Source organism: Pyxicephalus adspersus, chromosome 1, assembly GCF_032062135.1.
Source record: "Pyxicephalus adspersus chromosome 1, UCB_Pads_2.0, whole genome shotgun sequence".
NCBI lineage: Eukaryota > Metazoa > Chordata > Amphibia > Anura > Pyxicephalidae > Pyxicephalus > Pyxicephalus adspersus.
In genome coordinates this window covers 132,931,181-132,992,128 of record NC_092858.1, presented here as the reverse complement: position 1 = coordinate 132,992,128, position 60,948 = coordinate 132,931,181, and the positions used below count along the sequence as shown (strand labels likewise).

Below are 60,948 nucleotides of genomic sequence, written 5' to 3'. Positions count from 1 at the left end.
AAAGGGGCAAATAATCTGTTCTTACAATCGTGTTTCCTGGCGTTTTACTACTACTACTCTGTTATTGCCATTTCATCATGAAAATACTTTTTTTTAATGAATTCCATGCACATTTACACGTGTGTAAAACAATGCTCAAGTAATAGTTTAAAATTCTGAAACTGAATACCAATAAAAAAAAAAAAAAAACACAAAAATAAATAAATTACAAAACTGTTTTTCCCAATGATTAAACATTTTTAAATAGCATTTAATTTATCAGGACCTTTATTTGACTGTGAAGTGATTCATTAAAAAAACAAAAACAAAAAAAACTAATATCTTTCACCAGCATAGCAGAACATAAAGCAATAGCACGGGATAGGAAAAAAAATGGAAAATACAAAGTCCCAATACAGTTAGATATGTTATCACTACTAGATACTGCTTTCTTTCATGCACCAACAGAGTGGAAAGGTCCCACAACACGGCTGCAGTCTGGGATCCCAAGTGTTTTTTAGCCCATGTAGCTGTTGGGGCACTGGACACAATGTTGAGTTATGATGTTCTACAGCCTGCTGTATTTTGTGTATCACTTCTCTATAGATCACTGAGTCACTGGACAGAGGACTGCTCTCAAAAGGATCATTTGAAAGGTTAAAAAGTAATGGAGGAAAGTGGTATACAACTTTTTCTCCACTGCAGGGACAGAGCTTTGTACCATAACATGCATTTTCTCCTTCTGAAAACTTTGGAGAAAAGTAGTGGACTTTCCAAGTAGCATTACCTATTGAACAATACAAATTAAACATTAGATTGTACAGGTAATCCAACATTACTAACTTCTTTGTAAACACATGCTACACACTGCTCTTATAAAAAACAAATCCTGTGTTAAAAAGACTTTTCAAAATGATTTATATCGACTGTTCTCAACCCTTTTATCTCTAATGAATCCTTGCAATAATTTTTAGGAGTTTGGGGAATCCCTATTTAAACCAATTTTTTGGGAGTCAATGGAAAAAATACCTAAAATGGTGGCCAGTGAAAAGTTTATCCTCTTTTAGTGGTGGTTTAATAACATCTTTATGGACATTTACAAAATCATTAGAGTCATGCAGCTGGCAATACCAAATGGTGTTGGCCTCAGATCTATGCAGGCATCATTAAATGTGTTGTCCATCAGCTATAGTTCATGGAACCCCCGGGAACCTCTTGAACCCTGGGGTTCCACGAAGCCCTGGGTAATAAGGCTGCTTTATGGTATAACTGGTCAGAGTACAGGTTAATATTAGTTTTCTTTAGTGCAACAACTTAGGCTTATCAGTCAGAATCGTAACCTTGAATGTAAACCATGTCTCTTCCAACTGTAGTGGATAGTACAGCCTAGGAAAATTGTTTACTAATTCGAGCCATACAGTATAGACAATTATTAATGCTTTTGTGAACACATATACATTCTTACTCTTTTAGGATAGGGCACACCACTTGCAATTCATTTATATAAAAAAGGCTATTTAAAATTTCTTCTATATACTTGTTTATTTTTTAATGCATAATTAGCAGGTCATGTGCCAGTTTTCATTCCCTTTGGGTTATTTACCTTCTCCACACACCATTTTACACAGTTGATGGTCACGGTATCAAGTATTATGACAGAGAGTCTACCTGGAAGAACCACTGTCAGTAAAAAAGACATAAGATCCACCCTGCATGCATTGATGGATGTGGCATAAACAGTGGAGGGTATTAAACCCAAAGTAAACCATATGTAGGGCACCTAGAAGAACCTCAAAAATAAATGTTCGGAGTTTAAAAGAGACTGAAATTGTGTAAAAAGCAATCATTCTAATGGATCACCAGACACCTTCCATTTCCACTCCAAAACTAAGTTAAGGCTATAGATACAATTAGGGTATGACAGAAACCACTCCACTTCACATGTACTTTTACTGAGCATCTCTGAATCTGTGTAAGATGGCATCAGACTATCAATTTAGAGCTTGGAAGTGCATTTATTTCTATTATTATTATTAATAACTTGTATTTATATAGCACCAACATATTATGCAGCGCTTTACATTTACATTTACGTTCATTGTCATATAATTATCTGTCTCTATGGAGCTCTCAATCTAAAGTAGGCCCGTAGCTAGAATATAGTGCAGGGACGCATGACAGGATGAGAAGGTAAAGCAGGAAAGTAAGGGGTTAAAAGATAGAAAAAAAAAGTGCAGTAAAAGAAAAGTGCAGGAAAAAAAACGTGCGGGAAGGGAAAGTGTGGGAAAGGAATAGTGAGATGATTGGTTAATTTTTGTTTTAGGGGAGGGAAAAATTAGGGTATAAAGGGGCTGGGGGGGGTGAGGGGGCAGCAGTTACCTTATCAGCAAGCATCTCCAGGGTCCAGGAACCTGTAGTGGTCACCCAATATGGCAGATTTGGATGCTCTGTTAGGCCATTTGTGTGCTGCGGCCGAAAGTCATGGAGTTCATTGGCTTGAGGAGCAAGTCTCCTCGTTAGTAGTGGGGGCTGGGGCAGCCCCCCATGTTGCGTGCTCGCGGTCTTGGCCGCCTGAGCGCTGGAGTCCCAGCTTGCCCCCAGGGGTCCAGCGCCGTTCCAGGAGCCCCAGACAGGACCCTCTGTCTCCTACTGCTTCCAGACAGTGCAGAGGGGCCAGCGGGGGGCCGGGGGGGAATCCTCATCCAAGGCGGGACCCATCGCAGACTGAGATGGGCCCCCATCCACCGAAGGCCGGTCTGTGAACCATGGGAGTCGGGAAGCTGCAGCAGGTCGTGAACCATGGGGGGTCGGGAAGCGACGTTCCAGGGGTGGTGCTGCTCGTCAAGGAGGCGGGTCTTCCAGAAGGACAGAAGCGGCAGCAGCATAGTCTGAGACGAGTGACTTGGAGATCAAAAAACTGGAGGCGTGTTCTGGACTCGTGGTCGGCGGGCGGAGACCTGGAGAGGAAGTCAGGCGAGAGGGGTCAAGAAAAAGTTCCGGGTCACGGCCAGCGCCCGGATATGACGTCAGAAACTGCCACCCGGAAACGGGTGAAAATAAAAGACTGGAAACTGCAGAAAAGGTGGAGGTGCGTTGGGAAGGTGAGCTGTCTGGTTCTGGCGGTGGCTCAGGTGGGTTTCTGAAGGGGGTCTGGCGGGTGGGGACATGTTGCAGGGTTTGAGGGCTTTGTTGTGCCAATTTGGGGGGTGCTGGAGATTTGGTTGGGCCCGAGTTGGGTCAGGCTCCTCAAGGTGAGGTGAAGGGGGGGTGTACAGAAAGAGGTGGTTGGTGTGGGAGGTGAGGATAGGTTGTCGGTGGGTGGCAGTGGTATCTCTACCCTACATTCAGGGGTATCTGGTGGGGTGGGTGTTGGCGGGGCTGGTGACAGCGAGACCCGCAAGGAGGATGGTGAATAAGTTAGTCAGGGTGTTACAGACGGGACCAAGAGTGAGGTGTATCAGACCAAGGGTCTGTTTTGAGGCCCGTTTGGGCGCACATTTGCCGCAAGAAGTGCGGGACAAGATTTAGAGGGGGGAATACATTAAGATATTTTCATTGTTGCTGGTTTAGATATGATAAGCAATTTAGGCAGCGCAAGGCGATGCGGCCTGGCATGCGGTGGGATCACTGGGACATAAGCCTGTGGATGCGGCTGATGACATCTGCTAGATTGGGGCCACAGTCATTTTTTCATGGGATGCTGGGGGCTTGGGAGCCACGGGAACCCTTCCAGAGGGCTGTTGGTTGTATAATGAGAACACCTGTAAGTTTGGAGCAACATGTTGTTTCAAACATGAGTGTTCCTCTTGTGGGGGGGCCTATTCCAGTGCTTGATGTTTGTCACAAGGAAAGGGTCCTGCTGGTAAACTTGCAAGAAAGAGGGATGGCGCCAATGAAGGTGGAAACAAGTGGCATATCCTAGGTAAGTACCCAGGACAGGGAAGCAGCGGGGTTGTTGGAAGTGGGGTTTTCAGAGGGTTTCCAGATACCTTGTGAATTAGAGAGTATCCCCAAGGGTCCAAAAACCTGTGGTCTAGACAATTTTTTGTGTGTGGGTCCTTGGGGGTCTCTGGTTTGTGCAACTTTGCTGGGAACGTTGGAGCATGTTACAGGTAAGCTTGGGGTGCCTCTAACAGCAGATAAAACGGTGGGCCTCGGTAATCCTCGGTAATTTGTTTTTTGGGAATTGTATCAGACTCTGACAAAATGGAATGTAGACTTCCAGAGGACAAGCCAGGAGAACCTAAGGAGGCCGTGGAGAGGGGCTGTGGCTTAAAAAAGATTTGTTTGCGGGAATTGCAGTCTCTGTTAGGCAAAATAAATTTTGCATGCTGCGTTATGCCCATGGGTAGGATTTTTTGCCTGAGGTTGGCTGTGGCCACGGCAGGTGTGCAGGCGCTGAGCCATTACATCCGTTTGACTAGGGTGTTAAAAGGGGACATGAGAGTGTGGCAGCATTTCCTTTCCTCATACAATGGTTGTTCCTTGTAGATGGAACTGCTAGTGGACAATGGATCATTGGAGCTGGTTACGGATGCGGCTGGGGCACACGGATACGGGGCTTACTTTGCGAGTAAATGGAGCGCAGCAGAGTGGCCTAGTGAATAGTGGGATCAAGGTTTGTGTAAGAATCTGGGTTTGCTGGGTCTTTTCCCTATAGTGGTGGCTTTGGTGTTGTGGGGTGATCTGTTGGCAAACCAAAAAGTACGCTTTCACTGTGATACTATGGGAGTGGTGGAAGTCATTTTTAATAATATGGCCTATTCCCCACCTGTTATTTGTTTGCTGCAATATTTGTTTTTTTGTGTTTGAAGCGAGCGGTTTGTGTGCGAGCGGTCCATGGATTGAGGTTGGAGTTGGGGGCATTGGATGGTGCGGATTTGTGCCCAGTACGCTTAGTGGGTGAGTATCTTAGGATTCGTCCTCAGTGGGAGCGGCCTTTCTTTGTGCATGAGGATAGGACATTTTTGACTCGGTTTCAGTTTGGGGCCGTGTTCCGCAGATGTGTGGTGTTTGCAGGCTGGAATGCGAGTGAGTACTCGTCACACTCTTTCCTGGTTAGGGAGGCCAGGGGGGGTCGGCAAGGTGGGGGCCTGGGGCCTCAGGTAATCCAGTGGATTGGTCGCTGGGAATCCCAGGGCTTCACGCAGTATATCTGCCCTAGCTTATTGTAGGCTGGTGGAGAGGGGTGTTTCCCTGGCCAGTTTAGGACTGGTTGGTTATGGTTTCTTGCTGCAAAAAGGGGGGGCCGGTTGAGCAGTACTGTGGGGAAGGGGGAGGTTATCTTTATAGATGGGAGGTTGGTATTTTTTCTTTTCTTGTATTTACAGATGGTCCGGCATGCCTGATCTGGATATTGGGACACTCATTTGTCTATTGGGGTGCCAGGAGGGCTGACATGGGGCAGAGTGGACGGCAGCTGGGTTTGAGACAGGAGGTGGCTCAAATTTGATGGATAGGTATTCCGGGCATGCAGTGGTGGAGGGTGGTGCCAGAGGTCAACATGTGTGCTGGTTTGTACAGACCGCATAATGTGCTGCTAATTCATGCTGGGGGCAATGATTTGGGGACGTGGCCTATGCAGGAGGTAATCAAGAATATCAAATTTAATTGCCTGAGACTGCAGGAGGCTTTTCAAGGCACCATCTTGCTGTGGTCTGATATTATGGCAAAGGTGTCTTATAGAAACATTCGGTTAGTGGAGCAATTGAATCGGTCGCGTATAAAAGTTAACAAGGAAGTGGGCAGGTTTATAGTTTGGATTGGTGGTTTGGTTGTAAGGCATTGGGAGTTGGAATCTGAGCCTGATTTGTTTTTGCGGAGTGACAGGGTGCCCCTTAATGCGGTGGGTGCTGATTTATGGCTGTTGAGCTTGCAAGATGGTTTGCAGAAGGCATTGCAGGTGTGGAGGCGCACTCAAACATAAGGTCCATGAAAGTGTTAAAGTTTTGGGGAAATAGGAAAACAAGCGAGTAAGACCCGTCAGGGTATGGGTCTCTTTGTTGAAGGTGGCCCTGCACGAAACTTGGTTGTTGTGGGGGCAAGGTGTCAGAGGTGGTTGTCCACTAATTGTCCCTGAGGTGGTGTACTAAGGGCTAGGGGAGAGGAGTGAGCAGAGGTAGATATTTGGAAAACTGAATATGGGAGATTTCATGGACCTGTAAGAAAGAAAACAATTTTAGAATGCTGTGTTGGAGGGGTTGTTTGAGGTTATAAGATGTGGTTATGATATATATATTTATGGTTTGTTAAATAAAGTGGGCTGATATGGCCAATTTAATCCAACAGAAGTCTGGTGTCTTTAATTGGGTGGATGTTGATAAAGGGGTGTAGGGTTAGATTGGTTGGTGGTGCAGTTCATGGCTTCCTCTGCTATACCCTAGTCATGTCCCCACCATAGTCATATGTCATTAACCCTAATGCCAATTTTAAGGGTAAGCCAAATAACCTAGCTGCATGTTTTTTTTTTTTGAATATGGAAGGAAACAAGAGTTCTCAGAGGAAACCCTTGCAAACACGGCGAGAACAAATATCCTTTGAACAGCATGTTACTAAACTGCCCCCTTGGTTAGGTTGAGGGCATGTTTTAAAAATGCAAGCCAATATTTCCTTCCTCCCCATTTACAAGTTGGGGCCAAGGTGCTTTGACTAAAAACTGAGATGAGTTCTTTAATGCACGTCATTCAAACTTGGCACTTCCTCTTATCATGCCCCATCTGTAAGAAGATTTATAGAGGTTCTTCATGTAACTCATTCCAGCACTTTAATTCCAAAAGCTAATCCTGTTTGAGTTACAGGACTTCTTTTCATATTGAATATATCTTGATAAATTATTTATTTACTTACTGCTTCTGTCTTGCCATCGCACTGCATGCAAGTAATGATCACAATAGTGAAACATGAACTCATGTTCTGACTTAGGTACAGTTCCTCGCAGGAGAGGCATTAAGTCTTTTCCATCAATGATCCTAGAACCAAGGAAACAATAATTCACTACATAAACAAACGTCAAAAAATAGTATGTACTGCCCTAAATATAAATTTGACATGATCTTATATGTTTTTAGCCAGCAATGGCTGATGAATTGCAGAAACATTGAGCTTTCATCAATTACTAACTATACTTCTACCTAATCTCAGAATCTTTGTGGAACCACTAGGAAGTTAGGTGTAGACTATTCATAGAACCTCACTTCCTAAAGTAAGAATAAGTCCATCCCACCCCTTCCAATGCTAAGCCCCATTCCTTGTCATTTACCTGCCATTTGCCAGGATTTCAATGGGCCATTTTGAGTCTGGTTTTTGACTGTTGAATACAAGCTTGAAGGGTTTAGAGTGTTAAAAAGGACCAAAGTGATTAATTGAAAGACAAACAAAGGTACTAGCAGGTTTTTAACATTCTGGATTTCGCCACCTCTGCATTTTGCTATGTTAACTGCACCAAGGGCCTGATTTGTTAAAGCTCTCCAAGGCTGGAGAGATGATCTAGCAAACCTGGAATGGAACTGGTCCAGGATTCAAAACATTTGCTACCAAATAGCAAATGACATTGAATAAATTCATTGTAGGTTTGCTAGATCACTCAGCTTCACTGAAGAAAGTATACCCTCTCCAGCATTGGAGAGCTTTAACCTCTTGGGCGGTAACCCCATGTGTGACTCGGGGTAGAAAAAAGGAGCTGGAAGCGGTAACCCCGAGTCACACTCGGGGTAGCTAAACCTATAGCAAATATTAGTAAATCGATACTTACTTGACCTGCCGGCGTCCTCCGTCGTCTTTTGTGTCTTCTTTCTTCCTCCGGACGGCGTTCTCTGCAGGGGGGGTTACCGCCCAGGAGGTTAAAGCTCTCCAATGCTGGAGAGGATACACTTTCTTCATTGTAGCTGAGTGATCCAGCAAACCTACAATGAATTTGTTCAAAGTCATTTGCTATTTGCTAGCAAATGTTTTGAAGGTGGAGTTCCCGGTGATGTTGGTGCGTGCGGTCGTTCCGTTCAGGATGGGGTGGGAAATTCAAATCTATTTGTATTGCATTCAACACAAAATAACTGTAATAAACGCAATACAGTGGATTTATATGTCCGTGGATTTATATACAGCCTACTATTATAAAATACATTTTCATGAAAAACAATGTACCACTTTTAGACATATAAATCCGGACAGAAATGAACCGCCCAGGAGGTTAATAAATCAACTGTCCAGCAGGTACAATAAACAAAGTACCTGTATTAATGAATATAGACTGCATTGGGGGAACTGTAGAGTTTAACATAGCCAAATCCCCTTATAAAAATGCTGGCTTTTTTTTGGTTTCAGCTTTAAGATTCCCAATTGTTGACCCGAAATTTACCATGATGAACAGGATAGTGAGAATACTTGATTTTTATATTTTTTTTCTAGGGCAAAGACTGTAAAAGTACTGAACATGTTGGATCAAAGTTACAGCTATTTAATAGGTCAGAAAAAGCAGCACTCCTACTTCTTTCTCAGGACAGTGAATTGAGCCATACAATTCATTCCTTTATACCCAAAACAGCCATACCTAAAACACTTTTAGATCCCCTGGTATATATTGTAAATACAGCCTACTATTATAGAGTAATTTATTCCAACTACATAAGCTGTTTTAGGCTTTCTGGCCATCATCAGTGCAGTGCATGGAAACCATCAGTGCAGGACTTGGGAGTGGGGGAAAAAACCCAAAAATAACCATAAAAGGTATAGTGGGAGGGGACTATTCAGAAAATATAAAAAAAACCCTGTAACAGAAATATCATGTAGCATATTTAACCTTTCCTAAAGCAGAAGGGATTCACGTGACTTATTCCTTTTTTTAGTTAAGAAATTTCTATCCCAAGCCTCATTAAGTGATTATCAGTTCATAAATACTGATTGGTTACAGTGGACCATAAGACAACTATTTACATTTTTAGTCTCCTTTGATAAAAAGTACCTCTTGTTATTCCTTTGACTTTGTATCACCCAAGTGCTGTCTTTGATCCCTGTGTGGCCCCCGGAGTGTTCTTGCATTCCCACTTACCTTCTTGCAGCTTCACTGGTTACTGACTGTTGCCTGTTCCTCACTACATTGGCTTAGCGCCCATGAGTGCAGGAATGTTTGTTCTCCTAGTACCTTGCGTTTCATTACCCTACTCAGGTGTGTCTGAGGGCTGCAACCTGGGAGCTGTTTGCAATGAAGTCCATCACTCATTGGGAGGTGCTCTTGTGAACACCATTGGTGACTGTACACCTCAGTTGAACCTTCCTCTGGCTACTGTTCTTTGAACAAGTAGCCTGGTCAAGCTCACCTATGGATTTCGACCCAGATAGGGGACATTTTATCCTACACTTGTCTGCTTAACCTCAGTTTAGCAATGGTAGAAAAGTGTACTGAAAACAAAAGACTGTTCAGCAAAATTTTTATATTTTCCATGGTTATGTGCAATTTTTTTTCATTAAAAAACATAAATCTCAGGTAACTCCATACAGAAATATGTAAATACCAACTATAAATAGTTTACTAAAAACAATACCTCTCTTGGGGCAGTGTTCCTCCTCCAAGTTTTACTACAGTTGTGAATATATCCATTAGACTTGTAGGTTCATCAACAGAAGTATTTGCAGGAAGAATACCTGGCCAACTAATTATTCCTGGTACTCGTATTCCACCCTCCAGTCCACCCATACCTTTACCACCTGGAGTGCACAGATCAAAACAACATGTGTATATTATGCATGGTAAAGAATGGTAGAGCTGTTAACAATGCTGCCTTAAAAAAATAAAGAAAACTACAGACAGGGTTGATATGAGTTTCACTAATTACATTTGCCTTGGAACATCATATTTTATTTTATGTTTTTTTTAAATAAAGCACACCGTGTGAGATCATCTACTGTGTCCATGATTGCTACCGTAGTCTCGTCAGATTTGTAGTTAGATGTGGAAATGTCACTTGGCAAAGCTTTTTTTTTTTACTTGCTAGTTTCAGAAGGGAGAATCCTTTTCAATAAAAAAAGGTTTTAGGATTTGTGATGGCGGATGTGGTTACCTCTATAAATTCCATTGTAGCCTTTCAGATGAGGACTTCCTACCATTCCTTCCAAATATGCCCCATGGTCTGATGTAAAGTAGGTTAACGTGTTATTCCTTAAACTTTCTTTTTTAATGGTTTCTAGGATTTCACCTTGAATAATAAGAAAATCCTTATGACATTTGTATCCACGATGAGCCCCACAACAAAAATATATTGTATTACAGCTTACCAATTTATAAATTTTTCTGCATTTTCTGTTACCTTTATTTATACCTACTTACTCTGCCAGTGACACATATCTTGACCTTGGATGACAATCCTTAGATACTTTACTTGTATTAAAAGACGTGCAGCATTGTCACATTACTAAAGAAGTGCATTAGAACTATAGAATGTACCCACACCCCACCTGATAAAAAAGTTTTCACATAGAAGAAGTTTCTTGTTGGGGTCTGCATATATTTTAACTTTAGAGATCAGCTTGTATCTTTGGAAATAAAAAAATAATTCCCTGGAGTTTTGGATGTAAAGTTTTTTTTATGTACCTCTAGGTCATAAAGTGATTTGATAAATTGCCTGAACCTCTGACATGGAGGAAATATGATCTTGTAGTCTTGAAATAGAAAACTGAAAAACTTGAACTTCTTAAAAAAATTACAGACTGGGGATGCACCAGTTTACATTTTCCCTGATCATATATCCACTTCCTATAACATATTGACCTGCTCTCTTCAGGACTGAAAAGATAGACTATCATGGGTGATTCAGCAAACCTAGAATGATACTTATTATCTCTTAAAAATCATTCCTTACAGTTTGGCAAATGTTTTCAAACATTAACCAAATCTATTCCAGGTTTGCTTGATCACCCAGGTTCACCCATGAAACTCTATCTTCTCAGTCTTTGATGAGCTTTAATAAATCAGGCTAATTTTGTGGTATACTGTGTTACCTAAATCCCAAATATACCTATAATGGTTTAAACCATTGGAAAAATTCCATGTGCAAAAACACAGTCACTGTATTAGTGATTAGTCTTACAATGATTTTTCTTTCTAAACAGCTTGAGTAGAAAAGCCTGTCCCCTGGCAACAACAATAGAGCTGTCCCTGTAGAGGTGCAGTGCATATGAAACACCCCCAATGGAATAAGACCCATAGCTCTGCAATTATCAAAGTCTTTGATTGAAGAGCTCTAGGTCTGACCTATCAGAATGTAATAGGAAAATATACCCGACCCATATACAAATATAATTAAAAGATACACAGAAACAATGTCTGTTTAAAATCAACATATATTGATTAGACTAATTCATTCTGAGTCATTTTTGTGTTTATCTGAAAAACATTCAAAAAGCTGTACATTTCCTTTAGGAAGAATTGGCCACAGATGTGCAAGTGGTTCAAATAGCTTTTAACTTACCAACCATCCAGTCCATTTCCTCTATATTGTCTCCATATAAATCATGTTTGCTCCTTCCTCTAAACCTCTTAGTAGTGTAATAAGGAGTGTGGATATGTAGGAAAGATACAAACAGAAGAAAGGGCCCATTTTTTTTCCTAAAAAGCAATCAATCCAATTAGTCTTTTTTACATTTTGTACTTAAAATATATCTAACATTGTGTATCTAAACCCTGCTATATGTGTCCTTGGGGGGTACATTAAGGAGGATCTCCTCAGTGGAGCATAGATGGATATAAACCAATTCCCAGCTCTATTCAAAATTGACACAAAAAGGTTTTGGTTTTCCACAGAGGTAAGTATGTTGTGTGGCACTGGCTGACAAGACTATAGACGGTGTATAATGGTGATCTAAACTTCCTACCTACACATGATGGTAGGGTCAAAGTTTTACGTCTGCTTTGGAGAAAACAACATTTGTTGTTTTCTTAGACCTTCATGAGTTATGATCCAAGTCTTGGAGCCTGGAGTCTTTTTTTTAGGGCTTTGGGTATAATGAAGCCTCAATTCCTAGGCCCAGACGTAATTATTTTGTCTAAGGCTACATGCACATACATGCTAATGGTCCTCTCAGACGGAAATTTAGTGTGTGTGTATACAGTGGTTCCCCAATATCATGTATTGATCCATCTTAACAAATCAATAAATGATAGAGCTTGGACTAACACTGTAATTTCTTATGGCATAGGACACCGTGGGGTGTCCCTTGCTCATCATCATCTCTTCAAAGAACTGAACTGCCTTATTAGTAAATCACTCTTTCGTTCTACTGTTCCTAGGTTCAATTACTATAGATTGTTTCCAGCAATATAAATCTAGCATGTGTTAATGTGTATGAGATCACTAATGCTTGGGGCTGTTTCTTTCACTCTCTTTGCTAGGAGAGCCTGATGTTGTGTGAAAAGGCTGACCGCAGGCAGAACACACAAGGTACAATAGTCTGCTTGTTTTTGGGTAACCAATTAGGGTGCAAACTGAGGTCAAGGTTAGACATGAGTTTTGTTAGTGAAGCAAACAAGCAGATGTTTTGTTTTATGCTATGGACTTGCTGTGAAACACCTGCCCTGCATTGCTGCTATGTTTTTATTGCCTTGCTAAACAAAAGAACAGGACAATCTTTTTTGGGTATCTCTGCCATCTCACAGTTTGAGAGACACCTGCAACTCTTTACTATTTGTAGAAACCTTGGTGACCTTCTTTGCCATCTATGATCCTGCCAATTGGAGACTCAGATGTCTCATGTGAAAAAAAATGTCTAGCCCTGACAGACTGGTTCGGCATGTTCTGAAATATATATATATATATATCCAGCAACCTTTGAACAAAGAACATGACATTCTCTCAAAGAACATGACATAATTGACATTGGTGACTAAACCCTGGGTGGTACATTGATCCACCCATGGGTGTAGTGGAGTGAGCACGCATGGGAACGCCATGCCCACATTTTTTTCTGGAATGCCCCCAGACCCCTGTATAGGCTTTTCCTGCGCATTCGCCATGGATAGCCTATTTCTGTGCCCCTTTTTCTTTTTTTACGAATACATCTAACTGCATCAACTACAAAAATTCCTGTTTTCACTTGAGATATAGGACTTTAAGTGAAAAGAGAATTCGCACTGGAACATTTTTGTTTGCATCTGGTGCCACGTGTTGCTAATTGCTGGGCCCCACTTCTGTGGATTTACATACCATTGTTTGACCTGTCTAAGCTCACCAGCAGCACATTTTTTTGTGGGTGAAGAAAAATACTTAGAAAAATTACTCTAGACATTGAGAAGCATGTGGTCAGCAATAGGTTTGCCAGGCACTCAGTGCTGTCACATATGGGAAGGGACAAACTTCTTCAACCTGTGTAAGCTTCAACTTTGAGCTTACACAGGGCTAACACTTTCTTATACCTGGGAGGTAAAAGGAGCAGAAGTAGTGGGAAAGAAGCAAAAAGAAATGCAGTATATCTAGCCTGGGAGATCACCGTTACAATTAAATTGTTGCTTTGCCTTTTATGGGCAATGCACAGGTACACTTTAAATATAAACCTCTTTATGGGTACTATAGTATAAAAGTCATATATTTATATTTGTGTTTTTACCTGGTTATAAATGACTTGGTTTCCTCAACTATCTGGTTAGCTTTCAAGTCCATATCCATTGGTTGTTCAACAATGTCAAAATTTCTCATTAATATGCAGTTCCAATGTGATAGAAATGCAAAAGCTACATACCAATACAGGAAGAAAATTGTGCCAACAAATGCAAAAATAAACATTATCCAGGGAATTGAGATTAAATTTAACAGTTTGATAACTAGTAGTGTAAACACAGTGATAGCGAATATCTGGGCATAAAACTTCAATTTTTTCCTGCTACTCAGTTGCATTTCACTTGGTCTTGAGGCTTCACAATCATTTATGAGTGTAAAAGGAGTACCAAAAAAATAATCAAAGCCGTGGTTTAATGGATGGTGACAAAAGTCATTCCTTGATTCACAATTAACACCTAAGTGCCATTTTCCTGTTAAAATAAATAACAAAACAAAAATTTATAAAACTAAAGTCAATAAAAAATGAAAATGATTATTAGAAAAGAACAGGAGAGATCACAAAAACATATGTGACCTATAACTGAGGATGAAAAAAAATATGATCAAACATGTCCTTTGTTGCACAAGACAGGTTATGTATTTTCAGCAATAAAATAAATTTAACTGGCTGATCGTTTCACCTCCCCTAGCTCTGTCATTGGTACCAACATCTTCTCCCAGCTCACTGTGCCTAGACATACTTACTTTACATAGAAGGGTAGACAACCCTGCTAAATAAAGTAAAAATGAGTGCAACACCCTGTTTTTTAAACACCCTTTAAGTCTTGATCTCTGGCATGCGCAGAAGGGGCATTTTTTTCACCAAGGGGAAAGAGATGCTGATCTCACACATGCACACTCCTTCACAGCGGCTACGTCATCCGATCTTGCAGGTGCAAGAAGACAAGACGTAGCAAGAAGACAAGAAGAGGATGGAAGAGAAGAGTGTCTGGCCTAAAAAAGTCATGCAGTTCAACATTGGACCGCTTTCAGCTTTGATAATGGCACACAGTATCACCGCATTTATTTCCATCTAGAATTGCATCTATTTTTATCAAAGATCTTGTATTTTTAACACTGCATCACAAAAAATAAATTTTGCCTGCTACTTGGTGTAATCCATGTGTCCTATACTAAATCAAGTGCACTGAATCCAAACCTGAAGTCTGATTCTGCCTAGGCGTTCAGAATCTTAAGTTAATTACGCATATATACGCAATTTCCTACATTCTCTTGTTCCGCAGTTACTATGTAATCTCTATACATACTGAGTCCTTGTTCAACACACACACACACACACTTCAGAAGTGTTTCAGGCACTTGCTTTTGCGTTTGTGGCTCTACGCTGTCTCCTGTTGCAGAAACCAGCAGTAATCACCCATTATTTTGGCATTGCACTGGCCTTGATATCTTGTTTCCATACCAGAAATATCCTGGTGGAACCTCTCCCCTTGTTCATCACTCACATCACCCAGATTTTGTGGGAAGAAGTCCAGATGGGAATAAAAAAATTATTTTAAGTGACATTCAGCAGCTAAAGTGATAGTGTGCTGTTAGCATGTTGTTCACGAGTTCAGCTCGCTGGTTGCGAGAAAGTTTTGAGCAACTAGCACAAATGAATTCCAAGCAGCAAGTTCAAGTGGGTTGAGTATGTCTCTGAATGTAGCATCATGCAAAAAATTGCGGCGTATTTTGGAAACCACAAAAAATGCCTACTTTAAGTTTAGCATTTATAACTTTTCCAAACTTGTCCTTCAGATACTGAAAACCCATACCATCACGATCCATTGCAACAACAAAGATTTTCATTATTGCAAGTTTAATATGAAGTGGCAGATGGTAAATTTTCTGTGGATCAATGAGTGATTTATGCTTCACGTTGTACTGGCCAACACTGTGTTCAGGTCTGGGTGGCCATTCTTTCACTTTGTAATGGTTCCTGTCATCACGACTGTTCCACAGGCACAGAAATCACATATATTTTGTATATCACAATTGCAGGCCAAGAAGGAGTGCCACCAACTTTCACCACAGACGTTCCCCTTGTGTTCTGAATAGAACATAGACCTCCATAGATTTATATGTTTCTTTCATTCCCCTGGCATGAGCAAGAGGAACAGAAGGTTTTCTTTATGCAGCAATACAGCTTTCAAACTTGCTTTGCTCGAGTCTATGAACAATCTCCATTGCTCTGGTATGTATTGGCAACCTAACTCCATCATGAGACCACTCACGTCAGTACAGAAGCAAATGTCATTTTCCAGCTTGTAAGTGTGCTAGCAGTCTGAGTGATTGTCTTTTGGCTCATGCCAAACCATAGGCACAGCAAAAGACATTTTATTAATGTTCCAATTAAATCACTGTGTTAGGCCAACGTAACACACCTGATAGCAGATATGAGGTGCCAAGCTTTTATCCTGATCTCCAATTTCACATCCAAAGTAATACTTGTAAGCAAATCTCACCCTCTAGGTTAGGTTTTTGTGTTGATCACACCAGGTATATTTGCCATAAATGTAGCAAACATTGTCTGGTTTATTAACACAACTGCTCCTCCTCATCTTTAGCTCAAAACAGACTCACTATGGCCTAGCTGTACTATCCAATAAGATACAAGCCCTTGGTCCATCTCGCCTTATATACCTATTTCTGGCATCAGCTCACTGACTTGCCCCGACATGTCCAGCCACAGCTAGAACATGTATGCCACCAAGGGACGTGATTCAGCTGAGGCGGCAGCAGGCATAGGGGTAGCTGCAACTGTTATAATTGTTTAAAAATACATTACCCAATTACCGACCATTTTAACAGCTATAGCACGCCTATACCTTAAAATCGGTACGTGATATGCAAATTCTGAGTTCACATTTGGAATCGGCACATTCAATATCATGTAAATCACATGTGTTATTCCCAGTAGCAAAATCATTGTTGTTTAGTGTAATGGGAGAGTCAGATTGATGTGTAAAAATCCCCAAAGGTTTTCAATGGAGTTAAGAAAGTAAGGTAAAATGCTCCTAAGATGGTCATGGATTGTAATAAAGAAGGAAGAAGCAGAAGGCTACCTAAGTTGTGACCTAAGAGTTGAGCTTAAGCAAGCTCTCTGCCAATATGATTATCTTCAATCTACTGATTACCATCCAAAGTTTAACAATATTTTTTATATTGTTTTTAAAAAGATTATTTGGAACAAAGTATGTTTCTGTTGGAAATATTTTCTTACAAAGAAGAATATGAAATATTTACATCCAATAATCTATAGGTAGTTTAGTTCACTAGTATTTATTTAGAATTACTTACACAAGTACAGTGGTAGTTTGATACTGAAATATTACATACACAGGTATATAGTAAATGGATACATCTTAGCAATACTCACCAATAATTCCTGTGGAATAACCTTGTTGCTTTAATATCTTTGCAAATGTTGTTTCATTACTGGGAAGACCACCAGACACAGCATTCCACAACAACACTTTATAACCACCTGTCATGCCTAAATACAGAGAAAATAGGAGGACTATGGTGTTAATATCAATACTTCAACAAATATATACATCCCAAACTGAATAAAGGAACAATACAAAGAGGACATAACTGATCGTAAAAATAACTCTCTATTTGTATTCATGAACATTCAAAGAGTTTATCACAAAGCCAATTATAGAATGAACTGAGGGAGAGAACTGCTCAAATATCAGCATCTATAGAAAAAATGGGTCGTCCCTACTTAAAAGCAGCATACTGTTTTTTTTTTTTTTATTATTGTAATAATGCCATCTTGATATATAAAAAATAAATTGCAAATGTAAAAACATTAAGCTATTGTAAAAGTATTTGCATTAGGATCTGTGACCACCTTTGACCTTGTGGATTATTCAAGGTAATGTATAAATTTGCAGCTGAATGCCAAATCAAAAAATCCTTTGCAATGGGGTTACCAGCAACACCAGAACACCCCTCTTCCATCGGACCACTCCAGACTGTGAGCAAGTAATTTGCAAAATCTCTTACAATATGTAATGAGTCTATAGGAGTAAGAGAATAAGTTAGGTAATTGGTTAAGTAAATGGATCCGGTCTGGGACTGAAAACATTTACCAACTGACAGCAAATGATTTTCAGGAAATCCATTCTGAGTTTGCTGAGTCACCCAGGTTCTCCCATGATAGTCTATCTTCTCCAGTCTTGGAGAACATTAACAAATCAGACCCATTGACTGTAACTTATTTCTAGAGGCTGTACAAGAAAAAAGAGGAACTGCTTACTTACAGTTCGTTCTTACCAAGAAGCTCAATGGCAATGATAAGAGGAATTTCTCTGAAAGAGGTCTATTTATAAATGTTGCAATCAAGATACATAAAGTTTCAGGATTTTCAGCTGAATTATTTGCAAAAATTGTCTACATCACAAAAATTTTTGCATCACAAACAGACCTCTTAAGTATGTAAGACATTTACCATACATTTACTGGTGGGAATTCATTCAGGTCCTTATGTCATCTTTCACTATGTTTGTAATAATAAGAAGAGGCTAGGCAAATAAGAAGAGGCCCGTAGCTGTAAGCATTAAGCGCAGGGAGGCCTAGACCAGGTTTAGTAAGGGTTATTAGATTTTGCTAGCTGGGGGAAGGAGGCTAGGCTAGCGTGGATTGGGAGGTAGGAGGAGATTTACTACAGAAGGGGCTTAAAAGGGATGGAACAGAAGTGTGAGGCCCTCTTTTAAAAAAGGAAAAGTTTACCGCCCATCTACCCACCCCTTTTTGGGTATAGTCAGGTAGTGAGTATTGGGAGTCTTGGCGGTTGGGGTTTTGAATGGCAAAGATCCTGTGCATGGTTTGTGATGGTTTTTGGCTAGAAGGATCCCCTTTGGTGAGGTTACCTTCCAGTTGGAGCGGATTTTGCTTTTTGAGACCTACAGCCTGGTTGGTTTGGTTTATTTTCTGGAACTTGGAGTTGGTAATTTGTGGGTAGTTGTTGTGTATGGTAATTTTTTTTAGTAAATTGAGAAAATTGGTTTATTAGTTAGTTACATTATTTATTTGTTATTTATTGGTTACAATAAAATGGTTATTTAATTATTTTTGTTTAATAAACGGCTGCTTGCCAGCCAATTTAAGTGCTTAACGGTGTCTGTGTCATTATTAGGGGGTGAAGGTTGGTAAGCAGGGTGGGGGGTGTGGGCAGTTAGTGTGGTTCAAAGCTGGGATAGATGGTCCCTACCAAAGCTACCCCGGGTCAAGTAGCAGATAGAAGAAAGTTTGCATAACAGAAAATTCTACAAATTGTAGAAACATTAATCAGAAAATGGGGATCCATTAAGAGTGTATGGAATACGATGGGAACCATAGAGCAGTATATCATCATTGGAACAGGGAATGTCCAGCATATCAAAGGAAAGGGTTCAAACATTAGAGGGGGTCACTCCAGGAGAGATTCTTCCTATCCATAATATAGGTCTATCTGTTTTCAATAGTAGTGACTGACTCTCTATCAATGTTTACTGAACGTCAGATTCACTGATTTAGAAATAGACCCCCTTAGTGTTCTTTGTGTTTTTCATCTATTTGATTTGTGTATTTGATTTTTATTTATGCACTGTATTTTATTTACTTTTTCTATTTCTACCCAATGTATGAACGTGTGTAAATTCCAAAGTGGCTTCCTAATGCACTAGTAAAATAGTGGGCAATGCAACACAAGTTCAATGTTGGCTACATTGTATTACATTACTGTAAATTGGCATAAGTTATAAGAATGAATGCAGTGTATACAGTTGTGTATAATGCAGCTATAGTTACTATTCCTTCTCTATTAGGCTGAGCTACTTCACACTACTGAGCAGTCGTTTTTGTCAGCCATCTCCTATTTTGTCAGGGGAAATCAGCTACATGCTGCAATCTCCTAGTAGACAAAGATATAGTAGACCATTATAAGATAGGTGGTTTAAGAAAGTTTCTTTTCCTTGCATTAAAACCTCATTAAGGAGTAAAATTACCAAACCCTCTGCTTCATGCTTTCACAACATTCTTACCCATGATTTGGTGATTTATTTTCAATTTTCTAAAGTTACAGTTTGAGGAGGCTGTGGTTAGGCATAACATTTAAGTAATGGATGGAGGCTAAGGAATTGTGAGCCAACATACAAGGTAGGGAGCAGTGGTTAAAACAAGAAAGTGATACGAATTTATATATATATATATATATATATATATATATATATATATATATGTTCTATATGATAAATATTGTATTACATTATTACATTACCTGTCCTTATAGGATATCGTCCAGTCAGAAAAGCTGATCTACTGGGGGAACATACAGAATCTGCAGCAATATGATGTGTAAGTTTCACACCCTGCTTTGCTAATTTGTCAATGTTAGGAGTCCTAAAAAAAACAATGCTTAAGAGTTAATAAACAGATATCTAAAAATATATACTAAGAAATGTAAAACTAGCCTATGCTATGCTCATGTGGGGCTAAGCAAAGGGTTCACCTAAATGCTTGACCGCCTCTGATTTATTCTCCTAAATCTTTTACTTTCCTGCTGTTCTTTGTTACCTCCAAGTTGCACTGGTTGAAGTTTACTCAGAATTAGGTATAAGGGACAGGGATGATGATCAAATTTGCTTTAGCTTGGGTATATATCGAATGGGTCAAAGACCTTCACCAAGCTTGTAGCAAACCACGCATGTGCAAGTTTACCCATCACTACTAAAGCCTTTCCTCCGTTCTCCACATGTAAGTCTTTCTGCATGGCAATTGTCTGTTCAGGAAACTCGTCTTGTATTGTTGGAGGAAAGGAAAGGAGTCACATGCTCTCCTTACACAAAGTAAGGATCTTCATTACAGATTACTATGTGGAGCAGTTAGTTATGGGGAAACAAGTATATGTGGATATTCAAGTAAATCAGTTGGTTTGTTCTTTATGGGCAAGGCACAGTGTTACTGCAAGGGGCTAACAGATGTGCAGCATATCAGTAGAGGTGTAAGCTGCTTTCACAAAACAGTTCTGGGCAGGGCAGGCCAAAACAGCAAAGGTGTTTTAGAGCAACAGAGTTCTATATCTACATTTTAATTTCTAAGGTTCAATGGTGGGTAATAGGTGTGTAGTAAAGTCTGTGTCTATACAATAGGCAATTTCGTACTTTTTGGGTGAAATATTAGTTTTTTGGTTGTAAAATTTTATTTCCTTTCACACTTCACATTCCTAATAAATACCTAAATAACTGTTACCTTATTGTAGTGTTTCCAAAGCATCCAAGTTCTCCAATCCCAAGATCATCAGCCATAATCAGTAAAATGTTTGGCTTTTGCCCATTTGTTGAGTATAAGGAAATAAGAAGCAGAAGAAATGGCAAAATATCCATGACTTTCCTAAAAACAACAAACATATTTTAATCTTTCACTGGTAGAAGCTATTAGTACATGTCCAATTTTTGGCCACCATTCAACACAGAAGATGGAAGATACGTAGTGGCACATGGGATTTACTGCAGAGGATACCAGCCGATTAAAGGTAAGTACTGTAAGTACTGCATTAAAAACGTCTTGTGATTTATTTTTCAAATATTTTATCTGTTTTTGAGCATTTTTTATTTTCATTAGAAAATCATATTATTTATTCCTTTTTGAAATATGATATTCAACAATTAGATTGATGCAGAGTATTGTGACACCAAGGCAAGATTGGAGGTGGAAGGGAGATATATTTGCCCAAGATTCCTCTCTTATGAGATATATTTGCTCAAGATTCCTCTTTTATGTGAGGTATATTTGCCTAAAATTCCTATGTGAACTAGCAGGTGGAAGACTCTCACCTGGGAGATGATTAATGAAGAAGCACTGAGGGTGGGGATATAACATAGAGCCAGGAGCTCAGTCAGTAGCTTGGCTTGGAGAGACACAGGCAGGGGTCTGTGCAAATTTAGCTTGGCTTGGAGAGACCCAGACAAGGGTCTGTGTGAGTTCAGCTGTTTGGAGACACAGACAGGTGGACTGTGTGAGTGAGCTCTGCTGGAGACACAGACAGTCGGTCTGTGAGGGAGCTCGGCTGAGAGACTCAGAAAGTGGGTCTGGGTGAGTGAGCTCAAAAGTGAGTAGAAGGTTGCTGCAAGCTTGGTTTTGAGCTGACAGGGAGAAGCTCTCCAGCTGATAGACAGGGATGTCTTGATGTATAGTAAGTGCCGGACAGGGAAGGTTTTCTTTTGCTGTTTTGTTGTTTTATCTGCAGCCTTCCATAAACCTGGCTGCAAGCCAGCTTAAGACTGATACCTCGGTGTGTGATCTGAGTTGGATGAACCAGACAAGTGTCCTTTGACCCCAGCAAAGGCGATCATGAGCGTAACCCCTCACAGTATGAATAATATTAATTTTCAAAAAATACATGTGTGACAAAAACTTTTCTTCTTATAGAAACAATTGGTATAATGATCTCTTGGGCGTATTTATATCAGGAGGTCTATGTTGTATTTCTCTCTGAGGTATAACCATTCACCTAAAATTTCTTGTTTTGATGGCATCCATAGCAGGGCATCTCACCTATTCCCTGGACACTGCATAAGTTTTACATCCAACAGTATGCACTTTCAGAAAAATACATGCTTTATTTAAGCTATGAATCTACCTCTGGCTGAAATTTTTTGATTTCAAAATGTAAATGTTATGTAAATTTGGAAAACATGGACACACAGGTAGACTGAATAGAACCAGCTATTTCTATGGAAGTAAATTGTTCTGAATATTTTCAAAAATGGGAGAGGGTAAAGGGGATTTTTGGATTCCAAATCTGATCACTATGGGCAGGCACAGATAAAATACAAAAATTCTATTTAACACAAAAATGTGTAACCTAATCCAGCAGCTATAATTTTTTTTGTTCTTTTGAGCTTGGGTGACGTTAGAATATTACCGGCATGCTTGCTTTTGCTGTATTAGGCAGATATCATTCATATAAAAATTCAAACAAAAGTATATAAAAAAAAAAAACACAGGATAGGCAGACCAAATCTTTCACCTCACTATGTGCGTAGAGGTGACTTCAGACACTGGTAAAAACTGGACAGTGGCAACACAGTTTGAAGGCTTTGCCAAGAGTCCTACATTTGAAGATATAAGCTCAACACAGCTGTTTTAGCCCTGAGGATGTAGCAACAGTCTGGCAACAGTGCCAAATCGTCAAAAATAGTATTTCTAAAAGGTAGGAACATACTGGCCAACTATTTGCCATGCCATTCTATATTTGCAGCTATATTCGTAAATGTTTTTAATCACTGGTGTATGGGTTGTAGGGTGTGCAAATGTAGAAAATGTTTTTAGTGCACAGTTTTAAAACTTCTTTAAAACTTCTTTTTTTTGTGCGTGTCTTTCGTGGGGTGTTGTGCAAAAGGCATTTTATGAAAGAACATTTAGCAGCATGTGTCTGCTGTACTGTTTTCACCCTATGTTGACATCTTTGCACACTACGGAATGTGCCCTACCTGTCCATGAGATACAACAGTAATGCCTTGTTTCCACTTTTATATAGAAAAAAACAGTTATGTTTCCACAAAGAAATGCATTGGTTTGCTGTCATTCATTCATACGGCACTGCGCATTGGGGTGCGTTGGGTTGCACATTTAGATGAATGGGCTTCCTTCATGTAATGCATACAAAGGCAAATGTCAACACACTGCATTTTTAAATGCATAGTGCACTGCCATATTTGGAACAAACTCAAGTTTTCACCATTCTATTGTTGAAACAATGTACCATTTCTGATTCAATACCTCTTTCTAAAAAGATTTACCAGGGCAAATAGAGAGAATGAATCTCCCCAGTGAGGGCTCACCTATACACATCCATAATGTATCCAGAACCAAAAAGAAAGTGTTGGAATTAGATACAGGGCTTTATACCTATAGGCATCGGATTACCATACAGTTCTAATAATAAATCATAGAATTAAAATGTATATTGTACTTACAAGGTATCTGAAGGCTGCCAGTCTTCTCTTCTCAGCTGTGTTTATCCTGGGAGCAGGTCAGATGTGATTAGCTGTAATGTATATGTTTATATTCTCTCCATGGAAGAATATAAGTTGTCGATCTAGCAGAAAATTAATAGATGACCTTATAAAGAGTCAGCTCTCCCTGGCATGTTAAGTTGTTGGAAATTGTTTACCTATAATTGAACAAGGCTGCTGTTCTCTTGCCAAATGACTCACGGGTTAAAATGAAGTTGTTAGCCAAACTCAATTGGCTTGTGTGTCAAAGGGCACTCTGAACACCTTTGAACTGTATGCAACACATAGCTTTACAGTATTAGCAAGTACTGACAAATAACCTGAAATAAAGGTGATTTTTTTTTGTTTTGCTTAACTTATATATAAGTTTATTTTAATGTTTTATTCAATTTAGCTTTTTGCTTGCATGGACCAAGCCTAATTTATTCTAATATATGTTGTATAAAAAAATGGCTAGCACAATTGAATTATGTTAGGTAATATTTTCAAAATACATAATAAGGGAAAACAATGATATAATTTGTATCATATACAACCTGTCTGACAGGCTCTATAACCAGCATCTGGGAGAAATGAGTCAGCGAAATGATAACTGATAAAAATGTTTTACAACTAACTGAATGACAAATCTTGCATATTTTACTGTTGTATGTTTCTGGTATGATAATTTGCAATTCTCATTGAAAAACTTTTTTTTTTAAATCAATTATATCAAAGATGCATTCAGACACTAGATTACTGTGCATGCATATACATTGTTTTAAGGCAGCTCATTCATCTTTAAAGTGGAATTAAACATCAAAAAATGCAAAGAGGCAGCTCCAATCAAGATGACCAAATATTAGATATTCTGGGAGAGAAAAGAAAGAAGATGGAAGTGTCCAATACATAATGGGGACAGGTGAGTGTATTTAAAAAATCTGTTCTTGCTCAATCCCTTTTTGTATCCATGGTTCGGTTGTCGGTTGGTTCTGGTGTCGGTTGTGTATTGGTGCGGGGAATTTTTTCTTGGGATATTTTGGACCCTTGGTACGAACTGAGAATTGTTTAAATGCCACAGATTACCTTAGTATTGTTGTAGACCATGCCAATACGTTAATACGACTGCAGTGTTTCCATCTTTTGATCGCTACTTCCATCAAAATAATGTGTCATGTTTAAAATGGCTTAATCATCTCAAAATGGTTTCTTAACCACCTGAGCGTTACACTGAGGTCTAGATTTCTGTACCAAAAGTGATCCACTGTTTTTCATGAAATTTTTTTTTTAAATTGTAGACCTGTAACTTACAGAAATATGTCCGAACAAGGGTTCTAGTAGATATTATGAATATAAAAAATGTATTTACTTTTATTTTTTTTTTTTTTTTTTGTATTGGATTGGATACAGGAGTTTGTATTCAATCCAATACAAAATGACAGTTTGAATTTACCAATTACACACTTTGTATTTATTTGAATTATTTTGTATTGGATTGGATACGGGAGTTTGTATTCAATCCAATACAAAATGACAGTTTGAATTTACCAATTACAAACTTTGTATTTATTTGAATTATTTTGTATTGGATTGAATACAGGAGTTTGTATTGAATCCAATACAAAATGAATGAATGAGTTTCTATTTGAATTTCCCGCACACGCGCCGACGTCATCACGCACGCAGGGAGAAGCCGTCCGGTTTTTTTTCTCCGCCGGACGGCTTCTCCCTGCAGAGATCATCCGGCGCTGGACGAACACGGACGTGGACCATCAGCGGGACCAGGTAAGATGCCGGCCGGTATCTTGTGTTCAGCCGGCCGGGATCTTGTGTTCGGCCGGGCGGCGGAACGCAAGATGCCGGGCAGTGGAACACAAGATACCGGCCGGCATCTTACCGGTCCCGCTGGCACCCGACGCTGGAGATCGACGGACGACGATGGACGGAGGACGACACTGGAATGGGAAAACGACGCTGGAATCCTTACCTCCATGGTCCCGCTGGATGTGCACAGCGGGACCATGGAGGTAAGGCTGTGACAAAATTACGGGGTTAACCATCCTAGCCATTTTTTTTTGCCCGACCTTCGTACGGGCATACCGGCTAGGTGGTTAAACATGGGACCCAGGATATCACAAAAGTGAACATTGTGCAGTGCCTTTGAATCTGAATATAACAGAGTCTTTGAATATTTAGGGATGTTGTTGCCTAAAAGTTTATCCTATTAGATCAGGGATCGGCAAACTTTTTGGACTACTAGGCCATTTCAGGAGGTCAAGAAGGCACACTAGGCCAGAAGAAACAAGGTGTCCAAGGAAAGGTTTTTTCCAACTGTGACTTCCACTTATCTGCGGTGTAGTCTCTGTATAAGTGCGCGTGCTTGGCATCGAAATGCCCCTTGAGATTCAACTGCTTGAAAGTGCTGTTGGTGTAGTTGCACACTAAACACAGGGCTTTGTTGCCGCATTGGACGAAGAATAATTTGTCAGTCCATTTTTGGGTCAAAGACACGACGTTCGAGGTCAACCTTCCGGAGACTGGTAGCTGCACGTTGCTTTTGCTCTTAGTATAGGCATAGTAATTGGGGTTACTGTGTGGGAACTCGATGACATTGCGAGAACTCGCTATTGCAACAAATTAATTTGGCCGGATCCAACAATAAATAACTAGGGGGGCATTAGGCCAGACTGGAAAACTGGCTAAACCGTATCTGGCTAATACAGAGGAAGTTTGCCTACCTCTGTATTAGATCATGCCCCAGGTCTTTTTTTTTGCTTAAAGTCAAAGTAACATTAGGTTCCAGTATAACAGATCTCTAAATGTTTCCTGGTGAAACGTTTATGCAAAACACATACTCAAATTGTTACTTTTGCATAATTAATGGTGTTTGGAAACCAAGATATTTTGGATGATCAGAATTCTATATATTTGGATGTAATGATCCTATGGCCATTGTATTTTTATGATTTTAATAAAGTTTTGTGTTTTTGTAATTTTAATTTGCTTGTTATAAAACAATAATTTTTATAATACTGTTGTATTTAGAATGTACCTTTAAAGTCTTGTGATTTAGTGGTAAAAAAATGTCAAGGGATACAGTACTGCATTTTATGAGTAAATTAGCAATGTGAACTTATTCAGATAACAAACAAGCTAATTTCTGTGGTCCGGAAAGAAGTTTATTGTTAGTGTTTACACATCTCATAATAATATATTGCATACAGTAACAGTCCTGAAATGTAGAAAGCCTGCATTGTCAAAGATTAGCTGTAGAGGTTTAATTTGTATAGGAAAGCAGCAACTATTTAAACACCCTGGAAAATAGATATGTTTTGTACACACCTATGTATTTTTAGTAGCTTACAAATAAATGAAACTTTTGGAATGACACAGAAGAAGTTCAGTACAATGAGTCCAAAGGTAAAATGCTGTGCAAGGCAAAGAAGTTCAATAATTGTTTAATAATATGACTAAGCATAACACCAGAATAGGGTAATAAATACCTTAATGCTGGAACTCCAGACGAAATTCAAGGTCAATGAGATGTGCATCTGCTTTTTAATTCATCAAAAAATGTGTAATTCTGTCCAGCCAACCTTGTGGTTCACTAGCCATTAAGTTTACTATACAGATTTATTGTTTGTGACCTACCTGCTCTTTGAATAGAGGTGTTGGGGTGGATTCATTGCCCAGTGGAGGGGGTGGAGGATAAGTGGTTCATCAGATGGTCTATCCTTATGTGTTTAGTTGCCTAGCAAAAACATATTTTGGAAATTATTTAAAATAGTTTATTAGCAGTCATGCCACATATAACCAATGTGTGTAGAGAAGAGGTCTCATCCCCTTTCAAAGCCTAAACATATAACATCTGGCCTTTTTTTAATTGTATAGTATATGCTTAAGCCGTGAAGAAGGATGGACTGTCCCCTGAAATATGTTGGCTGTATGGGATGCTTTAGTTAATCACAAATTTTAAATGAATCCCCACATCTACAGTTTTCTGCTATGCACTCTAAACCCCACACTCAATGATACACATTGCAAAAGCATGGTTCACTGTTGCCACTTCATCAGAAGGGCAGTGTGACAGATCCGTGCAGGTCCAGGGGATCCTTGCCTCCGTCAAGGCCACCCACCTTTCACTCCCTTGCTGCAAGCACCAGCTCTGCTAAGGCATTATCTCCTCAGCTCACTTCCTGGTCCAGGTCATGTGACTCCCAGTCAGCTGCTCGACTACCTCAGGGGACTAGAGTGTTTCGCAGACCTGCTCCCCCTGCTGGTGGAGATGTGAACACCACCAACCTCTAGTCTCCTGGACCCTATCTGGTGGTAGGATAGGATGCAGCAGGTAACATGGCTCCACTCATCACAGGCCCTGCCCTTAAAAGGAAGTGAAGGGCAACAGGAAGTTGCCTGAACAAGACAGTTCCTTTGGCTCTGCTTCCAGGTTCCTGTTTGTTTATTCTCTTGCTCCTGATTCTTTGTGTACCAACCTCAGCTTGACCCTGACTACTCCTGATCGCTGCCTGCCCTGACTACTGGCCTGACCTCAACTACTCCTGATCGCTGCCTGCCCTGACCCCTGGCTTGCATGACTACTTTCTGCTCCTTGCTCTGGTACCAGGTCTTATTCCTGCCTGTCAGCAGTCACCTGCCTCCGCGTGCAAGGGGGCCGCACCGCAACCTGGCAGTTCCCCGTAGCGCAACACCCTCACCTCTAGATGCTCTGATGAACACTGGGCAGCTCCTTAGACTCTGTGCCCTGTGCACGTCCCTACCAACTGAGCTGGAGACACAGAGGGTCCACCGTCCTGCCCTGCAGTAACGTGACAGGCGGGTTCACAGCAAAAGTAGTTGCTATATGGGACTGTAGGAGATCAGCAGTACTATGATTAAAATATTTGATGAAGAAAATAGCATTTTATGTAGAAAAAAAAAGAAAAAACATCACACCACCAAAAAGAAAACAACAGCCATTACCCCTCCAAAGTAAAAAAAAAAAGTTTACATTACACAATGCTTTAGCTAGCTAAGTATCATTAATTTGTAGATTAAGGTCTACTTTACTACTGTTACTACTGTTACTGTTACTACTGTGGTTGTGGCAGTATAGGGAAGTGGGTGCTTCAACCTCTAACTTACACAACTAAAATATAATTTTGGGTAGAGCTGGAATTTAAAGCTCTATCACTTTAGATGCTTACAAAAGTGATCACCTTGCAAAAATATTAGAGATACACCTTCTCCTTTTTTTTAATAATTGTAATTTTTATTAAGGTTTCATACAATAAATACCATTAACAACATATAAGAAAACAAAATACAGGTAGAAACCAAGAAGCATACAGGAAAACCGTAGCAATATTACATTAACCAAAGTAGGTAACATACAAGTAACTTCAATAAGATTACAGCATACAAAGCTTCCATGGGAGTCTTATTCTATACGCAACAACTTATGCAGTCTACATTTCCAACAATGTTAAATTAGACCAGAGATATCTTGGTTAAGCAAACAAAACAACAAAAAAAAAAAGAGGAGGGGGAGAGGAGAAGAGCAAGAATGCAATGCCAATAGTAAGTATATGGCAATTAATTAGGAGTTCCCGAAATTATGTCTTCGGGGACTGGAAGGGAAGACACGTTGGAAGGGGCTAACTGAGGTTTACCTGTCACATGCTGAAACATATTAGTATTTGATAACAGATATGAGTCCCAAGGTGCCCAGATTGCCGTGAATTTATCATATCTATCATGAATCCTGGCCGTAAGAAGTTCCATAAGTTGAACTTCCTTGATTCTAGCATATAGATCCATTAGGCCGGGAGGTGAGGTAGATTTCCATTGTCTAGCAATAAGGCACCTGGCTGCAGTGAGGACGTGACAAGTCAACTTCCTATTCAGTTTAGATAAAGTGGAAATAGGAAGACCTAACAGATGAGTAACTACATCCAACGATACTTGTACCTCCAGAATCTCTGAGAGAAGAGAGTTAATTTTTTCACAATAGGGCTGTATTAGCGAACAGGACCAGAAGATATGATATAGAGTACCAATTTCCATACCACATCTCCAACATATATTGCTTGTAATAGGAAAAATCTTATGCAGTTTATTTGGGGTATAATACCACCTCATAAGCACCTTGTAAGCATTTTCTTTAAATATTTTCTTCTGTGCATATTGAGCTCTTACGTGCACTATCCCAAATGATTTTCCAGAGTTCAAGAGGAAGGTCCCTGCCCAGGGTTGCTTCCCATTTAAGCATATATCCATGTTTGACAAAGGGGCTTGCTGGTTCAGTATACAATATCAGATAGATGCCCATGATCAGCCCCCTCTGGGAGGGTCCCCCTGCACATAATTTTCAAATTCAGTCATACGAGAAAATGGCGCATTTTATAATTAGCGGCATAGAAAGTATTATACGAAGCAGTAAGAAATATCACCAAATATTTAATATAGTCCGGTTGGAGAGAGGGCGGTACATTTATGAAGAGAGCTTCTGTTTTACCCTTCTTTTTTGGCTCCTAATCTTTTAGGTTTTTTTAAAAATGTTTTCAAACATAAGTAACATTTGTGACAGTGTCCCAAAAGTGTTAGGAAAAGTGTTAGTGGCTTCAGAGAAAGAGAGTGAAACTTGGTGTATAGGGTTTTTAGGAAGATAAACCAGGTTCTTTAGGGACCTGGAGCCGGCCAAGGGAGTGAATTTAGGTTATATCCAGCTGCACTCAGGTGCAAGGAGGGGAATTGATCAGCAAGAGGCTGAAGGGAATTTTATCAGCAAGAGACTTAGAGAGAGCCAGAGTGTTCCAGGCTGAGAGAGAGCCAGAGGGTTCTAGGCTGAGAGAGAGAGAGCCAGAGGGTTCCAGGCTGAAGAGTGAGCCAGAGTGTTCCAGGCTGAGAGAGACCCAGACTGTTCCAAAAAAGCCAGGGCCCAAACAGTACTACAAAGTTGGGAATTAACATTACTGATTTAGTGTATGTGTTAGTAAGAGAGGGCACCTAAGTGAGGTACCTAGAGGCCCAGCCGGGCTACTGTTTATTGTTTTTGTTGTGAAGCTGTGGAGTGTGCTGTAACACTTTCCTAAAAAAATAAAAACTGATGTTATTTTGGACTCTGCTGCCTCCAATCTGCACTGTAAGCATCCTGTTGCACCATGAGTGACCCCCAGTAATATATCACACATTGTAACATGTGCACCCACCTCCAGCCAAATTGTTTTTGGTGGAGTTTTTTGGACTCGTTCCGTGTTTCCGTGCAGGAATTACATTTGTATTGTGTTTACAAGGTGTGTGCTCATGTATCCCATCAATTAATGCTTTTTTTTAACCAGTTCAGCTCTCATATCTGTATACTTCCTATGGACCAAATCAGTTTTTACTTTTAGGCTATATTTTTTTGGGGGCCGTTTTTTCTTTCAGTTTTTTTTATAATCAATTAGTATAACAAATAAAACACATATCATTTTTCTTACAAGAAAGGCTTTCTTTTATTAATTGATGAAATATGACTAAGCAAACAAGTAGACAGTCAATCTCTGATGTGCACCATCAAACAGGGACATTATCAACAAAACAATGGCAAAAACAGGATATTGCATCATGCCTAGGTAATTACTGGAACAATGCCTTCTAGTGACAAAGAAGTGTAAAGCATTTAAAACATCAATATAATTATTGCTTACTAATTAAAAACCAATATTCCAACTTCCAACTAATTTTCATGTAATCCGTAAACAAAATAAATCAACATTAACAAAAACATTCATATATTAAAACGGACCTAAACTCAAAATTTTTACTTTACATTAAGGGGTACACCCCCCTTTTATAAAAATCTGATTATTTTGATTCTTCAGGGGCATTTTCTTCACTAAGGGGAAAGAGATACCAATCCCACACATGGGCAGTGAGATTGGCTCCCTTTTTTCTTCCTTTTTCAGTGGGCTAAGTTACCTGATCTCACACCTGCGCAGTGCAAAATCGGGTGCTTCCTTTGTGCCGGGTCGAAGAATTCCAGGACGGCAGGAGACCTAACTGAGGAAAGGTTTAGCGCCATCTGTGGAATTCAAGGTAGGTTTGATTTTTTTTTAGCTTTAGTTCTGCTTTAACCTAAACAACTTCAGCTTTAATCATTTTGATCATGTGTAAGTTAAAAATAGAGTAAATCAAGGGTGCCCAACCTACAGCCGTCAGGTCCCTTACTGCTCCTTGTCATGCGGGGGCTGGGGCATGCGCCTGTCTTCTATGTTGCTCTATTTAGATCATGCTGCCAGTAGAGGGAGCTGCTCCCTATCCATCTTGTACTGTGAGATAATCCCAGCAGCATAAGGGCTGTGTCTGTGTCCAAGCAGCTCTCATTATCCTAATGTATAAACCTTCATATCTCCTACACGGATTGTCATAGAAATGTGAAATTTTCATGGTACACAAGTGACCCTGAGAACTGCTATTAAATCAAATGTAAGCTCCCTACATGTAACAAGTTGCCAGATATGGGGTCACATGCATAAAATCTTAACAACAATCTGGCAAACTTTCACATTATGTGGGTCTATTTCAAAACCAGGGTCCCCAAGTTGAGTTTACATGTAGGGGACACCCTGAGGGACGCTCTTATGGCAATGAACATTAGGGTACTGCCAATTGTCTGGGTGCTGTGGTGCCCCTTAAAGTTAACAAAACTTCGAGGCTGCATTCAGGTTGGCAGTAAGGTGCAGTGCGGTCACCCCTTCCTCATGCCAACCATGGCTCAGGGGAGACGGTCAGTACCGCTCACTGCCACCTGCAGTCAAATCTGCAGATACTGCAGTGCGAGGGACTGGTGAGTTGCCTGTTACACATGGCTGGACACTTACATTCTGTGAAGTCCAATTTCTCTGAAACAGAGGGATGTTGGCAACTGGAAATGTGGGAGCCAGTAGGAAATGCTTTTTGTCCCCCATTCCCTATTAAAATGTTATACCCATCATATTATTCTACCTTGTCACACATAGCTATCTCATTACTCTCTATGAACCCCAGTGTGATTGGAAATGCAGAACTCTTGTGGCTAACTCTCCATAATTTTTTTTCTTACTACGGCACCTTACAAGATACAAAAAACAACTGTCATTCCATGCTACCCTGTCACACTTACCTTCTGTGAACTCCAATGTCTGTAACAGTAAAGAAATGTAGGATAAGTGGGGGACTCTAGTGTCTACCCCCTCCCCCTACACACACACTAAAATATTATCACTCCTACCTTACCATGGTGCCCTGTCACATATAAATGTCTACTTATGTTCTTTGAATCCTATTTTCTCCTGAAAGGGTTTTTTTAAATTTTGAATAAGTGGGGGACTCTTGTGGCTAACCGCTTCCCCCACACACACACTAAAATATTATCACTCCTACCTTACCATGATGCCCTGTCACATATAAATGTCCGCTTATGTTCTTTGAATCCCAATTTCTCCTGAAAGGTTTTTTTTTTAAAATGTAGGATAAGTGGGGGACTCTTGTGGCTAACTCCCCCTAAAATGTTATTGCTGGAGCGCCATCACATCACAGAAAAACTATACCTATGATACTGTGCTACCCTAATTTCTAAGGAGCGGGGAGATGTAGGGTTCTGATGATGTAGAATTAAGAACATGTACCCCTTGGCATTCTGTCACGTGAATTTTATTTCTCTGCAAGTATCCATTGCAGAGAATCTTGATTTGTCATTACTCTTATTTGCTGCGTGTATGTTACAGTAATTAGAAACATTTCAATTGCATTTCATTTTAAATTACATTTAAACATAACATTTTTAGTGTTTGTTGCCTGCAAGTTTTACCCCAATAGCAACAGCAGCCCCAAGATGAAAAAAGTTTGGGCACCACTGCTTAAGATAAAAAGCATACATTCTTTCTGAAGAAAGGCTTTCTTTTAATATTGTTGCAAAATTGCATTTTTATACAATCAAAAAAACATTAAAAAAAAAATAGTCATCAGTAAGTGTTTAAAAATAATATTACTGTATATAAAGCATATACATTCTATTGTATAATTTGTCTTGTTCAAAAATAAAGTAATAAAAAAAAACTTTAAAAAAACAAAACAAAGATGGTATGGTAAATGGTAAACAAACAAAATGGTAAGTTTAATAATGATGGTTAAACATTTGGAGAATGATACAGTATGTACTGTACACATACACACACACACACACACACACACACACACACACACACACATATATATTGTAGGCAACCAGCAAAAAAGGTACTAGAGAGAAGAGATATTTGCACAGGATTCCTATCCTGTGGGAAGTAGCAGGTGGAAGACCCTCACCTGGGAGATAATTGATGAGGAAGCACTGAGGGTGGAGATATAACATAGAGCCAGGAGCTCAGTCAGTGGATGTGATGTGCTGGAGACACAGAGAGGTGCTCTGTGTAAGGGATGTGCTGGAGACACAGGCAGGTGGCCTGTGTGAGTGACTGTGCTGGAGACACAGACAGATCTGGAGACACAGGCAGGTGCTCTGTGTGAGTGACTGTGCTGGAGACACAGACAGATCTGGAGACACAGACAGGTGGTCTGTGTGAGTGACTGTGCTGGAGCCACAGACAGATCTGGAGACACAGACAGGTGGTCTGTGTGGACACAGACAGGTGGTCTGTGTGAGTGACTGTGCTGGAGCCACAGACAGATCTGGAGACACAGACAGGTGGTCTGTGTGAGTGACTGTGCTGGAGACAGAGACAGATCTGGAGACACAGACAGGGGGCTCTGTGTGAGGAAGAGGAAAAGACCCTAATGGAGAGGGCTTGAGAGCATTCAGCTCCACAGTGTTCCACAGAAAGAGAGAGAGAGAGACAAGACTCTACAGAAAGAGGGAGAGAGACAAGACTCTACAGACAAGGTGACTCTAGTTTTTCTGCATATTTGAAACTGGACTGTTATAGACATGGGACAGCTGAAGATAAGTGCTTGTGTGTTTGATTGTTAACCAGCTGACGTTAAGCCTTCCTCTTGGGACAATTTTGTTGTTTTTTTTTCAATAAAACCCTTATATGGCATCCAGTCCTGCTAGTTGCCTACCATTTGTCAAGCTAATTCCCACATAATAAATAAATATAAATATATATATATATACAAAATAATTGATAATAAATTGCCACAAAAAACATTACATGTTAGAAATAACAGAACCAAAGATATCTCTTACCAAATCTCATCCACTGCCACCTTGTTAGCTCTGTCAGAAGATGGAAAAAATTCAGAATTAATAATGTAGTGCTATTTATGTGATACCAATAAATGTCAGGCTCTTACACAATATGCTAATTTTTACAATGCTTGGCAGCAGGAAATACAATGCAGGATCGTCAAACTACAAACAAGCTGTTACAAGCCCTGATAGCATCTATTATCCTATACCAAGATGATAAAAAGGGTGGTTGTCATGTATTACTAATTACTTATTACTAAGGTAAAGTAAAATGTATACATATTGTAAGGACTGTGGTGCCACCATCTGCAATAGGTACAATAACATACATAATATACTTTGACCACAAGATGGTGCAATAAGATAATATAATAAATGAAAACTGTATCAACAGCAAATGGATTATTGAGAATATGTAAAACTTCCATTTTTGAGTTGGTTCTAAAAAAATCGGTTTTGCCTGGTTGGTGTTTTGATCCTCTGCCTATATTACCTTTGGCATTACTGACCCAGAATAAGGATGCAGCTCTGGTGTTCACAGTTATCCCCATGCTTGTTTCAGGTGTGTACCTACTAAAATCAAAAATGAATTTTCACATCTAGAGAACTAAAAATCTTTGAAATGAATTCAGCAATGGCAGCTTTTCAGATTTCTAAGTGATAAGTTTGCTTTAATCTAGAGAAATACTGGGGATTCTATTGCATCCTTCTAAATTTCCTAGTCTTCTGGCTGTTGTGCTGACTGCCTGTATTCAGTACTTATATTTAAACAGATTAGAAGAGTTAGAGATTAATTGGAAGTCCTTTTCTATTTCTGGGTCAGTAAAAATATTAATGCAAGAGGGTCAGGATGATGGCTGGGCAACTAACATGTCCAGAGACCGTTTAGTAATGGCGGCAACCCATAACTTTGTGGCAATGGCAGCCCTGCAAGCAAAATCAACGTCCTTATTAGATGGTACCAAAATTTATGTTCTTACAGGTTCCAATGAAAACACACAGTCTTGAACAAAAAACAATATAGTTGTATAAAAAATAGCCATAAACAACATGTGGTTTGTCAAAGTAAAAATGGGCAGCACGGTGACTCAGTGGTTACCACTCTGGCCTTTGCAGCTAGCTTGCTAGGTACAAATCTCGGCCAGGACACTATAAGAATTGGGGTTTGCAGGTTCTTCCTGTTTTTGCGTAGGTTTCCTCCAGGTACTCTGGTTTCCTCACACATTCCAATAACATGCAGTTAAGTTAAGCTACGTACACACTTCCAATTATTATCGTTGGAAGACGAACGACGAACGATCCTGCACGATATATACGAACGATCGTATAGCACCGATCCCAGTCCGGTCGTTCGTTTCCAACGAGTTTCCTCGTTCGTCGGCGTCGTTGGTTACTTTTTTACGAACGATTTTTTGCCCAATCGATCGTTTGTCGTTCGATTGGAACGATAAAAATTGGAAGTGTATACGCACCTTTAGTTGGCTTCCCCCCTAAATTGACCTTAGATTATGTTAAAGACATATGACTATGGTAGGGACATTAGATTGTGAGTTCCTTTGAGGGACCGCTAGTGACATGACAATGGACTTTGTATATAAATACTGTATAATAAAATATTTTTGCCCACATATTGGTATGGGCTAGATAGTGTGTTTTGTCTGGCTGCTATGAAATACCGATCATCATTTTTTTATTATTTGGTAATATTTATAAAATTGAACATTTTCAGAAAAACATAATTCTAATTTGATTTATTTTATCAAGACAAAAAAAATGATTTATCCTGATGTATGTGATCTTGTTTGTGTCAAACAAGATCATGTTTTTTCTAAAAGTAGTGTTGGGTCATGCTTTAAATTTAAACAACAATGATATGTGTACACAGCCTACATATGTATATAACAAAATAAGCCATTAAAAAGGAAAGAAAGAATTCAGTGCAACTATAACTATTGTCAATTAAAGTAAAACAACTTCATATAGCCAGCTTTTAACCTTTTCTAGTTTTAAGTAGTCCATTTTAATTAGTTTCATTCTCCAAAAAAATTTGGGAATTTTGGATTGGATTTTTACTCTTGGACAACTGTCCCTAAAACAGGTGCTAAACTTTGGAGATATGTTTCTTGTTTTGATATGTTTTCTGTCTTGATAAGTTTTTTTTTCTTTAAAAAAGGAAAGTTGAATTTTACAATGATCACCAGGACTGGTTGAATTGAGGCTGTCAAGGACAGTTCAACTGGGTGCTCTCAGAACACTTGAATGTGTGGGGCTTACACATCGTAATGCTTCGTTTGCCTGGCTGTATGAAACTTTCCATAAGAGGCATCATAACCATTAAAACTAAATCACTACTCCTTTTTTTTCACTTGTTTACACTGGACACGTAATTAAATAATTATCGAAACTGGGGACAAGATTTAAAGGGACTACATAGAAGACACTCATAAATACTAGGAAGTACTCATCAGCATTAATTTTGCTGCAATACACAATGAACTTATTGCTTTCCATTTTCACATTTCCTTTACCGACTCTCCTCTTTTTTCTCATTATACACAACTAAGTTTTAGGTCTTCAGATCTCCTTGATGTAATTTAAACTGGGTGGTCCTAGCAACTTGTTATGGTTCCTCTCAAATTGATGCATCCATCCCATGTAGTGACCTCAGTTATATTATTGTAACGAAAAAAAAAGGCATAATCAGATTTTACCATTAGTGAAATGTCAAAGCAGTTCTGAAGAATTAGATGGCTTAATTCTATGGAAATCTAGACATTTACCCACTGCCCGTGACCTCACTATCCTTGCCTCCCCATTGGTCCTTTAATATTTTTATTTGACCAATAAGTAGGCCCTGGCACTGCCTAGGGATAAAGGTAAGTTGGATTTCTACAAGTCAAGATTTGCATACCATTTCCACTGCCATTTTTACTTTTTATTACTGACAATTTCTGTTTGTATGATTTTAGCTTGTTTACTTGGTTTGCATTTTCTAGGTTTGTGGCAAATTCATTAAAAATCTAAAATAAGACTAAGCACCATATTCTGGCAGCACATATTTAGCAACTTCAACAATATTTCCTTCACCAAAAAGTCTGTTCTTTATTCAGGTTAGAGGAAAAAGAGGACTTCCTCCCTTTTTTGGAATTGCTAACAGTAATCTGGAAGCAATCTGCTCACTGTACATGTGCACTAAATAAGTTCTGGGAAGTACAGATGATGAAAAAGCTCAGTGGTCTTGTTAACAATAGGTCTAACATAGCTATGACTTTGGAAAATTTGATCATGGAAACCTGTGCTCTTTTATTGCAAGAAGAAAAGAAGTCTGAGTTTCTCTAGAATACTATATATAGTTAGAAAAAAATATATATAAATGTACATATATAAAAAATGTACATAAAATGTACAGTATAATATATAACACTGGTTTAAGCCCTGGTCAGCAGCAGTCCTCACCAGACACCAGTCCCCCCATCTAACACTGCATTCTTCACCTTTATTAAGTCCCCGCTCAGCCTTGGGGGACTGGTTGCATCTCCCAGCACTCGGTTGTCCCCAGGACTTACTGTGCAAGGGATGATGTCCGGGATGGGAGCCCACAGATAAAGCAGTACCAAGATGCCAACAGAGCTATGTCCAGAATACAGAGAAGAGGTCAAACTCAGAATTTCCGACCACCAAACAAAGTACACAAGGACAAAACACAAGCAAGTCGAGGTCACAGGCAAAGGTTGGTCCAGGCAGCATAAACTCTCAAGAACAGAAACAGGCTAGGTCAGCAACAGTACATCAGACAAAACACACTTCAGCACAGATTAGCCCAGCTAAACACTACAACAGGCACTGATGACTGGGAACAGAGAGGCTATAAAGTCCAAGCAGCCAATAGCAGTGCAGGAGTCAGGAGCTGATCAACCTCTAGAATCCCCTTCAGCTGTGCACAGCCTACCAATGGATGCTGGGGATGCCATAAAATACACCAGGCTGCACAACTAAAGGGAAGCAGGGGCTGCTGCTATCTTAGTTCTCCTAGCGCTGCAAATTACATCGCTGGACAGAATAAACAGTGTTTTATACTGAGATGGCGCACAGCAGAGTCGCCAGACATATGAGCTTCTCCTAACAACTGGTACCTATGTGGCTGTATCAAAATGGCCATAATCTGGCAGCAAATGCTTAGCAACTTCTACAATATTTCCTTCACCAAAAAGTCTGCTGCAAAATGTCTATATTTTATCCATTACCAAAGTATGATGGTTGAAGGCTTGAAGGGCATTCAGGTTTCGTATTACCCTGTGTATAGGAACCTCAGGAAAATGTACTGTAGGCATAGTTTGTTAGAGAAACCCTATATGTGGTCTTCTGATATGTTTGTGGGATGATGCTACACCGTGGCAGCAAATGTAGAATATATATTTTTAAAAACCTGTTTTATAACTACTTGGTAGTCCTGTGTACAAATTAGAACAATGCAATTGCCATGTTAAATCATAATCCTAGTCCTGCATTAGGTGCTCAAGCCCTAAAAACCTTTCTACATCTCCATGCTTGGGTATTAGACAACACACATCCCAAAGCGTCAGAAGTTTTCTTTACAGCTGAAAAATTATCAGAAGACCAATGCTCTAATTTTATAGCTAGGTATATCTCTAATATTTCAAGTTATATACAGTAACTATCTACAGCATTGCTTGAAATAATCAGAACATGTGAACAGTATTGGGGTCATCAGCACGTCTTTGGATAGGGTCAAACGTTTCAGTGTTATGAATGGATTATGACTTTTATCCAAATGGTTTCAGCACGCACTATTATTTTCTGATGGTATGGTGTTTTCTGGGGGGATTTTTTTTAATAAAAAATAGTCTACACTATCATTGGGTATTCCCCTTTTTGTTAGGAACATGTCAGTCTTTTCATTGGGATTTCCTTGGGATTAGCAGCAATTGTTGCTTACTGGAACATAAGCAGCAGATCTGGATTTAGTTGAATGTAGCAATATTGTTCAATGTTCCAGGAGAAGGAGCTATTACTTCCTTATGATTGAAGCGCACCTTGACCTAAGTGCATAAGTATGTTGGATACTGAATTTATTACTGAAGTGTGAGAAGAATATATATATTATAACAAGGACATAACTGTTTTTTCAATTATTCCATCTGAGTTGTGGACTATAAGCAAAATTGGACTAGTTTTTAGATTGTTTTATTTTACCAACACGTATTATATATTGGGTGTAATTACACTCATGGAGGCTGTCTTTTTAGTGTACCAGGAAAATTTATTTCATTTATTGATGTTAAAAAAACATATGTCCTCATTCCAATGAATGTTTTTGCTTTTTTTTATTACAGATATAATATAAATATGCATATAGAGCACACCACAAACGCTACAACACCTTTAAGATTGAATACAAAATGTACAGTCTCTGCTTCATTTTGTGTTCATAGAAGACAAAGAGGCAACTTGACCTTATTTACACTTGTATTCCCTTTATACAAAATATTTGGGTGAACTTTGCTTGGAATTAAGCTGAACTGACACATAAGAAAAAGCCAGATGCATGTACTTACTACAGGAAAATTGGGTTTACCAACAGAAACTGCTCTAATACATAGAAAGTGCTAGTATGAGGCACCTTCATGTGTTACATCTATGCTTTTCATTAGATATAAATCTGATTCCATGGATAATAGGATAAAAGTTAACATTCTTTTTAATTATTATAAAACTATAGGAGTTTTTGTGTTTGATTGCTTGAGGCCACACATTTTCAACTATACATTGGCTGCATGTGAATCAGTGACATAAGTGTAAACAAGACTGTACAGATGTTTTGGGATGTAATCCCATTGGGCCCAAGCTAAGATCTACAGTTATTAAGTATAAACTCCAGGCAATTTGAAAATAGAGAGTTGAAGTATGGAAATAGTAACTGTAATATCTGCCAAGAGAATTAAAATTCTGTTCAGTCAGTCTTGTAAATCACTCCCTACCATGTTACTTGCATATTTATTGTAAAGCGCCTGGGCACACAAACTACTGCCAACTCCAAGAATCCTTTTATCAAGCTTTATTGTGTCGTCATAAACAAGGCAAAGGTCATTCACAGAAGATCGTTCCGATAAACGTAGTACATATGGATAAGGCAAAGGTAGGTCATAAACAATCCAAGGTCAGGGCAGGCGGAGTTCAGGCAGAATCAGATATCAGACCGGGTCGCTATTGGTAATGACACAGCAGGTTAATATGAACCAACACACAGAGAAAGCACCCAAGCACACTGTACATACAGAGGCTTATAGCGGGCAATGGTGTTCAGGACCGCTTCCCCTTAAATGGCCAGAGTGCCCAATGACCTTGTGCCACCTGGCGCCATTTTAATTGGAGTGACTGAATCCCCGGCAGCTGATTGGCCGCAGGGAATTCAAACTATGTCCTGCACTAGTGCCTCCAGAGGGTACAAGAGGCATGAGCGGTAGCGCACGCACCTCTTCCCACAGCACTCCTGGGACATGCCTTACTTTGCACGTCCGCAGGAGTGCTGAGAACAAGTACATCTCTGTTCACATCCATAGGGATGCCAACTGGCCGAACAGTAGTTCCGTCAGAACTGGTCCCTCCGTCGGCAGGGAGGGACACACTGCAAGCAGGGCAGCAGCCTCGGCCACGCTGCCTGCTACAGCGGCGTCTCCCTCGCCAGCTATGATCCCAAGGATGCCGCGGGCTCGCTGGACAGGTAAGTTCCTTACATTTATTAGGTGAGACATTAGCAGTGTGAAGTTGCTGACTGTTGAAACTGGGCAAGGCTATGGAGAGGAAACACAGGTAAATTGTATTAGAAGATCTGCTTGTATGTACAGTATGGGAGAGGTGGGTTCTCACAAGAATAATCATGTGATTGTGAACAGAATTACAACTAAAATCAACTCAATTAAATTGTATCTTTAGCAACTTGCCCTATGTTGCACTTCATGATAATTTTTTTTTAAGACCACATTACTGATGAAGATGCCAAAAAAGAAGCTTCAGAAAAATACAGTGACATCATTGTGCCCACAATGTGCTCATTGTGCCTACCTGTGCCCACATAAAGAACTGTAACTTGTCACAGCATTTACAGTTTAAAGATATGAAAAGCCCAACAATACCATCAACCAATCAATAGACCAATAGGACTTTGTATTGCTTGGTCCTTGGGTGACAAAGATGCTCCTCCATACATACAGTGAAGTAAAGGAATGCCACCTTAGGATGAGGATTTGAGTAATCTGCAATATTATAAATATATCTAGCCCATTTAAGCTTTGATAACTTAAAGTGGACCTATGACCAGAATTTTTACTTTACATAAAAGGGTAGACTTTTTTTTGAGGGGTAAAGCCCCTTTTCTATAGACAAGATAGGATATATTTATCATGCATCCCAGGAAGCTTCTGGCTGCTCCTTCTGTGCTTGCCCGATCTCAGGAATGCGCAAGAAGGGGCAATTTTATCAATAGGGGAAAAAATGCCAATCTCACGCTAGCGCAGTGAGCTCAGCAGTCTTTTTCCCCATCTAAATGCAGGCTACGTTACCTGATCTCTCACCTGCAAAATGTGAGATCGGGTGACATAGGCAGAAGGTGTAGGAAAGGGAAAGAAGATGGAGGCGCCCGACACTTCCTCCATACAGAGATGAAAAAATATTCCAGGCCGGGGTGTATCGGGGCGGGCACAGGAGGGATGTGCCCACAGGAGGGATGTGGTGTGTCTCTGGACAAAACTCGCCCACTTTCTTATGGCAGGCTCAGACCTGCGATGGGAGAGTTGGCAGGTTCTGGTATCATGACATCACTCTGGGGGAGTGACACAGACAGGGGTGTAGTGGGGCAGCTACGTACCGTGCCCCCTCTTTTTTTTTTTTTTTTGTGACTACACATGATTCCACCAGTGTGACGCATAAACCGATCCAAGAAACCTCTGAAGGTATGGATGGACCTGCTAAACTAAAGGTGAGTTTTTTTTTTAGTTTACTTTCTCTTAAAGCTGATATATAAGTATATTGCTATATATTTTCTTGGTTTTAGATCTCCCTTATCCTTTTATGTTGCTGCTTGCAATAGTTTGATTCCCAGAACAGAAATGGAAAACAAAACATAGGCTTTTCTAATTCAAATAATTTGTAGAATTTGTTAATATATTGCAATTTGTGGTCCTGTTATGATCAATTATATTTTAAAGTGGATGCTTACTGTATATTTTGTACATTTTATGAAGCAAACACACAATTTAAGTGATATCCCATTACTACATTAACACAGCTTAGCTGTAAAGAAAGCAGCCAAATGGCTTCATATACTTCCTAAAGTTTGGAGTTGGAAGACAATATACCACGCCATTCCAAGCGATGAATCTTTCATTCCAAATGTATCCAAGTCATCAGATAATATCATTTATTTACTAATAGAAAACAGATGGGAAATATTTGAATCTTTCTTTCTTTTAAAATGTAATGTAAATAATTTTTATTAGGAATAAGGAGGCAAAATTTGCGCAATCAGTTCCTCAAATAAAACTGTGTTTTTTAACAAAGCAACAGTTTTTGGGATATTGTACTTTGTTCTCCTTGGTTACTTTTCCTTGGTTTCTTCACCATAATATCATTTTATTTAGCAATGGCCCGCTTTCTGTTAAGAAGAACCATTTCAGGTGACATTTTGGGGTAAGTAAACAGTAGAGGTTAGCAAAATGGGAAATTTGCCAATCACTTAGGAACCCAATTAGATTCAGAAAATCTGAGGTGGTATATATATATATATATATATATATATATATATATATATATATATATTAATTTTAATGATCCATAATATACTAGTGAATGACAAGTATAGTAAGGTTCAGCCAATCCAGCCACTGAACAATGACAGCTGTCATCATCTGGTGGCCAGATTAGCTGAGCCTTACTTTACCTTTAAGGCATGATAAGGCTGAGCTAATCTGAGCCTTACAATCCCTATATAAACTATATAAACCATTGCAAGATTTTTTTTTTTTTGCTTTGTATTTGTAGGGTTCAGATCTGAAAGAATTTGGCAGACATAAAATATTGTGAGGGTCAATTTTTAGAGCAGTGAATCTGACATTACCTGAAACATTCCCTGGTGGAAAAATAAAGCTATTGAAACAGGGAGCTTAATGATTCGCCACCAATAAATGTTTCAATTAATGTCAAATTCACTATTTTATAACTAGACCCTTTGGACTTGTATATAGACAAAAGCAGAGGTAGTTGGGATTTTACAGAAACAATTAGGCATTCTATCTTCTACTTCTCTGTGCTGCCTTTCTTTTCCAAAAGCACTTGCATTGCCATGTCTAGTGTTTGGCTAAACCATTTATTTGAATGGGCAGTCTAATGCACCATATCAAAGAAAAATTTAGTGCATTTTACACTTATAAGAGTGCAGTGTAAAAAAGAATTTATAAATAACGCACAAGTGTGAATGAGTCAGGGCTGTGTTGTATTGTTGCATCTTATTATTGCGGCTCATTTATATCACACTTGGATGTAATCAGCTGTTTAATCTCCTATTTCTGTTAAATATTTGTATAATATATGTTTTATTTTTTGCCTTTCCGGGAGATGTTTTCTTTTGGTTAATTTTAGAATGAATTTATAAGCTAGCTTTTCTCTATTAGGCCCAGGGTGTTTTTTTTTAATAAACTTTTTTTTTTTAGTTAGCCACCCCTTGGCTTTACACTTTTTGGACACAATAATAAATTTGGTATAGCTGCAGTTAACTTCCCTAAATGTACTCCAAAACTCCATTTTTTCCTGGTAATTTAGGCAAAGTGGAATTGAGCAAATTTGCACATCACAATTTATTTTATAGAATTTATGTTTACACACATAAGGAAACCAAACTACTTTCTTTCGTTTTTTGGCCTTATTCACTTGCGCATATAATTTTAAAATGTACCTGTTTTGAAAACAAACTTTAGTAAAATGATAATGCCTAGGACTTACCCTATCCATACAAGTTCAACAGTATAGATGCAACCTAATTTACTAATGGACCCAATTTTATAATACTCTCCAAGGCTGGAGGTTATACACTTTCATCAGTGAAGCTGAGTGATCCAGCAAACCTGGAATGGATCTGCTAACAAATAGCAAATGACTTTCCATTCCAGGTTTGCTGGTTCACCCAGCTTCACTGATGAAAGTGTATCCTCTCTAGCCTTGGGGAGCTTTAATAAATCAGGCCTTATATGTGCATACAGTATACAGGTATGTTTTAGGCCAGTTCAATGATGGCACAAGTTTGTGTGCACAAGCTTCTTTCAAAATAACCTAAATGTAGTGGTGGCTGGATAGTTCCAATTGGAGTCAATTCCCAGATCAGGAAGTCCCAATTGCAGATCAGATCTTTTCCAATCTTGGGCCAGAACTTGAAAAGTAAGTAATCTGAGTTCTAATCTGGGATTACTATACCTGTCACTGATAGGTATAATAGAACATTGAATAATGACAGTTATCTGTCCGGTGGCCAGGTTGGCTGAGCCATTTGAAAAAATATGAATTCTTACTCTCTGAATCCAGATGAATTTCTCACCAAATCTGACCAGATATGATCTACTAACCAATTGTAAACATTCAGGTAAAAATGATTAGTCATTACAAGATGAAATATCAATACCAACTATTGCTGCAATATTTACATTTAATTCTCAGTTTTTCCCCACAGTACTTTTTTTCCAAATACTTGATGTTTTTTTGTGACTTGACAGTGTTCAACGGCCTCTGAGCCCACATCGACTTGAACCCACCCAGGTCTGTTACTGGACCATGAAATAAAATGCAGTGATTGAATTTTTGTACTGCTTCGTGCCAGCACTGGTAGTGACTGTTGAGGCTGATACCAAGTCAAAGGAAGGTGCTTATCTTCAAATGGAAGCAGTGTATAGACCATTATTTAAATTGACATTTGCTGTGATAATTAGTTTTTTATCTGTTTGGAGTTCAGCTTTAAGTTGAAAACTTACATTTCCACAACTTGGACTGTATATTACTTTTTTCTGTGCTTGCAACCTCTTCACCTGTGCAAAGACTTCTAGCAATCACTGGGGGCATGAGAGTCTGTATTGGACAAATCATTGGCTATTCTCCTGTCTCCCCTCAGCCTCTTGGATGGTGGATTGTCAAATAGGATGCAGGATGGCTGAAAGTTTCCAGATCCTAGAGCATCCTAATTGAATTTTTTTAGAAGCTACAGGTGAAAATATCAGTTGAATAGTAAAGGTAAACTTAACTTTAAACATAACTATACCTATATTATTAACAGTAGGTTGATTAACAATTAACACACGTGTGTGGGAAAACATGCATTTCCTTAGATATCACTAATATAAGCATTTTAAATTGTATATATTCCCAAGAGAAAGTGTAATCCATTATAGGTGATTTCTTTTTTTTTCATGCCAGTACAAAAGCATAAATGTCACTTATATAAAATGAACATGAGAAAAAGATTTGCGTTTGTCTGAAGTGGATCGCAGCCTGCAATAACAATGCTGCCCCTCCCAAGGTACAGTAAAATGAATGAGTATAGTCACTTTTGTCACTATACTTGGGATCCCCAAGTATAAAGTATAAAAACAAAGAAGAAAGTGAATCCAACCAACACACTTAAGGACTCGTAAACTGTATGCAATACATTACAATTTTTGCTTTAATCTTTAGATACACTTTATGGTAATATGTTTATCAAGATTTTACTCAGGTAGTGCACTTGTAATGTTCAACTGCACAAAGAGGCTCAGATTTCTGTGTGTCCTAAACGCAAAGGTTCACGGAACACATTTACACAAAACTTGCTTTTTCTGACATGCCAATTCTTGTGGGAATGGAGTCAATGCATATGAGCTAAGTAAGAAAGTATGTACCAAGAGAAGACACCTAATTACCTAAATACACACTAACCAAATATATTTATTTTTACTTTTGGAATGCAAGCAATCTACTGAATTTAGATCTGGACTATATATATATATATATATATATATATATATATATATATATATACAATTTTTTCATTCATATACCTCATATGCACCATCTTTTCATTATATTTATAAAGAAGCAATTTTGATCTACTTTCAGAACAATTTGAGAACACATAATTATTTATTGCTAGGTAAATATTAATAAATTGGCTTGTTTGTTTGCGACAAAGATTTAAAAAATTTTGCTGGTCAATTGGTATTTTACATTTTTAAGAATATGTTGTGTGTTTTCCTTTAACACCTGAGTTGGATGTGTTTTCCATGTTTTGTCTAATTTCATTGTGGTCTAGTTTCATTTTGTCTAATTTCATTTGCTCTCCCCACCATCAATCAGAGATACCTTGTAGTAACTTATAAACTTGGCCTCTGCTATTTCTTTATTAGGGTTAGGCCTTTCTTTCTTGTTAATTTTGCATTTCTCATAATTTTTAGTCTCATTTATCTGTCTGCCTTGACTTTCAATTATGTCCTTTATATATATTTTTGACTATGTCCATGTGGTCTTTTTTATTGTTCTGTATGAAATCACCAAATAATGATTTGTCTTCATTACGCATTTTCAGTACTCCGCCTGGACCTTTCCTTATGATCCAGAGAGAGAAATTTTTGGGTTTGGAATTATATTCTTCATGTCCATTATACTACTGGCTATGTAGATTATATACTAAGCTAATTTAGGTACTTTTGGATGCTAATTCGAAATCTCATCTGATCTTGTGCTTTGCATAGGTTTGTGTAGACCTCTATGCTCTGCTCAATTAAAATGAGACAGGCCAGTTGCAGCACGTTGTCCCTGACAATCCCCCGCTGCATTTAATATGGTCATATACAACTGGAAGCAGTCCAAAGCTCGGACCAAGAGGCTACAAAGTACTATATTCTACTATATAGAACATATTGGAGAACATATCTCAACAGCTTTAATCTGTTGGAAAGCAAAGTGAAACTTGGGTTGGTCTGCTTTGCCTGCTGCTTTCTTTACCCCACTTGAATAATTGGATTTCAACTATAGTGACAAAAATAATATTTTATTAAAATAGGTAGAAAAAAAATTGCTGTCTGCTTCTTTGAATGAGAACAGTACACTATCTGTTAATATCTAATCAGCCAGTTCACATATCAAGTCTTAGTAGTGATAATGTATCTGGAATGCATGTAGAGGATTAGAAAATAATATTCTTTGGAAGGGCGGCTGGAGCCAGTAATTTATCAAGGTAAACAATAGAGTTATGAAATTGTTACAGTCATAGTTCCTGAGGAAATGAACTGCCAAGTGGATTAAGTTTTGGTAGCATGTTATGATTTTTTTTAGCCTTTCTTCTACAGCTTAAGGAGACACTTTAATTTCCACATTCTTCTGTCATATGAACAAAAAAGAGATATTAATAATGATTGACCAGATAGACAGTGAACTAAGAGAAGTATGTTTTCTCATTGGAATTCACTTTCTTCTTGAGGATCTCTTTATTTTAAAAATACCAAATTGTTTTATAAAGGTCTAATATGTAACAGACTTTTTGACTTATGTCCCTGCCTTTATTCTAATACATTTCTATTGTAAAATTGGTTTTAGATAGATAGATAGATAGATAGATAGATAGATAGATAGTCGAGGTCACAGGCAAAGGTTGGTCCAGGCAGCATAAACTCTCAAGAACAGAAACAGGCTAGGTCAGCAACAGTACATCAGACAAAACACACTTCAGCACAGATTAGCCCAGCTAAACACTACAACAGGCACTGATGACTGGGAACAGAGAGGCTATAAAGTCCAAGCAGCCAATAGCAGTGCAGGAGTCAGGAGCTGATCAACCTCTAGAATCCCCTTCAGCTGTGCACAGCCTACCAATGGATGCTGGGGATGCCATAAAATACACCAGGCTGCACAACTAAAGGGAAGCAGGGGCTGCTGCTATCTTAGTTCTCCTAGCGCTGCAAATTACATCGCTGGACAGAATAAACAGTGTTTTATACTGAGATGGCGCACAGCAGAGTCGCCAGACATATGAGCTTCTCCTAACAACTGGTACCTATGTGGCTGTATCAAAATGGCCATAATCTGGCAGCAAATGCTTAGCAACTTCTACAATATTTCCTTCACCAAAAAGTCTGCTGCAAAATGTCTATATTTTATCCATTACCAAAGTATGATGGTTGAAGGCTTGAAGGGCATTCAGGTTTCGTATTACCCTGTGTATAGGAACCTCAGGAAAATGTACTGTAGGCATAGTTTGTTAGAGAAACCCTATATGTGGTCTTCTGATATGTTTGTGGGATGATGCTACACCGTGGCAGCAAATGTAGAATATATATTTTTAAAAACCTGTTTTATAACTACTTGGTAGTCCTGTGTACAAATTAGAACAATGCAATTGCCATGTTAAATCATAATCCTAGTCCTGCATTAGGTGCTCAAGCCCTAAAAACCTTTCTACATCTCCATGCTTGGGTATTAGACAACACACATCCCAAAGCGTCAGAAGTTTTCTTTACAGCTGAAAAATTATCAGAAGACCAATGCTCTAATTTTATAGCTAGGTATATCTCTAATATTTCAAGTTATATACAGTAACTATCTACAGCATTGCTTGAAATAATCAGAACATGTGAACAGTATTGGGGTCATCAGCACGTCTTTGGATAGGGTCAAACGTTTCAGTGTTATGAATGGATTATGACTTTTATCCAAATGGTTTCAGCACGCACTATTATTTTCTGATGGTATGGTGTTTTCTGGGGGGATTTTTTTTAATAAAAAATAGTCTACACTATCATTGGGTATTCCCCTTTTTGTTAGGAACATGTCAGTCTTTTCATTGGGATTTCCTTGGGATTAGCAGCAATTGTTGCTTACTGGAACATAAGCAGCAGATCTGGATTTAGTTGAATGTAGCAATATTGTTCAATGTTCCAGGAGAAGGAGCTATTACTTCCTTATGATTGAAGCGCACCTTGACCTAAGTGCATAAGTATGTTGGATACTGAATTTATTACTGAAGTGTGAGAAGAATATATATATTATAACAAGGACATAACTGTTTTTTCAATTATTCCATCTGAGTTGTGGACTATAAGCAAAATTGGACTAGTTTTTAGATTGTTTTATTTTACCAACACGTATTATATATTGGGTGTAATTACACTCATGGAGGCTGTCTTTTTAGTGTACCAGGAAAATTTATTTCATTTATTGATGTTAAAAAAACATATGTCCTCATTCCAATGAATGTTTTTGCTTTTTTTTATTACAGATATAATATAAATATGCATATAGAGCACACCACAAACGCTACAACACCTTTAAGATTGAATACAAAATGTACAGTCTCTGCTTCATTTTGTGTTCATAGAAGACAAAGAGGCAACTTGACCTTATTTACACTTGTATTCCCTTTATACAAAATATTTGGGTGAACTTTGCTTGGAATTAAGCTGAACTGACACATAAGAAAAAGCCAGATGCATGTACTTACTACAGGAAAATTGGGTTTACCAACAGAAACTGCTCTAATACATAGAAAGTGCTAGTATGAGGCACCTTCATGTGTTACATCTATGCTTTTCATTAGATATAAATCTGATTCCATGGATAATAGGATAAAAGTTAACATTCTTTTTAATTATTATAAAACTATAGGAGTTTTTGTGTTTGATTGCTTGAGGCCACACATTTTCAACTATACATTGGCTGCATGTGAATCAGTGACATAAGTGTAAACAAGACTGTACAGATGTTTTGGGATGTAATCCCATTGGGCCCAAGCTAAGATCTACAGTTATTAAGTATAAACTCCAGGCAATTTGAAAATAGAGAGTTGAAGTATGGAAATAGTAACTGTAATATCTGCCAAGAGAATTAAAATTCTGTTCAGTCAGTCTTGTAAATCACTCCCTACCATGTTACTTGCATATTTATTGTAAAGCGCCTGGGCACACAAACTACTGCCAACTCCAAGAATCCTTTTATCAAGCTTTATTGTGTCGTCATAAACAAGGCAAAGGTCATTCACAGAAGATCGTTCCGATAAACGTAGTACATATGGATAAGGCAAAGGTAGGTCATAAACAATCCAAGGTCAGGGCAGGCGGAGTTCAGGCAGAATCAGATATCAGACCGGGTCGCTATTGGTAATGACACAGCAGGTTAATATGAACCAACACACAGAGAAAGCACCCAAGCACACTGTACATACAGAGGCTTATAGCGGGCAATGGTGTTCAGGACCGCTTCCCCTTAAATGGCCAGAGTGCCCAATGACCTTGTGCCACCTGGCGCCATTTTAATTGGAGTGACTGAATCCCCGGCAGCTGATTGGCCGCAGGGAATTCAAACTATGTCCTGCACTAGTGCCTCCAGAGGGTACAAGAGGCATGAGCGGTAGCGCACGCACCTCTTCCCACAGCACTCCTGGGACATGCCTTACTTTGCACGTCCGCAGGAGTGCTGAGAACAAGTACATCTCTGTTCACATCCATAGGGATGCCAACTGGCCGAACAGTAGTTCCGTCAGAACTGGTCCCTCCGTCGGCAGGGAGGGACACACTGCAAGCAGGGCAGCAGCCTCGGCCACGCTGCCTGCTACAGCGGCGTCTCCCTCGCCAGCTATGATCCCAAGGATGCCGCGGGCTCGCTGGACAGGTAAGTTCCTTACATTTATTAGGTGAGACATTAGCAGTGTGAAGTTGCTGACTGTTGAAACTGGGCAAGGCTATGGAGAGGAAACACAGGTAAATTGTATTAGAAGATCTGCTTGTATGTACAGTATGGGAGAGGTGGGTTCTCACAAGAATAATCATGTGATTGTGAACAGAATTACAACTAAAATCAACTCAATTAAATTGTATCTTTAGCAACTTGCCCTATGTTGCACTTCATGATAATTTTTTTTTAAGACCACATTACTGATGAAGATGCCAAAAAAGAAGCTTCAGAAAAATACAGTGACATCATTGTGCCCACAATGTGCTCATTGTGCCTACCTGTGCCCACATAAAGAACTGTAACTTGTCACAGCATTTACAGTTTAAAGATATGAAAAGCCCAACAATACCATCAACCAATCAATAGACCAATAGGACTTTGTATTGCTTGGTCCTTGGGTGACAAAGATGCTCCTCCATACATACAGTGAAGTAAAGGAATGCCACCTTAGGATGAGGATTTGAGTAATCTGCAATATTATAAATATATCTAGCCCATTTAAGCTTTGATAACTTAAAGTGGACCTATGACCAGAATTTTTACTTTACATAAAAGGGTAGACTTTTTTTTGAGGGGTAAAGCCCCTTTTCTATAGACAAGATAGGATATATTTATCATGCATCCCAGGAAGCTTCTGGCTGCTCCTTCTGTGCTTGCCCGATCTCAGGAATGCGCAAGAAGGGGCAATTTTATCAATAGGGGAAAAAATGCCAATCTCACGCTAGCGCAGTGAGCTCAGCAGTCTTTTTCCCCATCTAAATGCAGGCTACGTTACCTGATCTCTCACCTGCAAAATGTGAGATCGGGTGACATAGGCAGAAGGTGTAGGAAAGGGAAAGAAGATGGAGGCGCCCGACACTTCCTCCATACAGAGATGAAAAAATATTCCAGGCCGGGGTGTATCGGGGCGGGCACAGGAGGGATGTGCCCACAGGAGGGATGTGGTGTGTCTCTGGACAAAACTCGCCCACTTTCTTATGGCAGGCTCAGACCTGCGATGGGAGAGTTGGCAGGTTCTGGTATCATGACATCACTCTGGGGGAGTGACACAGACAGGGGTGTAGTGGGGCAGCTACGTACCGTGCCCCCTCTTTTTTTTTTTTTTTTGTGACTACACATGATTCCACCAGTGTGACGCATAAACCGATCCAAGAAACCTCTGAAGGTATGGATGGACCTGCTAAACTAAAGGTGAGTTTTTTTTTTAGTTTACTTTCTCTTAAAGCTGATATATAAGTATATTGCTATATATTTTCTTGGTTTTAGATCTCCCTTATCCTTTTATGTTGCTGCTTGCAATAGTTTGATTCCCAGAACAGAAATGGAAAACAAAACATAGGCTTTTCTAATTCAAATAATTTGTAGAATTTGTTAATATATTGCAATTTGTGGTCCTGTTATGATCAATTATATTTTAAAGTGGATGCTTACTGTATATTTTGTACATTTTATGAAGCAAACACACAATTTAAGTGATATCCCATTACTACATTAACACAGCTTAGCTGTAAAGAAAGCAGCCAAATGGCTTCATATACTTCCTAAAGTTTGGAGTTGGAAGACAATATACCACGCCATTCCAAGCGATGAATCTTTCATTCCAAATGTATCCAAGTCATCAGATAATATCATTTATTTACTAATAGAAAACAGATGGGAAATATTTGAATCTTTCTTTCTTTTAAAATGTAATGTAAATAATTTTTATTAGGAATAAGGAGGCAAAATTTGCGCAATCAGTTCCTCAAATAAAACTGTGTTTTTTAACAAAGCAACAGTTTTTGGGATATTGTACTTTGTTCTCCTTGGTTACTTTTCCTTGGTTTCTTCACCATAATATCATTTTATTTAGCAATGGCCCGCTTTCTGTTAAGAAGAACCATTTCAGGTGACATTTTGGGGTAAGTAAACAGTAGAGGTTAGCAAAATGGGAAATTTGCCAATCACTTAGGAACCCAATTAGATTCAGAAAATCTGAGGTGGTATATATATATATATATATATATATATATATATATATATATATATATTAATTTTAATGATCCATAATATACTAGTGAATGACAAGTATAGTAAGGTTCAGCCAATCCAGCCACTGAACAATGACAGCTGTCATCATCTGGTGGCCAGATTAGCTGAGCCTTACTTTACCTTTAAGGCATGATAAGGCTGAGCTAATCTGAGCCTTACAATCCCTATATAAACTATATAAACCATTGCAAGATTTTTTTTTTTTGCTTTGTATTTGTAGGGTTCAGATCTGAAAGAATTTGGCAGACATAAAATATTGTGAGGGTCAATTTTTAGAGCAGTGAATCTGACATTACCTGAAACATTCCCTGGTGGAAAAATAAAGCTATTGAAACAGGGAGCTTAATGATTCGCCACCAATAAATGTTTCAATTAATGTCAAATTCACTATTTTATAACTAGACCCTTTGGACTTGTATATAGACAAAAGCAGAGGTAGTTGGGATTTTACAGAAACAATTAGGCATTCTATCTTCTACTTCTCTGTGCTGCCTTTCTTTTCCAAAAGCACTTGCATTGCCATGTCTAGTGTTTGGCTAAACCATTTATTTGAATGGGCAGTCTAATGCACCATATCAAAGAAAAATTTAGTGCATTTTACACTTATAAGAGTGCAGTGTAAAAAAGAATTTATAAATAACGCACAAGTGTGAATGAGTCAGGGCTGTGTTGTATTGTTGCATCTTATTATTGCGGCTCATTTATATCACACTTGGATGTAATCAGCTGTTTAATCTCCTATTTCTGTTAAATATTTGTATAATATATGTTTTATTTTTTGCCTTTCCGGGAGATGTTTTCTTTTGGTTAATTTTAGAATGAATTTATAAGCTAGCTTTTCTCTATTAGGCCCAGGGTGTTTTTTTTTAATAAACTTTTTTTTTTTAGTTAGCCACCCCTTGGCTTTACACTTTTTGGACACAATAATAAATTTGGTATAGCTGCAGTTAACTTCCCTAAATGTACTCCAAAACTCCATTTTTTCCTGGTAATTTAGGCAAAGTGGAATTGAGCAAATTTGCACATCACAATTTATTTTATAGAATTTATGTTTACACACATAAGGAAACCAAACTACTTTCTTTCGTTTTTTGGCCTTATTCACTTGCGCATATAATTTTAAAATGTACCTGTTTTGAAAACAAACTTTAGTAAAATGATAATGCCTAGGACTTACCCTATCCATACAAGTTCAACAGTATAGATGCAACCTAATTTACTAATGGACCCAATTTTATAATACTCTCCAAGGCTGGAGGTTATACACTTTCATCAGTGAAGCTGAGTGATCCAGCAAACCTGGAATGGATCTGCTAACAAATAGCAAATGACTTTCCATTCCAGGTTTGCTGGTTCACCCAGCTTCACTGATGAAAGTGTATCCTCTCTAGCCTTGGGGAGCTTTAATAAATCAGGCCTTATATGTGCATACAGTATACAGGTATGTTTTAGGCCAGTTCAATGATGGCACAAGTTTGTGTGCACAAGCTTCTTTCAAAATAACCTAAATGTAGTGGTGGCTGGATAGTTCCAATTGGAGTCAATTCCCAGATCAGGAAGTCCCAATTGCAGATCAGATCTTTTCCAATCTTGGGCCAGAACTTGAAAAGTAAGTAATCTGAGTTCTAATCTGGGATTACTATACCTGTCACTGATAGGTATAATAGAACATTGAATAATGACAGTTATCTGTCCGGTGGCCAGGTTGGCTGAGCCATTTGAAAAAATATGAATTCTTACTCTCTGAATCCAGATGAATTTCTCACCAAATCTGACCAGATATGATCTACTAACCAATTGTAAACATTCAGGTAAAAATGATTAGTCATTACAAGATGAAATATCAATACCAACTATTGCTGCAATATTTACATTTAATTCTCAGTTTTTCCCCACAGTACTTTTTTTCCAAATACTTGATGTTTTTTTGTGACTTGACAGTGTTCAACGGCCTCTGAGCCCACATCGACTTGAACCCACCCAGGTCTGTTACTGGACCATGAAATAAAATGCAGTGATTGAATTTTTGTACTGCTTCGTGCCAGCACTGGTAGTGACTGTTGAGGCTGATACCAAGTCAAAGGAAGGTGCTTATCTTCAAATGGAAGCAGTGTATAGACCATTATTTAAATTGACATTTGCTGTGATAATTAGTTTTTTATCTGTTTGGAGTTCAGCTTTAAGTTGAAAACTTACATTTCCACAACTTGGACTGTATATTACTTTTTTCTGTGCTTGCAACCTCTTCACCTGTGCAAAGACTTCTAGCAATCACTGGGGGCATGAGAGTCTGTATTGGACAAATCATTGGCTATTCTCCTGTCTCCCCTCAGCCTCTTGGATGGTGGATTGTCAAATAGGATGCAGGATGGCTGAAAGTTTCCAGATCCTAGAGCATCCTAATTGAATTTTTTTAGAAGCTACAGGTGAAAATATCAGTTGAATAGTAAAGGTAAACTTAACTTTAAACATAACTATACCTATATTATTAACAGTAGGTTGATTAACAATTAACACACGTGTGTGGGAAAACATGCATTTCCTTAGATATCACTAATATAAGCATTTTAAATTGTATATATTCCCAAGAGAAAGTGTAATCCATTATAGGTGATTTCTTTTTTTTTCATGCCAGTACAAAAGCATAAATGTCACTTATATAAAATGAACATGAGAAAAAGATTTGCGTTTGTCTGAAGTGGATCGCAGCCTGCAATAACAATGCTGCCCCTCCCAAGGTACAGTAAAATGAATGAGTATAGTCACTTTTGTCACTATACTTGGGATCCCCAAGTATAAAGTATAAAAACAAAGAAGAAAGTGAATCCAACCAACACACTTAAGGACTCGTAAACTGTATGCAATACATTACAATTTTTGCTTTAATCTTTAGATACACTTTATGGTAATATGTTTATCAAGATTTTACTCAGGTAGTGCACTTGTAATGTTCAACTGCACAAAGAGGCTCAGATTTCTGTGTGTCCTAAACGCAAAGGTTCACGGAACACATTTACACAAAACTTGCTTTTTCTGACATGCCAATTCTTGTGGGAATGGAGTCAATGCATATGAGCTAAGTAAGAAAGTATGTACCAAGAGAAGACACCTAATTACCTAAATACACACTAACCAAATATATTTATTTTTACTTTTGGAATGCAAGCAATCTACTGAATTTAGATCTGGACTATATATATATATATATATATATATATATATATATATATATAGCAATACAATTACTTCATATACCTCATATGCACCATCTTTTCATTATATTTATAAAGAAGCAATTTTGATCTACTTTCAGAACAATTTGAGAACACATAATTATTTATTGCTAGGTAAATATTAATAAATTGGCTTGTTTGTTTGCGACAAAGATTTAAAAAATTTTGCTGGTCAATTGGTATTTTACATTTTTAAGAATATGTTGTGTGTTTTCCTTTAACACCTGAGTTGGATGTGTTTTCCATGTTTTGTCTAATTTCATTGTGGTCTAGTTTCATTTTGTCTAATTTCATTTGCTCTCCCCACCATCAATCAGAGATACCTTGTAGTAACTTATAAACTTGGCCTCTGCTATTTCTTTATTAGGGTTAGGCCTTTCTTTCTTGTTAATTTTGCATTTCTCATAATTTTTAGTCTCATTTATCTGTCTGCCTTGACTTTCAATTATGTCCTTTATATATATTTTTGACTATGTCCATGTGGTCTTTTTTATTGTTCTGTATGAAATCACCAAATAATGATTTGTCTTCATTACGCATTTTCAGTACTCCGCCTGGACCTTTCCTTATGATCCAGAGAGAGAAATTTTTGGGTTTGGAATTATATTCTTCATGTCCATTATACTACTGGCTATGTAGATTATATACTAAGCTAATTTAGGTACTTTTGGATGCTAATTCGAAATCTCATCTGATCTTGTGCTTTGCATAGGTTTGTGTAGACCTCTATGCTCTGCTCAATTAAAATGAGACAGGCCAGTTGCAGCACGTTGTCCCTGACAATCCCCCGCTGCATTTAATATGGTCATATACAACTGGAAGCAGTCCAAAGCTCGGACCAAGAGGCTACAAAGTACTATATTCTACTATATAGAACATATTGGAGAACATATCTCAACAGCTTTAATCTGTTGGAAAGCAAAGTGAAACTTGGGTTGGTCTGCTTTGCCTGCTGCTTTCTTTACCCCACTTGAATAATTGGATTTCAACTATAGTGACAAAAATAATATTTTATTAAAATAGGTAGAAAAAAAATTGCTGTCTGCTTCTTTGAATGAGAACAGTACACTATCTGTTAATATCTAATCAGCCAGTTCACATATCAAGTCTTAGTAGTGATAATGTATCTGGAATGCATGTAGAGGATTAGAAAATAATATTCTTTGGAAGGGCGGCTGGAGCCAGTAATTTATCAAGGTAAACAATAGAGTTATGAAATTGTTACAGTCATAGTTCCTGAGGAAATGAACTGCCAAGTGGATTAAGTTTTGGTAGCATGTTATGATTTTTTTTAGCCTTTCTTCTACAGCTTAAGGAGACACTTTAATTTCCACATTCTTCTGTCATATGAACAAAAAAGAGATATTAATAATGATTGACCAGATAGACAGTGAACTAAGAGAAGTATGTTTTCTCATTGGAATTCACTTTCTTCTTGAGGATCTCTTTATTTTAAAAATACCAAATTGTTTTATAAAGGTCTAATATGTAACAGACTTTTTGACTTATGTCCCTGCCTTTATTCTAATACATTTCTATTGTAAAATTGGTTTTAGATAGATAGATAGATAGATAGATAGATAGATAGATAGATAGATTTGACCACATTCATGCCACTACCAAGCTATTATGATGGTCTGTGTTGCTGTCTGTGGTTACCACTTGTCTCTGGTCTAAAAAGGTGACTATATGGCGTTGATTTAATAAATAAATTAAGCTGTTCACCTAGGAAAGTGAATTATCACTCTGCAAGGGATAATTCACTTAGCCTTTTTTTTTTTTTTTTTATAGATTTAGTATGTGATAAATATTCTTTGTAAAGTACACCACATTCTTTCAGCTAGGTATGATGATAATTTACATTGCTAATTGAATTGTAAATCCTTTGACAAAATTATTATGAGTAAATCCTTTGAGTAAATCATAATCAATTATATGAGAATGGAAAACTTTTGTTTGCAATATTTGGAAGGCTTTTTGTAAAATACACCTTTAAGGATAATTTCTCCATTCAGTGCTGTGCCATCTTTCTACTCATGCGCCTACATCACAGGAGGATATGTAGGCCTAATTTGGAAGCTCTCTCTCTCTCTCTATATATATATATATATATATATATATATATAATATATAGTTCTGTTCCACTCTGACCAGTGTTTCTCCACTCTGTTACTTGTCCTTTGTCCATGGTCTTCATGTTCTGCCTGGAGCCTACTTCTGTCTATCAAAAGCGAAGGACTATAGCACAACGGCCATTGTTGGCTATCCACAATACAATAGCATGGATCCCCACATTGCCGTGAATTGTCAGTTTTTGTGAACTGTCACACAATATATGTAATGATCTGAGGAATGTTCATTCAGTCTAGTAGCCCTTTATTGCCATAAAGGACCTGTCACAAAAAGAAAGGAGTGAACTGCTGTAAAACCGTTTGGTGTCAGTGTGTCAGTGCAAACTTTCCAGTGGTGGGGGAAAAGTAACAGCTCTGATTATGAGCGTAGTCATTATACAGGGAAGAAAGACCAAGAGAACAGAAAAGTTGGGACAGATACTGGAGAGTAGCAGAAAAGAACATGGTGTTCAGAAATGAACAGAAAATGAAACTTCTATTATTCCTTTAGCTATATACATTGGTTATTATATTTTGTATATATACATTATTTACATTGTTTCTATTTTATAGCCAGAATTAAACAATATTCTCATTTAAAATACTTTACTCCCTCCATAGTTTTGGATCCTTTAAGAATCTAATCTGGAAAGTATTTTAATACTCTTTTAACGTAATCAGGTAAAGATTTGATGCATGAAATGTAAATAGTTTATGTCAAGTTCAATTATATTCAAAGGAGAAGTAAGCTTTTAAAGCTACAGGATTAAAGTCATTTTTAAAGTGTCTTTTCCAAATTGATTGCCAAGGAGATACACACAACACCTTTAACTATTTAAAAAAATATTAAACGTATTTTATAGAGAACAGGATAAAAACAAGCTGGGATGAGTCCCAGACCAATTTAGTCTACAAAGAGCTCTGGGCCAGCCAGTTAGGTTTGGCACTGGTTACTGGACCACAAGACTTAATGATCACACACTTATTGTAAACACTTTATGGTAATCTATGAAAAGATTCAGATTAAACTTTTGGTTAATATCATGTCACCATTAATTATACAGATGTAGTCTAAACATTCCAGCCTAGTGAATTTTGACCTAGTGCTGTTCACCCTCAGCCTTTAGCATTGTTGATACACTGTGGCACTAAACACAGCTTCTTCATTATCTAGTTATGTGTTAGAAATGTGTTTGCTAATTGTATATTTGTAATTAATCATTGTAAAAATCAATGCTTCTAGGTTCTTCATCACAGACCGGCCTTCACCTCCCAGGCCTTAAGTTTTTAACACAAGCATCTTCATTTTAAAGTAGGGACAAGCCCCCATATGTTTCATTATCTAGTTATTTTTTATGTAACCCAGAACTATAAAGCTGATGGCATACTTTTTATAAAGCATAGTTTATTGCTGTGTATCCTACATGGACCAGTCCCACTTTTTTTTACCATCAATAACAGATTAATCAAAATAACGACAAGAAGGGTTTGGAATGAAAAATGTTCTAATTAACTTGTGTGAACACACTAAGTCTTCTTATTGTGTTTGGCATTTTAAAGCATTTAACCTTGAATGGATCAAAGGAATTGTTCCTCCTCGCCATCATTTTTAGAATCCTTAATGATTTCCCTGCTGAAAGTTTTAATATATTTAGTAAGCTCATTTACCGCACACATTTTACAATCCTTCTGTGTACGATATATATAAACAGAGCCATTTGATAAAAATTCAGTAGATGACTCTACTGTTTGTTTTCTTACACATTCTGCTAAAGCCTGTAAAACAGCAGGAGTGTTTTATAAATCAAGTTAAAACAGATGCTGAGGAATAATATTGCTTCTTTCAATGTACAGGACTGTGGTGTATTCTAGTACAATAGGCTGTTGTATGTGCTGATAACAATCTGCTCAAGGATAAGACGGAACAGTCAAAAAGTCTAGATATCTTGTGGATATATACTAAAAATAATAATACATAGATTGTAGCTGAAAACTGTATATAACTGATAAAAGAATAATAATAATAACATGTAAATATAAAAGAATAATAAAAATGTGATGAAT

General features: G+C 38.4%; 1 protein-coding gene across 1 annotated transcript; it reads right to left on the bottom strand.

Moving 5' to 3' along the window:
* Positions 1 to 244: 244 nt before the first annotated feature.
* On the bottom strand, positions 245 to 24,053 carry LOC140341653 (arylsulfatase L-like). The gene is made up of 10 exons (XM_072427490.1): positions 23,528 to 24,053; positions 20,799 to 20,939; positions 19,828 to 19,949; positions 16,939 to 17,055; positions 13,570 to 13,990; positions 11,439 to 11,575; positions 10,032 to 10,166; positions 9,516 to 9,678; positions 6,826 to 6,947; positions 245 to 766 (listed from the first exon to the last, which is right to left on the bottom strand). Exons 2-10 carry the CDS (start codon positions 20,930 to 20,932, stop codon positions 417 to 419), a joined length of 1,701 nt encoding a protein of 566 aa, XP_072283591.1. The 5' UTR covers positions 20,933 to 20,939; positions 23,528 to 24,053; the 3' UTR covers positions 245 to 416.
* Between the last annotated feature and the right edge of the window lie 36,895 nt (positions 24,054 to 60,948).

What these genes read in the sequence shown, in the direction of transcription:
- LOC140341653 (XM_072427490.1), bottom strand. Translation starts at nt 20,932, where the DNA reads ATGGATATTTTGCCATTTCTTCTGCTTCTTATTTCCTTATACTCAACA. An exon ending in CTACAATGGAATTTATAGAG is followed by an intron (nt 9,679 to 10,031) that starts GTAACCACATCC and finishes TGTGCACTCCAG; the next exon opens with GTGGTAAAGGTATGGGTGGA. An exon ending in GGAACACTGCCCCAAGAGAG is followed by an intron (nt 6,948 to 9,515) that starts GTATTGTTTTTA and finishes CCTTGGTTCTAG; the next exon opens with GATCATTGATGGAAAAGACT.